This window comes from Pongo pygmaeus, chromosome 6 (assembly GCF_028885625.2).
Source record: "Pongo pygmaeus isolate AG05252 chromosome 6, NHGRI_mPonPyg2-v2.0_pri, whole genome shotgun sequence".
In the NCBI taxonomy this organism is placed as follows: Eukaryota; Metazoa; Chordata; class Mammalia; order Primates; family Hominidae; genus Pongo; species Pongo pygmaeus.
Window position 1 is genome coordinate 82,458,986 of NC_072379.2, and position 56,607 is coordinate 82,515,592.

Genomic DNA, 56,607 nt, shown 5'->3' on the forward strand with positions numbered 1-56,607 from the left:
TAATTAATACAGAATGTTCCAAGAGACACAAGAGAGTATTTTCACCAGCAATTCTTTTAAAAGAATCAGCCAGCAAGCCGGGCGTGGTGGCTTATGCCTGTAATTCCAGCACTTTGGGAGGCTGAGGTGGGTGGATTACCTGAGGTTGGGAGTTCAAGACCCACCTGGCTAACATGGTGAAACCCCGTCTCTATCACAAAATTAGCTGGGTGTGGTGGCAGTTGCCTGTAATCCCAGCTACTCGGGAGGCTGAGGCAGGAGAATCACTTGAACCTGGGAGGTAGAAGTTGCAGTGAGCCGGGATGGAGCCATTGCACTCCAGCCTGGGCAACAGAGTGAGACTCCATCTCAGAAGAAAAAAAAAAAAAAAAGATCAACCAGCAATCACGCAAAGTAAAGGTTTCATTTTTGAAATGAATCATTCAATAGATGAGTAGAATAGCAGATGGAACACCAAAAAAAGAGCAAATTAGTGAGCTGTACAAAAAAAAAAAAACATTTTTTCTCAGAATACAGGACACACACAAGAAAAAGATGTAAAGGAAGAAAAGGAAGACTTAAATGACCCATCCAGGAGATCCAAATTTATTTAATACAAGTGTTGAAAGAGACTATTAGAAAAGTCCATTTAGGAAAAATGAAGATGGAGCAACAATATTCAAAACAATATAAATATAAACATATGCTTGAATTTTCATTAAAATCTTTAATTTATAGGAAACAGAAAAAACTCCGTATCTAATAAAGATACAAATACTTATCAAATAATCATTCATTATAAAATTTGGTCATATACTATACCACAAAAGAGATCTCAACATTTTCAGAGAACAGTCATGATATCAATCATGGTTTTGGACCTTATTGCAATAAAATTTAAGACAAATAAATCGATACCTTTTTTAAATTCCATGAATTTATAAATAAAAAAATATTCTAAATAGTTTGAGTTAACAAAATCAAATACCATTTTACATCCACCAGAATGGAAAAGGGAAAAAAAAAAGACAATACCAAGTATTAAAGAGTGTGGAGGGGCGGTGGCTCACGCTTGTAATCCCAGCACTTTGGAAAGCCAAGGTGGGCAGATCACAAGATCAGAAGTTCGAGACCAGTCTGGCTAACATGGTGAAACCCTGTCTCTACTAAAAATACAAAAATTAGCTGGGTGTGGTGGTGTGCACCTGTAATCCCAGCTACTCAGGAGGCTGAGGCAGAAGAATCACGTGAACCGGGGAGGCGGAAGTTGCAGTGAGCAGAGATCACACCATTTCACTACAGCCCAGGCAACAGTACTAGACTTCGTCTAAAAAAAAAAAAAAAAGTGTGGAGGGCAATAGGAATTATCATAAGCTGCTGATGGGAATATAAGTTAGCACAGCCTTTTTTATTTTTATTTTTTTCATAGAGACAGGGTCTTGCTCTGTTATCCAGGCTGGAATGCAGTGGTGCAATCACAGCTTACTGCAGCCTCAACCTCCTGGGCTCAAGTGATCCTCCTGCCTCAGCCTCCCAGTAGCTGGGACTACAGGCATGTGCCACCAAACCCAGCTTTGTGTGTGTATGTGTGGAGATGGGTGGGTCTCACTATGTTTCCCAGTCTGGTCTTGAACTTGTAGGTTCAAGTGATCCTTCCACCTCGGCCTTCCAAAGTGCTGGGATTACAGGCGTGGGCCACTGTGCCTAGCCAGCACAGCCATTTCGAAGAACAATTTAATATTATCTAGTATAGTTGGAGATGATTGTACCCTAGACTTACTTTTAGGTATTTATCCTAGGAACTCTTGGTAAAGAAGCAAATGGACACTTGAATAAAAATATTACTTAAGGTATTGTTTCTAATAATAAAAGTATAAAATCTGCTTAAAGGTAAGTCAGTAGCTAAGCAGAATAATAAAGTATAGTAACTTCATAGAAAGCAAATACTGTATGGCCTATATATATCAACTTAAAAATAGTGAAGTTTCACCAAGTTAGATACACTGTCACTTACTTAAAGATTATAAACAAAAAACAATGTAGTGCATTATTTATTAATAAATTCACAGAATAATACATACAAATTCTGGAAAATGATTACCTTGGGAGAGAGGGGGAAATGGAATGGGGTAGTTTAGAGGGGACTTCAATTATATCTATATTTTATTAATTTAAACACTGGGGTGGGACCAAACATTCTGGAGTGTAAGCTTCTCTCAAAGCTATTGACCGAGTAGCTAAATCCACCTTTACAAACACTTTAGTATTGGTATCTGAATACAGTAGTTCCCCCTTATACATTGGGGATATATTCCAAAACCCCCAGTGGATGTCTGAAACCTTGCATAGTACTAAACACAATTGCTGTCCATTGGAATATGTTTCTTTGCATGTCTTCTACCCACAAATTTAACACCTTTTCCATCTTAACTAAGCACTTACATCACACTGTGGTCATAACTTTCACGGTTTGAGGTGCAACAGCAAAATCAGCACGAATTTCTCTTTCCTTCCTCACAATTTCATGGATAGAAGATTTTTTCTTATTGTAGACCTTAGAGACCTCAGCATATAGTTTTCTTTTGTCCTTAAGTTGAGAACTTCAACATTTTCACATAAAGAAAGCAGTTTACAGCTTCTGTTTGGCGTAACCGAATTGCTAGATCACTACCCTTGCACTTTGAGGCCATTATTAAGTAAACTAAGGGTTCCTTGAAAACAAGTACCATGTTCCCACCACAGTTGATCTGAGAACTGAAAAGGTTACTAGGTGGATGAGGGGCGGGTAGCATAGACAATGTGGATAGGCTGAACCAAGGGGTGATTCACATCCCAGGCAGGACGGAGCAGGACAGCTCGGGATTCCGTGATGCTACTCAGCCTGATGCACAATTTAAAACTTATGAATTATTTATTTATTTATTTATTTATTTATTTGTAAGATCTTGCTCTATCACCCAGGCTGGAATGCGGTGGCACAATCATAGCTCACTGCAGCCTCAAACTCCTGGCTCAAGCAATCCTCCCACCTCAGCCTCCTGAGTAGCTGGGACTACAGGTGCATGTTACCATGACTGGCTAAGATTTTTTTTGTAAAGATGAGGGCCTTGCTTTGTTGCCCAGGCAGGTCTCAAACTCCTGGCTTCAAGTAAACGTCTTTTCTCGGCCTCCCAAAATGCTGGCATTTCAAGCATGACCCACGGTGCCCAGCAAAATGTTCAGAATTTTTAAACATCTGAATCATTATATATCAAAATTTAAAGGATGCAGCTAAAGCCATATTTAAAAAATTTTTAACTCAAGAAACTGAAAATTAATAAACCAAGATTCAACTCAAAAAATAGAGAAAAAAGTAGAATAAACCCAAAGAGAATAGAAAGGAATGTCAAAGCCTAAGAGGAAAATTTAATGACTTATAACAAAAGAGAACCAGAGATGATCAACAAGCAAAACTTAATTATTTGAAAAATATTTTATTATTATTTATTTATTTTAGAGTTCAATCTCACAAGATTGAAGAATCTTTTAAAGTAGATAAACCTTTGGTCATACTGGTGAAGGAAACAAGAGAGAAGATAAAAGTAAATAGTATCAGTCAAAAAATGGAACAAGGCCGGGCGCAGTGGCTCACGTCTATAATCCAGCACTTTGGGAGGCTGAGGCGGGAAGACCACTTGAGGTCAGGAGTTTGAGACCAGCCTGGCCAACATGGTGAAACCCTGTCCCTACCAAAAATACAAAAATTAGCTGGGCATGGTGACACGCACCTGTAATCCCAGCTACTCAGGAGGCTGAGGCAGGAGAATCGCTTGAACCAGGGAGGCAGGGGTTGCAGTGAGCGGAGATTGCGCCACTGTACTCCAGCCTGGACAACAGGGTGAGACTCTGTCTAAAAAAAAAAAAAAAAAGGAACGAAACTGTAGATACAGTGAGCAGTTTTTAAAATTAGAAAATAAACTAGCTAGGTGTGGTGGTGTACACCTGTGGTCTCAGCTGGAGGCTGAGGAGGGGATATTGCTTGGGCCTGGGAAGTTAAGACTGCAATGAACCGTGATCAAGCCACTGCACTCCAGCCTGGGTGACAGAGTGAGACCCTGTCTCGATAAAAAGAAAAAGGAAAGAAAATGAAAAATTAGAAAGTAATATAAGCAATTTCAAACCAATAAACTTAAAAACCTAAACAAAATGGACAATTTTTCAGAAAGTATTATTTTTTACTAAAAAAGACATAAACACTAGAATAGATAAGTAACCATTAAAGAAAATAAAGCCGACCAGGTGCAGTGGCTCATGCCTGTAATCCCAGCACTTTGGGAGGCCAAGGTGAGTGGATCACCTGAGGTCAGCAGTTTGAGACCAGCCTGCCCAACATGGCGAAACCCCGTCTCTACTAAAAATACAAAAAATTAGCCCGGCACGGTGGCACACACCTGTAATCCCAGCTACTTGGGAGGCTGAGGCAGGAGAATTGCTTGAACCCAGGAGGTGGAGGATGCAGTGAGCTGAGATCACACCACTGCATTCCAGCCTGGGCAACAAGAGAAAAACTCTGTCTCAAGAAAAAGAAAAAAGAAAAGAAAGCCATAATCAAATCCCCATCCAACACAAGGTATGAGGTCCAGATCTGCAAGGTGCAAGGAAAATTACCTATACATTTTCCCACAAAATCAAAAGAGAAGAAAAGATAAATGGTTATTTTATAAAGATAATATAATCTCAAAACAGAAGCAAGGCAAATACTGCCCAAGAAATAAAATTAAGAGGCCAATCTCACTTAAGAAAATAGAGATAGATTCTTATCTCTATTATCATTATATGCCAAGATTATCATTATATGCCAAGATTATTCACTATTATAAAAAAACAATATATGTAACTTACCATGCTGGGTTAAAGGTACAGCAATATCATCATGCCAAATAATGTAAATAAAACTTGGGGCAGAATTCAACATTTATTTATACTTTTTATTTTATTTTTTAGGTAAAATAAAGAAACTTACTTATTAATGTGTCCAAGGAGACATCAGTAAGTGAATGTGAAAAGGTCAGGAAAAGGGAAGAAGTTCAGCAAGGGTGTGATTTCATGTTAAGTCCCAGCCTCAGCCTGACCCTAGGGGAACTCTGGAGCATAAACTCCTCTTAAGAGTATACTCTTCCTTGAGGTAAGGAAGCTGGACTTTTGGACTCCCAAAGTGGTAAGTCTCTGGCCTCAGGCCAAAGGAAGTGGTAGAGTAGGGCAGAAGGTCTGGTGGCCAAAGGAGACATAAAACTCCCAGACACTGCTGGCCCTCCAGAGGGGCTGAACTGACTCCAGTCCAGGTCAGATGCCATCTTTTAACTGCAAAGTGCTTAGCTGGGGACTGGGCCCACAGAGGTGTTAAAAGATACCTATGAGGATCTGGGTGGCACACCAGCTTCCATCACAAGCTCCATATCCAATACTGCCTGATCCCCGCTGGTGTTATGGGTCTTTCATCATGTTCTGTTGCAAGAGGAAATCAGTAATATCTTTGGAAGTCCCGAGGTTCGCTTTTCATCATCAAGAGACACACCGTCTTCTCCTAGTGAGTAGAAGTGGGTGTCTCTGGAATGCCTTTGTAAGATTGAGCAGCCATCCTAGTGGAAGATGACCTGGACCATTTGAAAGCTGCACAGGGCCTTTAGTTCAGTGATTTTCTGAGATAGGCATTGGCTAACAGATGTGGCGAGTAAATTTCCAGAGGTCAGACATTTCATAGAATCTATCTAGGTATTCCTAAAGTCCATCATTTGGCCAAGCGCAGTGGCTCACACCTCTAATCTCAGCACTTTAGGAGCTCAAGGTGAGAGGATCGCTTGAGTTCAAGAGTTCAAGACCAGCCTGGGCAACATAGTGAGACCTTGTCATTACAGAATAAAAAAAAAATTAGCCAGGCATGGTGGCACACACCTGTAGTCCCAGCTACTTGGAAGGCTGAGGTAGGAGGATCGCTTGACTCGAGGCTGCAGTGAGCAATGACAGCACCACTGTATTCCAGCCTGAGCAACAGAACAAGACCCTGTCTGAAAAATAAGTAAGTAAATAAATAAATAAAAATTTTTAAAAGTCCATCATCCTCTTCCTTGGTCTTTGGCTGGATTTTCACAGAATAATTAAGCCAGAAGTTCTCAAAAGTCCAGGAATCATTTGTTCGGTATTTAGTTTAGTGGTGTCTTCATGTATTCATTCTCTAATGCTCTTCCTTTCTTTATGTAGACCTGAGTTTCTTACCTATATCATTTTCCTTCTCTCTAAAGAACTTCTTTTAACATTTCTTGCAAGGAAGGTCTACTAGCAACAAATTCTCCCCTTTTAGCTTTTTTGAGAAAGTCTTTATTTCTCCTTCACTTTTGAAAGATAATTTTACAAGGTTCAGAATTCTAGGTTGGTAGGTTTCTTTTTCTCACCACTTTAAATATTTCACTCCACTCTATTCTTGCTTGCGTGGTTTCTGAGGAAAAGTCATGTAATCCTTATCTTTGCTCTTCTATAGGTAAGGTATTCTTTTCCTCTCTGGCTTTTTTTTTCAAGATTTTTTTTTTATCTTTGTTTTCTGAAGTTTAAATATGATAGGGCTAGGTATATATATAGGCTATATACATATATATGTAGGCTATATATATACACACACACATATATACAGGCTATATACATATATAGGTATATATATATAGGCTATATATATATAGGCTATATACATATATGTAGGCTTTTATCCAGCTTGGTGTCCTCTGAGCTTTCTGAACTGGTGATTTAGTGTCTGATATTAATTTGGTAAAATTCTCAGTCATTTATAGCTTCAAATATTATTTCTGTTCCTTTCTCACTTCTGATATTACCATCACGCATATTTTACACCTTTCGTAGTTGTCCCACAGTTTTTGGATACTCTGTGTTTTTCCCCCAGTTTCTTTTTCCTTTGCAATTTCAGTGTTGGTTGTTTTCATTGTCATATACTCACACTCAGAGATTCTTTCCCCAGCTGTGTCCATTCTACCAACATGCTCATCAAAGGCATTCTTCATTACTGTTACAGTGTTTTTGATCTCTGGAATTTCTCTTTGATTCTTCCTTATAATTCCATTTCTATGCTTCACTATCCATTTGTTCTTTCATGTTGTCTATTTTTTCCCATTAAAGCCCTTAGCATATTAATCATAGCTTTAAAAAAATTTCTCCTTTGATAATTTCAATGCTCCTGCCATATTTGACTCCAGGTGTGACGCTTGTTCAGTCTCTTCAAACTACATTTTTTGCCTTTTAGCGTGTCTTGTAATTTTTGGTTGAAAGGTGTACATGAGGAACTGGGTAACAGGAACTGTGGTAAATAGGCCTTTGGTGATCTGGTGGTAAGGTGTTGGGGGCAGAAAATGGTTTTACAGTCTGAGTCTTTTGGTGAGCCTGTGCACTTAACCAGCACTTCTCAGTTTTTCCCCCGACTTAGGTAGAACAGGATGACTAGACTAGAGCTGACACTGGGTATTTTTCTTCCCTAAGGTAGGTTAGGCTCTGCTGAAACCCTAGTAGGTTAGGTTTTCGTGAAATAGTTTCTTCCGAGGTCACACCTTGTTAAGAAGAGTAGAATGCAATGAAGTATTTCAGAATGGTTCCTTTTTCCCTCCCTCTACCAAAAGCAGGAGGGGATTTTTCTCTGATACTCACTATGAAAACTTGTCAGAGCTCCTGGAAGTAAAATTCACAAAAGCATGGGAATCTCCCTATGACTGGCTTTCCCTGGGGTTCGTAAACTGTCAGACTTGACCTCACTGCACCACCAGCAATTGTAATTCAGGTGCTCCTTCCCTGGCATTGGATGGTCTGGAGATTTCTGCTCTTGAGTTTCTGCTCCTGTAAGTTGTGGTGGTTCTTTGTAGTTGCCTATTTCTCTAATTTGGGGGGTGGTAGATGGCCCTGTGACCTCACTTCTCTGATGGATCTAAGAAGAGTTGCTGATTTTTCAGTTGGTTCAGATTTTTATTAATACTTGTTGTTAGAACACAGTGGCAACTTCTAAGCTTATATGCCCTATACTTTATCTTTTTAAATAGTCTTAGCATAGTAAGTATATAAGGAAACTTCTTTAACTTGAAAAAAGGTATCTATCAAAAACTTAGGCCAGGCATGTTGGTGCACATCTGTAATCCCAAGACTTTGAAAGGCCAAGATGGGAGGATTGCTTGAGCCCAGGAGCTTGAGACCAGACTGGGGAACATAAGGAGCGCCCATCTTTCCAAAAAAAAAAAATTAGCCTGGCATGGTGGCACACACATATATGGTCTCAGTTTGAGCCCCAGAGGTTGAGTCTGCAGTGAGCTATAATTGTGCCACTGCACTCCAGCCTGAGCAACAGAGCCTAGATGTATAATTTACATGTAAAAATTAATATCTTTTCTATATTACATTAATTAGTTACCAGTTAGAATATATATCAGAAAAAAAGTTATTTCCTAATTTTAATGTCCCTCTGAAATTCATGTTCACTCAGAACCTCAAAATGTGACTTTATTGGGAAATAGAGTCTTTGCACATGTAATTATTTAAGGATCTCGAGATAAAATCATCCGGGATTTAGGATAAGCCCTAAATCCAGTCTCTGCAGGAGAAAAGACATGAAAATTTTAGGGACACAGGGAGGAAGGCCATGTGAAGATGAAGGCGGAGATTGGAGTTATGCAGCCACAAACCAAGGAATATGAGGAGCCTGCAGAAACTGAACAGGGCAAGGAAGAATCCACTTCTAGAGCCACTGGAGGGAGTGTAGCCCTACCTATACCTTGATTTTTAAACTTTGGCCATCAGAACTATGAGAGAATAAATTTCTGTTCTTTTAAGCCACTGATTTTGTGGAAATTTTGTTGTTGTTTTGAGACAGGGTCTCATTCTATTACCCAGGCTGGAGTGTAGTAGCACGATCATGGCTCACTGCAGCCTCAAACTCTTGGGCTCAAGCAATTCTCCTGTCTCAGCCGCCCGAACAGCTGGGACTACAAGCATGCACAATCATACCTGGCTAATAGTTTTATTTTGTAGAGACAGGGATCTCACTTTGTTGCCCAGTCTGGGCTCAAACTCCTGTGCTCAAGCAATCCTCCAGCCTTGGCCTCCCAAAGTGTTGAGATTACAGGTGTGAGCCACCATGCCTGTCCTGTGGTAATTTTTTTGTCAGCCCTGGGAAACTAGTATGCCATGATATCAAAAAAAAACTATAAATTACCTAGGAATAAATAAATATGCACAACATTTGTGAAAAAAATAACATTTTTTACAGACAGACAAAAAGAATAACTAAATAAATGAATAAATACCAAGTCCAAGGATGGGAACATCCACCATTTAAAAAAATGTCAATTCTCCAAAAATTAATCTATAAATTCAGTGTACACCATGCCTAAGGTCAAAAAGATTTTTCATACTTTTACCTGGTGATTATAAAATTATATGAAACTGTACATTTTTAAGAATAATCAAGATTTTTTTTTAAAAATATTGGGCTAGAACAATAAACTCATTCAACCTAATGTGAAGTTGTATTATAAATCTATAGTGATTAAAATAGGGAGTTATTGATACGATAAGTAAAACAGCTCAATAAAAAAAAGGATAAAGATTCCAGAAACAGATATATATATCTGTTTATATATAAGAAAGCCAATTGCAGAATATATAATATATAAGAATATATAAGAAAGAATTGCAGAATTTTAAATGGCAAATGAATATCCAAAAAGTTACTTAGCTTCACAAGAATTCAGAAGAATGCAAATAAAAAGGAAAATGAAATACTCTTTTTTAATGCAAGTCTGGCAAAATATAAAATTTTAAAATTATATCTACTGGTAAGAATGAGGGGAAGAGCTATTTTCATATTGCTTATGTATTAAATTAGTATAACTACTCTGGAGGGCAATTGGCAGTACAGTCATTGATTAAAATTAATATGTGCACCCCAGCAAATCTAATTCTAAGCATTTATTCTATAGAAACACCTGTACTGTTGTACAAGAAACCACATCCAGGATTATTTATTGAAGAATTATTTATGGTAGCAAAAATTAGAAACAATCTGAATGACTATTCATATAAGAATGTAAATTATAAGATACATCTATAATATTTTATCAGTAAAATAAACTATGGTACACCCATTCAATGAAATATTATGCATCAAAAAATAAAGTACTATTAATAGTTTATTATATTTATGTATTATATTAATAAAGTACTTTAATAATACTATTTAATCAAAGAACAAAGTACCATTAAAGCACTTTGTACTATTAAGTAAAATACCAAATACTCAAGTTTTAATATTTAGTATTAGTATTTTAAAGTACTATTAAAGTACTTTGTACTATTAAGTACAAACAAAGTACTATTATGCATCAAAGAATAAAGTACTAATAAAGAATTAGAACCAACAAGGATAGTATGCATACGTGACCACATGCTAAGAGATAATACTTAAATATTTGTAACAGTTTTATAGGGCCTTAATGACAGACAGTATTGATAGACAGTACAATAAAAGAGTTCAGGTAGGTTTTATGCAAGTTCAAAAGTCTTAATAGTTAGATGGAAACATATTTACTTAAAAATTTTTTTTGAAACAGGTCTCACTCTGTCACCCAGGCTAATGTGCAGTGGTACAATCATGGCTCACTGCAGCCTCCACATCCCAAGGTCCAAGCAATCTTCCTACCTTGGCCTCCTGAGTGTAGCTGGGACCGCAGGTGTGCACCACCATATCCAGCTAATTTTTAAATTATTTGTAGAGATGGCGTTTCCTGTGTTGCCCAGGCTGTTCTCAAACTTCTGAACTTTAGTGATCCTCCTACCTTGGCCTCCCATGCACTGGCATTATAGGTGTGAGCCACTGCTCCTGGCCAGATTTTCTTATTTTAGCCATAGAAACACAAAAGTTAATCAAGTGATGTTGCCAACTGGGTGAGGAGTTCACATTCTAATCTGATTTAAATTATGAGTAACTGTAATGATCAGTTTTATATGTCAACTTGGGTAGGCCAGTGTGCTCAGACAGTTGGTCAAATGTTATTCTGCATGTTTCTTTGAAGGCGTTTTTTGGATAAGATTAACACTGAAATTCGTGGAGTTTAAGTAAAGCAAATTACTCTTCATAATGTAGGTAGGCCTCATCCAATCAATTGAAGGTCTTAATAGAACAAAGACTGACCTTTCCCAAGGGAGAAGGAATGCTGATAGTAGACTGCCTTTAGATTGAGACAGTACCGCTTCCCTGAGTCGCCAGCGTGCAAGCCTTCCTTGCAGATTTCGGACTTACAAAGCCTCTGTAATTGCGTGAGCAAGGTCTTTAAAATAAATCTCTCTTTCTATGTATAAATACTCTGTTACTTCTGTTTCTCTAGATAACCCAATGCAGTCATGATATGGCTAAAATCCAGGGATGTAAGATAGGTGTGTGGCTAGCTCACTCTTGAGATTGGTGCATATCATCATGGTCACAGTGGTTCACTCATGTAACAGTTTATATCCTCTGTTTGCTAGGAAACACCATCAAGCAAAGAAAGCAACCTCAAAATTATATAGCAAAATAAGCTCAAAAATCATGTGAGATAACATAAGTTTTCTTTAGTAGGTAAGCATTTTTCAACCCCAAGAATATTTAAAATTAAGTATATAAATGTCAAGATAAATCTGTATTATCAATAATTTAGTATTAAGAATTTTACACATATTTATTGTCTATATACCTGTAATAATTTAGATTTGGTCTAGTAGAAGAATAGCTTATTTGAACAACAGTCTTGTGATTCTAATTTTAAATGTATTATTAAGTAATTTATTTAGACTTGTGGTTTTAATTTAGTATATTTTCTTTATAAACATTAATGGAACATTAAGAAAACTTAAGAATCACCTCTTTGGCTAGGCTTGGAGGCTCATGCCTGTAATCTCAGCACATTGGGAGGTTAAGATGAGAGAATCTCTTGATCCCAGGAGTTCAAGACCAGCCTGGGCAATATAGTGAGACCTCGTCTCTACAAATATAAAAAAATTAGCCAGGCCTGGTGGCACATGCCTGTAGTTCCACCTCCTTGGGAGACTGAGGTGGGAGGACTACTTGATTTTTTGAGCTCAGGAAGTAGAGGCTACAGTGAACCATGATTGCACCACTGTACTTCAGCCTGGGCAACAGAGAGAAAGACCTTGTTTAAAAAAAAAAAAAAAGAATCAATTTATTTGATATATGAGTTATTTAAGTACTCAAAAAATTTTGTTAAATCACACAATGTAGAGCTTAAAAAGGAAAAAGAATATGTCAGTTTTTGTGAATACAGCTTGACATAAAGAAGTCTAGGTAACTACATTTATAAATTGGACTTAACATTAATCAAAGACCTCTTACAAGTGATTGCTAAAATTTGGTTTCATAGCCTATACCTTTAATAAGCTACTAATTTTTAAAACCAAAGATAATCTTTGAAAAGTATTTTCTTTTCTTTTTTTTTTTTTTTTTATTTTGAGACAGTTTCATTCTGTCACCCAGGCTGGAGTGCAGTGGCATGATCTTGGCTCACTGCAATATCTGCCTCCTGGGTTCAAGCAATTCCCCTGATTCAGCCTCCCGAGGCATGTAGCTGGGATTACAGGCATGCACCACCACATCCGGCTAATTTTTATATTTTTAGTAGAGACAGGGTTTCACCATGTTGGCCAAGCTAGTCTCAAACTCCTGACCTCAGGTGATCTGCCTGCCTTGGCCTCCCAAAGTGTTGGGATTACAGGTGTGAGCCACTGCACCTGGCTGGTAGAGTATTTTCTATGGCAAAAAAAGTCATGCTTGGGCACCAAAAAATTAGTTGACAATATTGCTGAATACACACACACACACACACACACACACAATAGTACCATATGTTTCTACAGGAACTTTTTTTTAATTACACATATGAAAATAAGAGAATGATAATAAGTAAGAAAATAAGATGATAGATAAGAAAGGAATACATCTTAAGCTGAAAATAGTGTTTTCTCCTAGAAGAAAGCCAGGGAGACTTTAATTTTACCAGTAACCTTTGAATATTTTGCAATGCAAGAGCATTCATGCATTGCCTGTGTATGGAAAAATAAAGAAAGTCCTTTATCAAGTTATGTGTACCTATTTTGGGTTCAATAATCTAGGTCAACATACTTCTGACCCTCTATCTTGTCTCAAAATGAGTCTGTGTCAAGGGGGTTAACCTTGCTCTTTTTATTAGCAACAGAAAGCTAATCTCCTAGCACTACATTTTCCAACCAACTTTCTGCTTGAGGAGCTTCACATAACGGGCAAAACTAAAAAATACAAACTAGATTCAGAATGCAATTTTGGCACTAATGTTGAGAATTTAGTTTTATTTGATAATATGACTGTGGCAAGGAGTGAAACATCTTATAATGGTTTTGGGAATATTAATGAGAGAAGCAAAAAAGCATGCTTGAAAAGGGACACTGGGGTGGGAAGTTATTGTCAATAGAGACCATATTTTCCAAATATAGCCAGGAGAAAACACCTGTTATTTTCAAAGGACTAAAGGTAGAAATCTTCTTGAAGAACTAAGACTCTTGTTTGTTTGCTATATGTTGGTGCAAAAGTAATTGGGGTTCTTGCCATTACTTTTAATAGCAAAAGAACATGCAGGCAGGTTCCGTGTGAAGTAATAGCCTTTGAGGCATGGTCTAGAAGAGAAGGCAGAACAGAGAGAAAGCTGAAATCCTTGGCATAAAGCTTTCATCCTAGGGCAAAACTGGGAGGATCCTAATATTGAAGCTGAGTGTTCTTTTTTAGAGACGGAGTCTCACTCTTGTTGCCCAGGCTGGAGTACAATGGCACAGTCTCAGCCCACTGCAACCTCTGCCTCCTGAGTTCAAGCAATTCTCCTGCCTCTGCCTCCCAAGTAGCTGGAATTACAGGCATGTGCCACCACGCCTGGCTAATTTTTATTTTTAGTAGAGACAGGGTTTCGCCATTTTGGTCAGGCTGGTCTCGAACTCCTGACCTCATGTGATCCACCTGCCTTAGCCTCCCAAAGTGCTGGGATTACAGGCCTGATCCTTTTAAAATTATCCTTTTTGATTTTGTCTTGAAGGAAAAATAGGCAAAATAAAGTGGCATTACTAGAGCTTGTATACAAAGGTTTGTGGAAGACGGAATATTTAATTAAAATTACAGCTACCTGTTGAAAACCTGTGCTTACAAAATTCTATTAGGTTATAAAATCATGAGGTTTTAATTTTATTTATTATTTTTTCTTAAGAAATAGATCAGAGATGCATATTGTCTTCCTTGATAACGCTTTAGTAATTATCTGTTAGGATTACCACTTTGTTGAAATTATTATTATTATTATTATTATTTTGAGACAGGCTCTTACTCTGTCAGCCAGGCTGGAGTGCAGTGTCACGAACACAACTCACTACAGCCTTGACCTCCCATCTGGGCTCAAGTTATCCTCTCACCTCAGCCTCCTGAGTAGCTGGATCTACAGGCATGTACAACCACACCCGGCTAATTTTTTTTTTGGTAGAGACAGGGTCTCGCAATGTTGCCCAGGCTGGTCTCAAACTCCTGGGCTCAAGTGATCCTCCTGTTTTGGCCTCCCAAAGTGCTGGGACTACAGGCATGAGCCACTGTGCCCGTCTTCCTGCTGAAATTCTGTGTGAAAACTTGCCCAGCATAGGAGACACCCCCACTCTGAGCTGGAAACCAGAGCCTGTTGCTGAAAGTTCTGATCCAACCTTCCTTTTTTTCCATGTGTTAAGCCTCAGAAGAACAAGAATGTCAGGCTTTCCAGGTGAGACACCCAACTGCTGAGCAGAGCTGAACTCTGCAGGACCCTCCAGGTGAGCATCAGCTCTCTTCTCCTTGGCCCACCAGTGTCTCAGGGTGGCTGCAACCAAGATCATGTATTTTTCCACATAGTCAGGATGTTAGGTACAATTAATCAAGCAAAGACCAATTGGGATTATTTACAGAGAAACATTATTCAGTGCTTTTCTGGAACAATAAGTAAATGGAAAGGATTTTGGTTTTGCCCTTTGGAGACCGAAGAGGGGGAAAAAGATGCTGGAGAAATGGATTGAACACGAGGTTTTGGTGAGGACACAAATCCAAACCATGTCAGTATACTTGCAGTGTACTATCTCCAGAATTTTACTAAAAACGCATATTATAAAGAATCAGCATAGGCTGGGCGCGGTGGCTCACGCCTGTAATCCCAGCACTTTGGGAGGCCAAGATGGGCGGATCACCTGAGGTCGGGAGTTCAAGACCAGCCTGACCAGCACGGAGAAAGCCTGTCTCTACTAAAAATACAAAATTAGCCGAGTGTGGTGGCACATACCTGTAAACTCAGCTACTTAGGAGACTGAGACAGGAGAATTGCTTGAACCCGGGAGGCGGAGGTTGCAGTGGGCCAAGATCACACCATTGCACTTCAGCCTGGGCAACAAGAGCAAAACTCCTTCTCAAAAAAAAAAAAAAAAGAATCACCCAGCACTTTGGGAGGCCGAGGCAGGCGGATCACGAGGTCAGGAGATCGAGAATATCCTGGCTAACACTGTGAAACCCCATCTCTACTAAAAAATACAAAAAATTAGCCAGGCGTGGTGGTGGAAGCCTGTAGTCCCAGCTACTCAGGAGGCTGAGGAAGGAGAATGGTGTGAACCCAGGAGGCAGAGCTTGCAGTCAGCCGAGATCTCGCCACTGCACTCCAGCCTGGGCGACAGAGTGAGACTCTGCCTCAAAAAAAAAAAAAAAAAAAAAAAAAGAATCAGCACTGGACAAAGTAGAATAAAATGGAGTATGTGTGTAGTGAGAGGTAATAGTTCTAGCAGTCAGACATCAAAGCGGGGTCAAAAAGTTTCAAACATGGAGTACAAGAGGGAATGAGCTAAAAAAACAAGAGGTGGTGATTGGAAGATGAGATCTTAAAATTGTGATTTTGGAGGTGTTGTCATTACCAGTAATGGAAAAGTCTTCAAGTATGACCACAGGAGTAGTGTCAAAGTGGAGTAGAGACAAGGTCATTGGAAGAGAGGAGATTATGGAACTGAAAAGTTAGGTATGAAAAGGTTACATACACATGGATGCTAAAATCACCAGGAATTTTGACAGTGTGTTATAAAAGAGAATGACTGTGAGCCAGGAGCTAGAACCTTTTGGAACAGGTGGGAAAATGTCCTGGCATTGGGGGTCAGTAAATAACATGAAAGTTGAAGAGACTATTTAGAGATATTGTGAATATAAGGGATTTTGCTAATGATTGACTATGATTTCCAGGGGACATAAGGAAGGAGTTTGGGGAGTTGTGGGTGAATTGGGAGATGGGGAAAAGTACCCAACCACATAGGGAAGACAGTCTGGAAGATGGGGGTTGCTGGGGGAACCGCAACTTCTTTTGGGGACTGAAGAAATCTAGATTAAGGGGTACCACAAATATTGGAAGTGAGGCAGTAAGCACTGAAGAAGAGAGCGATCTTGCCAGAAGCACACTCCAGGACTTGCTAGTCACTCCTGCTGCTGGGGGTGTAGAAAGCAGGAGACAGGCTGTCTTACATCAAGCAGAACTAATTGGAGATTTCTTTCCAACCTCCTATCCCCATCCTCTTCTTCCAGTTGGTTTCCAGGCTCTGTGGAGGGATAGCAAATAAGGTTTCATTCTCCATAGACACAGAATGACTGCCTGGAGCCAGTATGAATTTCAAGGTCACATATACAGATTCAGGGGAAAGAGAAAAGGACACCTTTATGTCAGCATCTGCTTTCCTTGGTTTAAGGTGATCCCTAAAGCTCAAATCAATTTCTAATTCTCCATTCTATTTCCCCACCTTTCCCCATCTCCTAGCCACCTGCATACTGATAAAGCTCTTAGGAATTCTACTTACACCACTTCAGGCTACAGCCTCAAGCCTTCCTGTAAGTCATTTACTCAGATTGCTACACTCTCAGTTAATGATTCCCAAGTCTCTATCTCCAGACAAGATCTCATTCTTGAGCAGCAGAAACTTGGCTGCAAATGTTTACTGGGCCCTGAACGCATCAAATGTGCTATGTCCCAGGCCGTACTCACTATTTTGTCCTATCCCTGCCACTCCAAACTGTTCCTCCCACATCCCAGTTAATATGCCCCCATTCACTCATTTCCTTCCACGTTTTTTCTCTTTTTTAAAAAACTCTAATCCCATAACAGATTACACCCACATTAAAAAAAAAAAAAAAAAGTCTCATTATGTTGCTGAAACTGGACTGGAACTCCTGGGCTCAAGTGATCCTCCCACCTCGGCCTGCAGAAGAGTCTCTGCCCACCCCCATTTTATTAGCCATTTCTATCCATTCAACCTTCAAAATTCCTTAAATCTGCTCCTCTCTACCATCCCCATACCTCTGCCTTGTACACATCTGTATCTTCTCTTGAATAGACTCCAGCCCACCTTCTCAATATCCCCAGAGCCATCATAGTGACCTTTGAAAACACAAATGTGCCTCCCTTCCTAAAAAGTCATTAGTGGTTTTACATCATACACAGGATAGAGATCAAAGTTCTGAGCCCCTGTTACAACATTGCATGTTTGTCCAACTGCCTAGACTCTGACCGCCACCGAGGCAGGGAAGCTCTGCCTCCGTTATCTTTGAATTCCCAGTAACTGCTTGGATACACAGAATATCATCAATATTAAGTGAATTACTGTAAGCAGGCAGAGGAAAAGTATAAAAAACAACCTAGCTTTAAACTCTCCCTCATGCAAGTTTATATGATGTAATTTTCTACAACTCTCACTACCAGCTCATTCATCTCTGCTCTGACCATGAATAGCAAAGAAATAGAAATCATTTTTTATTTGACAATTAACAAAAGACATATCAAGGTAGGTATGTGGTCTCAGTATAAATTTTTTTATATTGGGTCCTGACCCTACCATTTCCAGGTGTATAACCCTGGGTCAGAGACTTAATCTCTGGCCTCAATTTCATCACTTATGAATTGGGGATAATAATAGTACCTAATTCAAATGGTTGTTAAATGAGGCAGTGTGTGGAATAAGAAGTGCTCAATAAATTATACCTGTAGTTGTTACTTCAGCAGACCCCTTCATTAAGCCTTTTTCATTAAGGCTTCTAAAAGGAGTAGAACGTACGGTTCATTCATGGAGAACTACAAACATTGCTGCTTTGGAAAATGGAAAACGTGCATGCATTTCCTAGAAGAGGATGTAACATGTCTTTACTTTTTCCATAGAGTTCAGCCCATCCAAAGTCAGCCTCACATGGAGGTTGGGGAGTTTTTATGTCTTTCTCTCCCTGCTCCCCTCTTCTCTCCCAGTGTTTTCTCCCTCTCTGTCCTCTTCCCCAGGGTTCAATGGCTCCTGGAAGAGAGGCAGCAAAGCCTATAGCTCTCCAAATAAATAGGCTTGGGTCTCATGGGGACGGGCAAGCCAATTGGCCTAGACTTGAAGTTTACAAAGAGCCCTAAATGTTGACTTTCAACATTATCTCAGAATTCATTTATTCATACATCATAAAGATACAGTGACACAACTGAAAAAACTCATTCATTTTAAACTTGAGTTCCATGACTGGACCACTCCTCCTATAGCAAACCAGGAATGAATATTTTTTATGAATTGCATAATTATTCTGTAACTAGCACATTACGTTGTATTTTATCTCTGTTTATGAATTTGACCTCTACAAACAAGTTAATATCATTCAACCTATTATTTGAAGATGTTAATTTGTTGAACATAAATATTAAAAAAAACTTTATGTTTCTGTTATGGCATTTCTTCACTTTTTAATATGTTGGAATTCTCAGAAAACGGCCTGGCTGTGGGGAGGTTTCCTTTACTCTTCGAGAAGCCACAGAGTGAGGCATCTACAAGGCAAATCTTTCTTTTGCTGATAATAACCATCTTTGATAGCATTCCTTCAATGCATTTTTGCTCCCTTTTTAAAACAGAAGTAAGGAGAAGAAGGGATAAAAGGAACATGGAGGGCCCAACTCCCTGTCACATATTATATAAAATTACAATAATCACGAGTCACCTATTTCACAAATTACTGTGAGCATTACAATTAAGAATGCACTGCAAAGAACTTTAAAGAGTTAAAAGTACAATTATGAAAGGCAGTGTGCTCCAGGGACCATTTTCAGTCTGTGAACTCTTTGTTTCTGGTCCATGGCTAGTTAAGTATAAAAAATTGAAAATAAGCATTTAGAAACTGTAGAAATTTGACAAAGTAATTTTATGTCTGTTGAACCAAATAATAAAAGATTTGGGCTTGTATTTTGTATGTCTGGTTTTTTTACTTCATCTTCCAGTAAGTCATGTTCATTGTATTTTACAAAGGCCAAGAAAAACCTGTCCTTCACTGCACATAGTTTGAGAAGCATTGATAAAAGGTATTATTATTTCTGAAATTTTGCTTAAAAACCACTTAATAACCACTAAATAAGTCAGAAGTCATTATTTGAGAAACACTGTTTCATACCAAGTATAAGCAGTTGCCAGCACACATGCAAGTTCCAGAACAAGTTTGTTTTGTATTGAGTAACTTGGTTATTTGGTAGTCAGAACCACTTTCCCCAGGAAACAAACATAAATCAGGGGTTATGTTCTTGGTGTGGCCTATACATCCTAGTTATCTCAAAAGACAGCTAAACTATACTATACAATGTAATAACCACTATAACATTCTTACAATGGTTTCTGATTTCCAAATTAGAAAATATGTCTCATCTCCATCCCCATGTGAGGAATGACAATTCCAGCCCTAGCATGGTGGTGGGGCTGGGGGTAAAGATGGATACTACTTCTGCAAAAGTTGCTTCAACCGCAACATTCAGAAAGAGAAAGAATACGGGAGTAGAAGATTCCTCATACAGATTATTGGGGGAACTCACTGGTCATGTTAATAAAGTTAAAATAAGGTTTCCATTTCTCTTGATTCTCTGAAGGTGAGCTTAGGTAGGTTTTGGTGGACTTGAAGGTCCTGGCTCATTATCACAAATGCTTCCATGCTAAATCCCAAGGTGTTGTTCCTCCTGACCACCCAGCACCAAGATGGCAAACAAGTTTCATCCTGAACTGAAATCTGTTCCCTAGCTCAGGAATTCTTATTTCCCTTTTGTTGTTGTTTTAAAAAATTGTGAGGACAAGTCTGGGTGTGACGAGACGCTTTGCCAAAATCAATTAGTGACTCCTACCATGGGCCAGGGAAGAAAGGAAAGTCAGCACAAAAGCTGGTTTTGGTTGTTGTTGTTTTTGCTATCCTGAGACTAGCCTAAAAGATGTAGACCTCCAACCCTTTAATGTCACCTGAAACCAGGTTGAAGAACATGACTATTAAGAACATGACTTTTTTCTCTTTTTAAAAAATTGGGAATAGCAAAAGGGAAATAGACAGAGAATAGGATATACCTGGATATTCTTATTTGCCATCTATGTGGTTTCCTCATTTTGCGGAACCTGTGGAAAGACACGGTAGCCTGGCTCCTGACCCAGAATCCATGAGGCATAGTTGTATGTACTTCCCTTGGGGCCTAAGAGATTAAGAGAGAAGCCTAGACAATAGTCCAAGGCCCTCTGCTTTAGGTCTTTCTTCTAAATTCTGATTCTTTAATTTTTTTTTTTTTTTTTTGTAGAGATGGGTTCTCCTTATGTTGCCGACGATGGTCTTGAACTCCCTGCCTCAAGTGATCCTCCCACCTGGGCCTTTCAAAGTGCTGTGATTATAGGCAAGAGCTACCTTGCCAGGCCTAAATTCTGATTTTGTATCTGAGGCTCTTCTCCTCCTCAATAATTGACACCAAAAATAGTCCTAGAAAGGAGATTCCACCCTTCTCTAAACAGTCATGGCCTTAGCCTATGTCAGAGTTCTTAACCCAGTGGTCCATTGATAGTTCAGGGAAATTAATGACCTTGGATAAGAAAAAAAAATCTTGATTTCAAATGGAATTTAGCATTTTCTTCAATTACAAAACTAGCAGACAAACCTCAGAAGCATTTGCAGTACTCGTGACTGTTACTAATGGAAATAACATTTATTTTCATTATTTCATTACAGTTGTTTTCAGTATCATGAAAGAACATTTGCACTCTTTATTTAAAAGAATGTTGCTAGATCTTGTTATTTAATATGTTAAATAATGTTGCACACATTACATTACCACATTACTATAGCAAAAAATTATGTTTTAGATATTTTAACAATTACATTTCAATTGTTGACCTTTAATTTTAAAGCTAAGGCAAAATTAATGTAAGTAGAGAGTTTATTTGGGCCAAGTTTGAGTACTGCAACCCAGGAGCATAGATTCAAGTTTCCCTAAATATACACTCTGATTAGCAGCAGTTACACACAGATTTTTAAGGGGAAAGAAGAGGCAGTTCCTAAATTCTTTGCGTTAAAATAACATAAGCTGTGGATTGGTTATACTTTGTTCTTTGTATCATAAATTCCAGGAATATGAAGATAATGGGTGGGACAGCTACTCGGGAACAAAATGTCTTTAAACAACTGTCCCCAGGCATGGGTATTGGGGCGTGACTGAAGTCCCATACTCATGTCACTCTGGGCCTGATAAATTTTGCATACCTCACAGAGCTCAGACTGCTCTCAGCTATTTTTTTTTTTCCTTACAATGTAATTGATTTTCTTTGCAATCTACACATTTTATTCATTTATTTAATTTTTTTTTCTTTTCTTTCTTTTTTTCATGAACCACACAGGAGAAAATCTATGCATTTTATTGTAAGCATTTATAAACATTATTCTGAGAAGTTATCCACAGGCTCACCACTGCCAGAAGGGTCCACGACACAAAAAAGGTAATGCCTCATGGGCTTTCAAAGGACAACTTTTTACTTCTCTTTCTACCATCCAGTATAATCCAATATCCCTTAGGACTGAAGCAGAGATACACACACAGAGGGAGAGAGGTGGGTTTTTTTTGTTTTGTTTTGTTTTGTTTTTGGTGAGGGGCAGGTGGGAAATTGGCATCCACTTTTATTTACTGGTTCTTTATAAAACTGATATTTGTTGAAAATTGTCAAGTGTGACCATTTCTGCCTACATATTGTAGGGTGGCAATTAAATACCGAAAACCATTAGAAGCTTATTTCGGATGTACTCATTTATTGTAATGGTATCAATCTTGATGGGTAAGTTTCATTTTATACTTTTAAAATTGTATTTTAAATTATTCCTTCATGTTACGGTTGTTAGAGTAAAAAAGGAAAACAAAAAAACTACGCTTCTTCCCTTTGAGTTTGGATGAAAAAGACGTGTCTAAGTCCTTAAGTCTGTAGTCTAGAAGTATTAATACAGGCTGGGCATGGTGGCTCATTCTGTAATTCTAGCACTTTGGGAGGCTGAGGCAGGAGGATGGCTTGAGTCCACGAGTTTGAGACCAACCTGGGCAACACAGCAAGACTCGGTCTCCCCACACACACACACAGACACACACACAACTTACACACACTTAGCTAGTTGTAATGGTGCGTGCCTGCGGTCCCAGCTACTCAGGAGGCTGAGGCTGGAGGGTCCCTTGAGTCCGGGAGTGATTGTCCCAATGCACTCCAGCCTAGGCAACACAGCAAGACCTTGTTTAAAAAAAAAAGTATTACGAGGCACAGGATGTTTATTTGCAACTACGTCCTGTTATAAAAAGCAGTGATTCCAACGTGAAATATTTACAAGACGCATCCCATTACTTTCCCTCCCTTGGCCACCGACTCCCACCCCCAAAAGCTGCTTTCTATGTAAGTTTCTCACTGGAATAGCTAGTGAGAAATGTGTTTGAAGACTAGGGAAACGAGAGGGTTTCGGGTGGGTTGTTTGAAAAAGGAAGTGAAGGAATTCAAAGTTTCACGCCATGAGCCTAAAGTAAGGCGTGTCCGGGCCGTCCCGAAGGTATCTGGGGAAATAGGTTTGTGAGGACAAAGACCAGGGCCAGGCCCAGGGCGGAGCCTCCGCGGCCCCAGCGCAGGGACTCGGCCTAGGCGGAGGACGGGGCGGAGCGCGGCCGGCACCGTCGAGCCGGGAAGATGGCACCGCCCACGGAGCTGCTGGCCAGGCCGGAGCGAGGCAGCGCGCCCGGCTCCCGCGCCATGGGGCGGCTGGTGGCTGTGGGCTTGCTGGGGATCGCGCTGGCGCTCCTGGGCGAGAGGCTCCTGGCACTCAGGTAGGTGGGACTCCCGCGCGCCCCTCCTCGGCGGTCCCCAGGCTGGGGGTGGCCGCATGGTGCGGGGAGGGCGCAGGCTGGGGGAGGGATTCCTGCGGGACCTGGCCCTGCGGCCGGGGTTGGAGAATTTTTTATTGCTGTCGCTCCCCCAGCTAGTTGAACCCCCATCACCCCGACTCTCCGCTTCTAGTGAAAAAACTAGAAAAGTTTGGAGTGAATCTTGACACTTTCTTGAAAGTTTATAAGCCCTTGCTGCTAACAAAGTTCTCTTCTGCTTAGGCTGACAAGAGAATGCTTTGCAGTTACTCAAGGGCCAAACTAGTGGTTTAAACTGAAAACAAAACGACTACTCATGCATTGAAACCTTAATTATGAAGATTTATTTCAGGTCATTGGTGCTGTTTCTCCTTGTTGCCCAAACCAGACCCGTCTTTAATAAAGTTGTTCTCCACCCATTTCTGCATAGTCTGAGAAACTCTTCAGCTGTAGATCAAAGACACTTGAAATATTCAGCTACTGTTTTTACTTCCTATTTATTCACCAGGGAAGCCTGAAGCCAGAATGCCAGACGGTGCAGACACTATTCCATCTCGCATTTTAGTTTTAATGAAAATCTCTGGTAGGTAGACATCATAGTTTATAAATTACCAACTCAAAGTTTGATTTTATTTTTATTTTTTGTAGAGATGGGGTCTTGCTGTATTGCCCAGGCTGTTCCCTACCTCTTGCACTCAAGCAATCCTCCAGCCTAGGCCTCCCGACAGTGCTGGGATTACAGGTGTGAGCTGTTTTGCCCTGCCTCAACCAAAATTTTATAGGCCTCATGCAAAAGAGTTCCAGAAATACTGAGCACCTGCTATGTGTAATGTTCTCTCTTAGGCTTCTGTAGTAGAGTACGACTCTTATGGAGTTTAATACAGGGGAAGAGATAATTAAAATACAGTAAATGTATAAATTAGGATGTCGTAAGGACAGACACAAACAAACCCCATAGGCTTAAAGAGGAAAGATTACATCCCCTGAAGGTGGAGTTCCAGAGGGAGGAAGAGACATTTGACCTGACCTTGAAGGGTGGGTGCAACACATATGGGCATGAAGGGGCCCATGCCAAATGTATAGTGCAGCAGGAGCAAAGGGGCTAAAGTGGGAAGATGGAAGACTAGCAAATGGGCCAATTTGAAGGGAGCATAAAGTCAGGAGATGAGAATAGTAGGGTGGTGGGAAGGATAGGTTTTGAGGCCATTAAATATAAGTTGAAAAATGGGGCCCCACTTTGATAGGCCCAATAGTCCTTCAAAAGGGAAATATTGGTGGGTTTTGCTTTTCAACAAGAACTTAATATAACTAGTTGTGTTTTGTAGAGATAAGCCTGGAAGGGGGGATTGGAGTAGAGCAATGGTTCTCTGTACATTAGAATCTCCTGGAGGGCTGGTGTCTGAGTGGCACCACCAAAGATTCTGATTCAGCTGTTGTGGATCAGAATCTACAGCTGACACCTGTAATCCCAGCACTGTCGGAGGCCTAAGCCAGAGGATTGCTTGGGCCCAGGAGTTAGCGACAGGCCTGGGCAACATAGCAAGATCCCACCTCTACAAAATGAATAAATAAATAAATAAAAAACAAAATTTGAGTTGGTAATTTATAAACTATGGTGTCTACCTACCAGAGATTTTTCATTATAACTAAAATGTGATATGGAATAATTTACTGTTTGGCAAGCTGGCTTCAGGGTTCCCAGGTAAATAGATAAATAAGGAAGTACATAATGTAAGAACAGTAGCTGACAGTAGCAGTGGCATTTTTTATTTTTAAAAACACTCCTGATAATTCTAATGAGCAGTCAAGGTTGAGAACTACTAGAATAGAGAGTGGACATGGGGTAACTGGTTAAGGTATTGCAGTAGGTCAGAGAGGATAACAGGGACCCAAACTCTGGAACCCCAGGGATGAGGGAGAAATCAAAGGTGCTACCAGCATTTGTGCCACAGCTCCACTGTCCCATGGTTGTAGTTTCATCCACGGATAAAGCAGTGCAAAGAGGAAGCGTGTGGTGGCTGAGATGGGAGTGAGAGTTGAGGAAAGAACGCTTATGGGTAGGAAATGGACATGTTGACCTTAATTTTCATGTTAGGTAATGCCCATTGTGTTCTACAGAACATTCATGAGTTGGATGACTTTGTATATGATCTGTCCTGCTCTCCATTTCAAAGGCAAGACCACCAAAATTCACAAGCTTATTATGTTGTCACTCATGTGTAAGCCACCAGTTTTTCTGCAAGTTGGAAGTTTTCTCAACAGTCAAATTTTCCCCCTTCTCACTAATCTTAAGGTTTTAAAGTTATAGCTGCAAATCTTAAAAAAATGAAAAAGTAAATAAAACTTATTGACAGAATGCACCTGATAGTTTATTTACAGGTTTTTGTTTGTTTGGTTTTTGTTTTTCTTTTTTTTTTATTTTGACACAAGGTCTTGCTCTGCCACCCAAGCCAGAGTACAGTGGTACATCAAAGCTCACTGCAACCTCAAACTCCTAGGCACAAGCAGTCCTCCCTCCTCAGCCTCCTGAGTAGCTGGGACTACAGATGCATGCTACCATGCCCAGCTAATATTTTTATTTCTTGCAGAGACAGAGTCTCACTTTGTTGCCCAGGCTAATCTCAAACTCCCAGCCTCAAGTGATGCTCCTGCCTCGGCCTCCCAAAGTGGTAGGATTATACGCATGAGCCACCACCCTCGGCCTACTTTACAATTTGATGCACCTTTTCTTTACGTGACTGTGATGCACTTTATTGGGCAGTGACTTTATAGAGTGGTAACTTTATTGGATATGTGGAGCCCCAAATGGGCTGATGTGAGAATGTTGGGGTAGGTGGTGGGTGGCTGGATTTAGCAAAGAAAAATGTAGGCTACCCAGTTAACTTTGAATTTCACATAGTTTTTTTTTTTTAGTATAAGCATGAAATACTTATACCATACTTAGCATTAAGCGTGGAATTTGGGACATAATTATACTAAAATATCATTCATTGTTTATCTCAAATTAAAATATAACTGGGTACCCTGTATTTTATCATATGGTCGAGTGCCTTCTGTCAGAATTTGGTGACCCTTAGAGTCTGTTTTAAAAAGAAGGATGTTCGGCCGGACACAGTGGCTCATGTCTGTAATCCCAGCACTTTGGGAGGCTGAGGCGGGCAGATCACTAGAGGTCAGGAGTTCAAGACCAGCCTGGCCAACATGGTGAAACCCCGTCTCTAGTAAAAATACAAAATTTAGCCAGGTGTGGTGGTGCATCCCTGTACCCAGCTACTTGGGAGGCTGAGTCAGGAGAATTGCTTGAACCCCAGAGGTAGAGGTTGCAGTGAGCCAAGATTGAGCCACTGCACTCCAGCCTGGACAACAGAGCAAGACTCCCTCAAAAAAAAAAGAAAAAAGCATGTTCCCACCTCCCCATAAGGCTCTTCAGAGGAAGTTGAAGGGACAGAGGCTTTATGTTTGATTTTTGCTTTAAAATCTGATTCCTACTGTTTGATTATTCAATATTTAGAGATGATACTTTGGCAATCAAGTTATTTCTCTCCCCAGGTTGCCCACTTCAATTTTTAGTATAAGGATGTCCCAGAGGGATAAATGTCATCAAAGTTGTCTTTCTTCTTCTGAACTGTAACTGGGATTCCACACCCTCCTTTTCCACCCCTCCCTAGTTGAGCAATAAAGGGGAAAATAACAGTATACAAATATTCCCAGGCTAGTTCCTGGTGTCAGGGTACACAGCCATGGATGAATCGTGAGGCTTGAGTGCATCAGAGACCTAAGTGTGGGCAGGAAGCCCCAGAGTACCCATGTGAATGTTCTGCTTGCTTCCTGGCACCTTTTATGACAATTCCCACAAGAAGCTATGTGGTCTCTTTCTACTTCTGAAGGAGCAGCCTTTTTCCCTTTTTTTTTTTTTTTTTTAAACTACCATCCTTTAAATCATTTATTAGGTGACTCTTGTGTGCTGGTCAGTGTGTCAAAAGTGTAAAAACTTATTTATTTATTTTTTTAATCTATCTTTTAAAAAATGTTTTCTTTCTTTCTTTTTGTTTTTTTTTCTTCAAGGCAGGGTCTTGCTCTGTCACCCAGGCTGGAGTGCAGCAGCACAATCATAGCTCATTGTAACCCAGAACACCTGGGCTCAAGCGATCCTCCCACCTCAGCCTCCTAAGCAGTGAGGACTATAGGCATGCACCGCTACACCTGGCTAATTAAAAAAACATGGCCGGGCACGGTGGCTCATTACTATAATCCCAGCACTTTGGGAGGCTGAGGCGGGTGGATACCTGAGGTCGGGAATTCAAGACCAGCCTGACCAACATGGTGAAACCCCATCTCTACTAAAAATACAAAATTAGCCGGGCATGGTGGCACATGCCTGTAATCCCAGCTACTCAGGAGGCTGAGGCAGGAGAATCACTTGAACCCGGGAGGTGGAGGTTGCAGTGAGCCATTGCACTCCAGCCTGGCGACAGAGCGAGACTCTGTCTCAAAAAAAAAAAAAAAAATTTTTTTTTGTAGAGATGGGGGTCTTGCTGTGTTGCCCAGGCTAATCTCAAACTTCTAGCCACAAGTGATCCTACCGCATCAACTTCCCAAAGCACTGGGATTATGGGTGTGAGCTACTGAGCCCTGCCAAATTTCTTTATATTAAACCAAAATGTACATTTACTGATATTTGGAAAGAAAGCTCTTTTACTTTTATGCCTTCATCCAGTCTTCATAGATATCTTCCCTTTTACATTATAACTGTAAATACTGAGGTTAGAGAGGTTAACTAGTTAGTTCAACAGAATAATATAATTATTGAATAATATAATTAATGAATAATTAGTGCTGAACCTGTCCCCTCAGCCAGGTCTCCTAATTCCAAATACAGTTTGCCCCAGCTCCCCACAGTCTTCTAGCTTCTCTGCCAGTGGAGCAAATTTTCCCTAGGTTTACAGGCCTAAGCACAAATTCTTAGTTACTTAGTGCAAGTATTGCCAGAGCCCAAGGGGTGAATTCCAAAGGGTTTTTACAAGGCTATACATAAAAGATAAAGCCTGGCTTGTATATCACTTGCACATAGGAGATAAAGTCCCAGCAGTTGTATGTAAATTCAAAAGCAGAGAAGTGTGGCACAAAGAAACTCCTGATAGTAACACTGTGTTCCCACTTTGCTTAGGGGCATATTGGCACCATAGCATGGTGCACCCTTACTGCTACCTGCCATGAAGCCAGATAATAGCTAGCAGCCCCTGGTCTCATTCTACTCTGGATGGGTACTGCTGTTTCCTGAATGAAAGACACTGAGATTGATTTCATGCTAATGACTGTTGGTTAAGAGTTCATGCTTTCTATTCACAATAGCAAAGACTTGGAACCAACTCAAATGTCCATCAATGATAGACTGGATTAAGAAAACGTGGCACATATACACCATGGAATACTATGCAGCCATAAAAAAGGATGAGTTCATGTCCTTTGTAGGGACATGGATGAAGCTGGAAACCATCATTCTTAGCAAACTATTGCAAGGACAGAAAACCAAACACCACATGTTCTCACTCATAGGTGGGAACTGAACAATGAGAACACTTGGATACAGGGTGGGGAACATCATACACCGGGGCCTCTTGTGGGGTAGGGGGAGTGGGGAGGGATAGCATTAGGAGATATACCTAATGTAAATCACGAGTTAATGGGTGCAGCACACCAACATGGCACATGTATACATATGTAACAAACCTGCATGTTGTGCACACGTACCCTAGAACTTAAAGTATAAAAAAAAAAAAAAAAAAAAGTTCATGCTTTGTGGACAGGTAGCCTGAGTTCATTCGTAGCTCTACTATTTACCTGAAACCGTGGACTAATTATTTCACTTTTCTGTGCCCCAGTGTTCTAATCTGTAGGATGGGGTACTACCTGCTCCACAGTGAGACTATGAGCATGCTTAAAATAATGCCGGGCACACAGTCAGCTCAATAAATGTCATCTATGTAGACAATGAAATTCAAGCATAATTCCTTAAACCTTTGTGCCATACATCCCTTTGGCAGTCTGGTGAAGCCTTCATTCCTTCTCAGCATCATGTTTTTAAATGAGTAAAATAAAATATATAGAATTACAAAGGAAACCAATTATACTTAAATACTGCTACCAAGCTATTTTAAAATCTATGATATAATATGCTTTTTTAATTAAACCCTTAAATGGATCTAGAGGTAGGTAAATGTCTAACAGCAGATATTTTGAAGTTGCGATGAATGTAAATGGCACTTTGAGCTATCTACAACTGAAATGCGATAGAAAAGTATCTATAATTTCTATTAGTCACAGACGCAAATACTACTAATAGTATTGTGGTTTGTTGCTGACACTCATCATCAAAGGAAATACTCAATTTGAGTTAAAGGTTTAAATAAAGATGTATTTTTCCCCCATCCAAGTTCATGGATCCCTGAATTCTACTCATGGATTCCTTGGTCACTGGACTCCATAGGGGTCACTTGGGGAATGATTGTGACACCAATGAAGGAAGTCAGCGGATACTGTTTAATGTATTATACGTACCATAGGCTCATGATGAGGAAATAACAAAATAAATAACTGTAATGAAAAAGAAAAGAAAGGGAAACAAAAGGAACCTAAAACAGAGAAGGCAAATAGCTTTCCTTTTGAGTGTCAATTTTAACAGACTCCCTGTGGTTGCGAAACAATGTGTCTGAGGCTGGCTCTGGGTTAAAGGGAGAGTGCTGTTATTGATTAGCGATTCCTGCATGACAGCAGAATGGCAATAGCCATGCATCTCTGACCTAGCACAGTCATAAGCATGTTATAGACATAAAGTGTTAGGGAACAAATAGGCTCTAGCAAAAGTAGAGTGTTCCTCCTCTCATATCATCACTTATATGTGTTTATACCATTTATGTTGCACTTTTTTACATGAGTACTTTTAGGTTTATTAATCTAATCCGAAAAGGTTTGTATAGCTTTCTCTATATTGAGAGAAATATGTGTATTTCTTAAATACACAAACTTCTTAAATCTGATGCCAGTGAGGATTGCTTCCAGCCACAAGTAACATACATCAGATTAATAGTAGTTCATTCAAAGAGGGATTTATTTTCCTCACATGACAAACACCTCTGTAGGTGACCCAATATAGAGCTTGCTTGTTGAGCCAGTGATTATATCAAGGAACTGGGTTCTTCATATATTTTCGTTCTTTGATCTCTCCCTATTGACTTTATAGCTGTATCTTTCTCAAGGATGCAGAATGGCTGCCGCAGTCTCAAGCACTGCGTGTGTGTTCAAATCATGAAGAAAGGAGATTGAGTGATGCCAGCTGGCTCTCTTCTCATGACTCTCCTTTATATCTAGAACACAGTGTCTTTCCCCAAAACCTGGGTCATATGATTACACCTCAATACAGGGGAGTCTGGGAAAGCAAATATTTGCTTCACCCACCACTACAATAGAAACAGCAAGGGAGAAAGAAAGGGGGTTGGGCATGGCGTTAATTTTGTCAGCCACTAGGGTCTGCCACCCAGAAAACAGAAGTCCACTAACAAGCAGGGAACTGATTGTTCTGCCAGGGAAAAAGTCTGGCAGTTTCCTACTGAAGAAATTTGGAAGTCTTGATGGTCCAGGAAGGATAGAGGCAAAACCTTCATTTTCTTTTATCAAAAAGAAAAGCCAAGAAAAAAATTAGTTTGTAACTCTTTCATGTTAATAGCAGGTAGGCTGCATATGAAAACATGATATTGTACAAGAAAACTAGTTGACGAAGATTGCCCTATTTGGCATCAATTACTTATGCAAAGCTAAGTTGACTCTGAAACAGGAACCCCATATTAAACTTTTCAAACACATCAGAATGTGTTACTTTGAACAGATTTTATTTAATCCAAAGAGATTATCTTTGAAAAAGGTAGATGGTAAACATCATTATCCCTATTTTTGTATAGTCAAATAGGCATAGTAGTAAGTTGTGTAAAATTGACATCCAAACCAATGCATGATACTAAAACTTGGTGTACAAACAGCAGTTATAACCTATTGCTTTGTATCTGCGTCTGTTTCTGGAGTCATATAACATTAGTAAAATCTTGGAGGTGTTTTAGACTCATCCTTATTTTATCCATAAAGAAGGCTGACACCTATAAAGATTAACTGACATGGCAGTTTCACTGCTAAGACAAGAACACAGATCCCTTTACTTCTTTCTGAGAAAAGTACAAAGTAGCTTAAAGCAAAAGCTTCCCTGCTTCCAGCACTTCTGTTTAAGTTGCGCCTTGGGAAAATTGTTTGGTCTGATTCAGTTTTCACATCTTTAAAACTAGAATAATGCTACCTAATTTATAGGGTTGTTTGGAGAATTAAATGAATGCATGGAGGTAAATCACTTAGAACAGCTGTAAATTATACCTGTTTTTATTATTTATTTCCTTTGACCACCCACGATTATCATCAGTGTCATCCTCATCATCACAATTAAGATTACTACCACAGTAGGCTACATAAACTTTTTTTTTTCTCTCTTTGTTTTATAATTTCAATTTTATTTTAGATGCAAAGGGTACATGTGCAGGTTTTACATGGGTATATTGTGTGATGCTGAGGTTTGGGGAACAATTGATGCCATCACCCAGGTAGTGAGCATAGAACCCTATAGTTTTTCAGCGCTTGTCCACTCCCCTCCCATCCCCTTCTAGTAGTCCCCAGTGTCTACCGTCGTCATCTTTATGTCCATGTGCACCATTGTTAGCTCCCAGTTAAAGTGAGAACATGTAGTATTTGGTTTTCTAGCTTATTTTTCCTCTCTTAAATCACTTCTGTGACACGTAGGCCGTGAGATTTATTGTATTTTTTAATGCTTTATTTAAAAATTTGTATTATTTAATACATTTAATGCATTATTTTTATTATATTTAAATATTGATTTATTTATACTTTTTGCCTTATTGCTATATTGTTTCAAAAAATTTAACATTATTTGAGTCACATGATTTCAAATACATACTGATTAACATTTTAATTAGAAACTTTATGTATGACATGAATTGCCAAAATGTGTAGTTGGTACAACCTATGAGTCGTTCTGGGTTATCTAGAAGAAACTGGTAGCCTGCCCCATACTCTAGAAGCCTTCCACAGTGTCTAGACCTCAGAAGCTGTCAGGGCTATGCACAGGAGAAGGACACATGGCAAATAGCTATTTTGTCTCTTAAATGTATGGTATGTGGGAACCACTGAAAAATGTAAAGTTCCTACAAGGTGCTATATTTATTATTTATGGCTCTAGAGAACAGAGAAGGTGAAAAATGTGAGAGAGAAGGGAAAGCCAATAGTATGTGGCCTTCAAAACAAAAGATCCCACAGATATTGCCCCAAACTGCTTCCTGGCGCTCTAGAGTGGAGAGGGAGGGGGAAGACATCCTATTAGAGTTCAACATTCTCTTATTATTTCCTCCTTTTAATTTTCTGGGTATACAACAGCAAATAGTTTTGCTAAAGTAGTTACAAAACTAGTTGGTGTTCTCCAACCTTCCAATTCCATTACATACTGTCATGGATGGGTACACTAAAATCTCAGAATTCACTGCTATATCACTCATCCATGTAACCGAAAACCACTTGTACCCCCAAAAGCTATTGAAATAAGGTAAATAAATTCTTATTTAAAAAAATACTGTCATAGGGATGCTACCTTCTTTTCTTTTTTGTTAGTAACTATTTATGGGATGTCTTTGGTGTGTCAGGCTCTGAGCAATGCCATTTTCTCTTGGCTTCTTTGTAGTCTCTGTGTGAGGCTTACAGTCATTTTTCACTGTTTGACTCTTCAGAAGGAAGACAGGGCTTCTGGTTCTACATCTGGAACTCTTTTCCCACAACACCAACACTGAGAAATGTGACGTGGTGCTGTGTTTACATTTGCATAGGAACTTGCATTATAAGTTTTATTTGTTGAGTTATTGGCTTTTTTTTTTTAATAACCCACATCAGTATATAGAACTTTGCAATAGGCATTTTTGTTTTAACTTCATTTCTGGTGCAGTTTTATGTTCCTACCCTTGTTTTTCTGTTTTCTCTTTCATCTACTTTAGACTTACACTGTGTTTTATGTATTGCTGTAAGCCTCTTTAAACCCTTTCTAAAACAAAGCAGGGAATACATAAACAAATAGATTCTTTTTTTTTTTTTGGAACAGAAATCGACTTAAAGCCTCCAGAGAAGTAGAATCTGTAGACCTTCCAAACTGCCACCTGATTAAAGGAATCGGTATGTATATGAAAATGCTTGTTGGGCACATTGGATTTTTTGGCCATTAACATTAAAACACTCATTAATGGCATTTTAGCATGAAATTACTGCTTTTCAGTGGATAAATCACATTTAGATCAACAAAAACCTCTTTGGTCAACCTCTTGATCTCGTGCACCCTGTATTTACTCTTCTTTCCTACCCTCACTGTAAATTATCCTTTTTTGTGTGTAATTCTATGTTTAGCATTTGATTTCTTGCTTGTTTTGTGACTTCTCTGAAATATTTTTGTCAAGTCTGTATTGTTTGTCAGGTATGGCCGCTGCAGTCTGTGTTCTGTGAGCCTTGTGGTCAGCTAGTGAAGGAAGCTTTAAGTAGACAGTGACAGCGTTTACCCTGCTCACTACTCTGTAACTAGGATCTGATCTTATGGCTAACACATAACTGACCAATATGGTTTGGTTGTGTCCCCACCCAAATCTCATCTTGAATTGTAGTTCCCATAATCCCCATGTGTCATGGGAGGGACCCAATGAGAGGTCATTGAATCATGAGGTGGTTACCCTGTGCTGCTGTTCTCGTGATAGTGAGTGAGTTCTCATGAGATCTGATGGTTTTATAAGGGCTTTTCCCCCTTTTGCTCGGCACTTCTCCTTGCTGCCACCATGGGAAGAAGGGTGTGTTTTCTTCCCCTTCCACCAAGATTGTAAGTTTCCTGAGGCCTCCCCAGCCACACGGAACTGTGAGTCAATTAAACCTCTTTCCTTTATAAATTACCTGGTCTCAGGTATGTCTTTATTAGCAGCCTGAGAACGGGCTAATGTATCGGCACTTCACAATATGTACTGTAAAAACTTGTTTTTATTTTGTCTTCTAAGCTATGACTGCAGAGGGGGAGTCTCCCTCTTCCCTTGACTTTATGTAGGATGTATTGTGGAGTCTGAGTCTTTAAGGAGGGATTCCTAAGAGCAAGCCCCAGGTTTGCTATAGATAAGGAGGGATCTGTCAAGATTCTTCTGCAGCACTGAGGGTCTCTCTGGTGTGTTTGCAGTTTTTCTCCAAGGTAGAGTCCATGTCTTGCTGTCTTTTACCCTCTATCATCTACTAAGTACATGTCCCTAGTACATAATAGACTAGTAGTTAGTAACCATTGTTAAATTATCAGTGAACAGTAAATATTAGCTTTCCTTTTTTTTAATTTTATTTATTTATTTATTTATTTTTTTTTGAGAGGTGGCCTCACTTTGTCACCCAGGCCAGAATGCAGTGGCACAATCTTGGCTTACTGCAGCCCTGATCTCCTGGGCTCAAGCGATCCTCCTGCCTCATCCTCCCAGGTGGCTGAGACTACAGGCACATGCCACCACTCATGGCTAGTTTTTTATTTTTGTAGAGACAGGGTCTCATTATGTTGTCCAGGCTGGTCTTGAACTCCTGGCCTCAAGCAATCCTCCCAACTTAGTCTCCCAAAGTGCTGGGATTACAGGCATGAGGCACTGAGCCCAGCCAATATTGGCTTTCCTTAGATATGGTTCATGGTATGATTAGAAACAAAAAGAATTAGAAGTCAAAACACCTAGTCTCTAGTTCTATTCTGCCACAATGTAACCTTAGGCAAAGTTGGTTTTTGTATTTATCACCTATAATGATGAGTTTGTGCTTAGACTAATGGTTTTTAGACTTTAAAAAGCCTGGGACCATTTATTTATAATCTTACTCTGAGAGCCACAGTGTGGAAATAACTAGACTGTCATTGAGTCCCTTCTAGTCCTTTACAACAACATCCTTCTCTAGAGGTAGGAGAGAAAATGTAATATTTTGTTTTACTCTTTAGAAATTAAAACTCAGGTTACATGGAAATGTTCTCCTCTCCGAATAGGTAACATTGTTAAACAAGTTTTGAGTGTCCTTCCGTCTTTTTCTTTTTATGAATACTCCTGTAACATAATTTTTAAAAACATAAATGGGGTCAAATTATGCATAATATTTCAAAACTAGCTTTTTGTACTTAATACTAGGTTTTGGAAACTTATGTTTGTACATAGAGTTATCTTTTCTTCACAACTGCACAGTATTTTTTGTGCAAAGTTCATATAAACAGTGTATGTGCAAACACTATAGAAAGATATAAAATGGAAAGTAAATAAAATAAAAATAAAAATCTCTCATCATACTCTTCATCACCCCCAACAGAAATAACCCCAAAGATAAAGCTTCCTTTTTTATCTTTCCTGATAGTTTCAGTGCATATGCAAACAAATATATTGACTCTTTTTTTCACAAATAGAATTTTAATGTAAATATTTCACAGCCTTCTTCATTCCTAAAACAGTGTGAGCAGCTTTCCACATTAGCATATATAGTTACTTTGCTCTTTTTAATATTTTCACATTCCATGATTTATTTAACCAGTCCCCTTTTAATGTACATTTGGGTTGTTACAGTTTTTTGCAACTGAACAAATCAGTGAACATCATTGCTGTTGCGTTTGTATGTCTGTAGAATACATCCTTAACAATGGGATTGTTGTTCCCTTAGAATATGTGTTTAAAGTTTTGACAGTCATTGCTAAATTGCTCTCAATTTGGCAACAGTAATAAACTCAGTACCTCATAGTTGTAACCACATTCACTCCAGACAGGGTTCTCTGCACTCTTTTAGTAAAAATAAACCATCAGTTGACAGTACAACCTTCAGAGTTTCTCTACAAATACCTTGCTTGCCTCCCTTTCTTTTTCTCTTCTTTTAAATCAGCTTCCTCAGGTTGATCTGCCTCTCATTCCTTAGGCATCTGTTTCCCATGTGTTCTTTCTCCTTTTTTTCGTTGATGCTTTTGTATTTCCCCAGTTCTACCTCCCCTCCCCTACACTGGTTGGCTGTCCTGGAATTTCCCTTCTTTCTTTCAATTGCCCAAACACTTAGTGGGAGGAGGCAAACTCATATCAAATAGCAGATTGACTACATCTGTGCTGGATCATGCAGACAGTTCAAGAGTCCCAAGTAACTTACTAGCTTCATTTTGCCTTCCAGCTGCAATCAAGAGGAGCCCTCTCAGAACTGGTCACTCAGCAAAAGCCAGATGGCATTAGTAAAAGATGTTGGGCAAGGGTGGGAGTTTGGGCCAGTGATCTCTTAGGTTACTTTTGCTGCTGAGTTAATAATTGTCACATTATTAAACAGCCCTTGGCCCTGGGAAGCCCACCTTCTGTGAATACAAGTCTCAGAGTAGACAGTAGGGCACAACCAGCCATGTTACATGACAGACTGCCAAGTGTATTCCTCTTACAACTCACTGGGATGGAGCGCTCCTTAGAGAAAAACAAGCCCAGCAACATTTGTATTCTGAACAGGCATCTGTCTATGTTTGTGACCTTTATGTTGTGATGTGTGTGAGCTGCTGTCTGGAATTGGAAAGAATGAGGAAATATGTCACCTATGGCCCCTCTTGTGAAGTGTTAAATGCCTCTGAGGCACTTCAAAAGGCAACAGAGTGGAGAGGATGAGTGATTAGAAGCACTTTTGGGATACATTTTTAGATCTAATTGGAATTGTGCTTTTTTTTTCTTTTTTGCTTTTGCCCTGTGGTTAGCACACACCATATGAACGTTTGTCGAATGCTGTGTTAGTGATGCATAATGGTTAATAATAACTTTTGGTTATATATCTTTAACAACAGTTGCTTATTCACAGGTCTTTGATAATAAGGAATAACAATGTGCTGGACACACATTTCTATACAGGCAAAAGTGACTTTTTATGATAGAGAGGGCTGTTTCTTATTTTCTGTTTTGAAAACAGTAGTAGCTATGCACTTGAGGCCAACTAATCCCTCTAAGAGGTGAACCTTCCTTCCCCCTTGCCCTTGATTCCCATCAACACACACATACATATGCACACACTACAGTGCTTCAGTCACCATCACTGGAAGTGAACTATGTGCAACTTTTGGGTGCTTTATATATATCATATCATATTGTGTCTGTTTTAATAAATCATAGTTATTGACTACATATCATACACGGATGTGTGCCTTCTGTGGATCAGAAAGTAAGTTCACTATTTAGTCCTTTTTAAAAATTCCTTCCCGATCTATCTTATAGACAGAAACTAAGCTTTTATACACCCAAGATTTGGCAGATTAACATCTGCATATTAAAATGTCGAGAGCTAGTTAACTTTATTTGAGGCTTAAAAGTTAAAAAATCTTATTTTATAAATGTCTGGCCTTCAAAATTTGAATGGACTGTCTTTCTCAAGATAACTAACAGTTTTATGCACTTGGCAGTCAAGACCTTTACAATAACTGCTGCTTGGGAGATTGGGGGAAAAAAAGCATTAAAGTTTGTGGCCCTTATAATCAAGTACTTTACAGTCTACTGATGGGAGAAAAGGAAAACAAAACAAAACAAAACAAAAAACCACTGTGAGATATAGATATGTCTTTTCTTTTTCTAACAGATAAGTACCTGAGGCTCAAGGAGGTTAAGCAACTTTTGCAAATTCACTTTCCAATATAGTGTCTTTTCCCAGGGTGACTAATGTATATACTTGATGAGTGAACCAGAAAAGTAGAAAATAATATGTTACATTACATATGGGATGCTCTATTGGGTATAGTAAAGGATGCGCTGCTGTTATAAAATTATAGTCACTTAGAAAAGAGATGTTTATTTTTATTTTTCTCTCGTCAGTCTTAAGGTAAGCGAATGGCCTAGGGTAGTTAGGTGACTGTGTTCCATATGGTCATTCAGGGGCAAATGCTGATGAAGCAACACAGCTATCTTCATCTAAGACTAGAACTCTGCTTGTTGCCATTTCCCAGCAGGAAGGGGTTGAAAGAAAATTTATGTAGATTTTTTTTTCTACCCAGTAGTTGCATATATATTGTATTTTCACATCCTATTGATCCAAACTTAGACATATGGCCACATCTGTCAGCCAGAAAGGGTGGGAAATGTTATCTATAGCTATGTTGCTACGTGCCTATTGCTAAAAAGGCTAAAAAGGAAGAAGGGGAACATGGATGCTCATGAACACTTGGCCATTTCTGACACAGATAATTGTTAAAGTAATAAGAAGAGATGGAAATTAAATGTGCTAAGCTAGGAGACTTTCTAAAGAAAGGGTTTGTCATGCTACGCTGTGCCATTCATGCGTTTTTGCTCATGCTGTTCCTTGTGCCTGGAAATTCTCCCCCTAATTCCCCTGAGCAGTGGATGCAGTGGATACCCTCCCCAGATCCCCCCCAACTTCCCTGAGTGTTGGCTACCAAAAGCTCTGAGTGCACCCAGGGAGCTAAGTCCTCCTGCCCACAGGCAATAACGGACTGACACGGGGTAGATTAAAAGAAATAAGAGACACATCAATCAATTGAAATGTGTGGGACCTTACCTGGACTCTGAATTAAACAAACTGTAAGTTTTTTAAAGCTACACCTTTTAAACATGATTGGCTATTTGAACACTAACTAGATATTTGATGATATTGAGGAATTATTGTGAATTTTTAGTGTAATAATGATATTGTGGTTTGTATAAATATATTTAGGGATAATATGATGCCTGAGATTTGCTTTAAAATAACACAGCATGAGGATAAGTGGTAGGACTGCAAGGGAAACAAGACTGGCCATGAGCTGATAACTGTTGAAGGTGGGTACTGGGTATATAAGGGCTCACCACACTATTCTCTTGATTTGTGTCTATTTCCCATAATAAAAAGTTTAAAGAGAGAGAACCGATGAAGGGGAGGGAGAGAGTCAAGCACACAATAAGAGTGACAAACAGTGCCAAATCAGCCCACAGTATTAAGTTTTCACATATTTACGTAAATATCACCTGGAATGCAATATTGAAATTAATGTATATCATTAGAATTAAAAAAGTAAAGATTTAATAAATTTGTTTTGAAATAAAATAAGCTGAAATACGAAAAAGACAGAAAAGGTTTTGAAAGAGGTTTTAAAGAAAAGTGCAGGATATTCATTGGTAAAGATGTTGGTGAGAGGCTTGGAAGCAAAACTTCAGGGGAAAAAGACAACATAAGGAATTGACCACAATTGAATTTACAAGTGAAGTGGCTTTACAGAGGAATCAGGGGATGTTTCTGAGAGAGGAAATTCATTAAATTCTAATTTGAATATTTTCTGTTTGCCTTTAAGTCAGACCAAAGGCTTTGAGTCCCAGCTTCCCAGTTTGTGACCTTGAGCAATTGATTAACTTTTCCAAAGCCTCCATAGTCTTCACTCTAAAATAAAAGATAATCATACTGCCTCTTAGTATTATGAAATCATATGAGATATTGTATGCAGGGTATTTACAAGGAGCCTGGTACTTGGTGTACCTAATGTATGTTAGTTATTATTATTAAATTAGAGGAGCAAAAATTTCTCTAGCATTGACTGCTCTTGATGTAATCACACCGAAGAGGGGATATGCCATGATAAAACCTTCCTGCAGTAGTGGCTATAGAAATGATGACGGGGAGAAGATCTGGAAAATATTCCAAAGAAGGCTACAGATAGATACATTTTTTCCATTGGAATTAGGCAATAGAGTTAAACAGAAGTTACAATATGGTTGAAATAAATGTATGTTTTTTAAACAAAGATTTCTTTTTCCTTAATTATTAAAAAATACACAATTTTGTAGAAAATTTTAAACAAATTATAAAGAAAAAATAAAAATCATTCATAATCCTATCAAAGAAGCATTGTTAATTTTTTCTATATATCTTCTTTTTCCATGTGTGTAAGCATTGTATACTTGGAAATTAAATTTTCTAAAATAATTTTCAGGAAAAACAAATTTTAATTAATTGAGCTTCTACTAAATAGGACTGAAAAGCAAAACCTGGACTAGAATTCTCTCTCGGTGTGTGTGTGTGTGTATGTGTGTGTGTGTGTACATGTATATGTGCTGTGTATACATGTGTATGTGGTGTAGCGTTCCCCTGATTCTTAACTTATTACCAGTGGACAACCACCGTGGAACTTGAGTCTAGTCATTCTTAACCTTTTTGGGGGAATCACAGTCTCTTTTTTGAATCTGATGAAAATCAAGGACCGTTTTTACAGAAACATTCTCATCTGTGCATACATGAGACATTTTGCATTGCATAGAATTTCCGAGGGTTCACAGATACTTTGAAGCCCAAAAGTGATCCACAGACCCCAGATTGAGAACCCCTCCACTATGCCATGCTTAAGCTTATTTCTATGTATCTTCTTTCTGAGGAGCAGGCAGATGGGTCATCTTTAAAATGTGAAGTTCTTGGCATTTTTATTTTGTTTTGTTTTTCTGCACTACGATGGAGCAAGCAACACTGGAGGCAACTGGCTAAATGCAAACTCATGAAGCAAGACCAAAATGGCTGGATAGATAGATGCTGTTTGGTTTTGACAACCTAGAAATAATCTTGAAGAAATCCTATGGAGAAGTCTTAAAGAGGAAGATTGGATTTTGTAGACTCAAAGAATGTGTCATGGTTTGGCTTAATCTAAGCCATTTTTATTCTTCTTTTCTTGTGTTTGGGTCTATTATCTGTCTGTAGAATTTATACAGTGAGACTGCTGGGAAAGTCTTATGTCTAATTATTTGCTGTGCTGTGTGGAGTGTACTGCAGACAATCAATAAACAATCGATAGTAATTGTAGCCTGCCTCAGAGACAGGAGTTAGAAGCTTCAACTGGCTTAGGTGCATGGTATTTTTCATTAATTTTCTTCTGCTAGTTTTTTTCTCTAATTTAAAGCCTAAATTTAAAGATTAAATAGAAAAGCTTTCTTTGCTTATGAGAATAAGTAGGCACTGTTTTTAAAAGAAGGAATATATAATCCCAGGTGTTTTACCTCTGTTAATGAGAAAGATGTCTGTTTGCTTCAGATTGAATGAGCAAAGAAGAGGACAAGGATATTTGCATGGTTAAATGCCTATGAGCCCTTCCTTCAGAAAGTAATATTCCCCTGATGTCAATTACTTTTATACGGACATCTGGATGTTTATCATGAGAGTGTACAGATGTCAACTTTTTCTGTATTATAGCTGGAAATGTGGTGATAACTTGACTTTGATTTGAGTAAACATAAAATATCTAACATTTAAAGTCAGAAGTTCACCTCAGGAAGGGGTTTAAACTGACATTTATTAAAAAGAATGGTTCCTTGGAAAAAACATCAGAACCATCCCTAAAGATACAGTCACTCTCATAAAGTAAACAGAGTCCCAGTTATGCTCTATGTAACAAATAACAGAACTTGAACATGACATTTATCTGTTCCTTAAACTTACAGAAGCTGGCTCTGAAGATATTGACATACTTCCCAATGGTCTGGCTTTTTTTAGTGTGGTGAGTGTCTTCTTCCTTCCTCAAATTCAGCAGAGGAGATACAAGGGTATTTGATGAGGGCTGCAGAACAGTAAGTTGCTTTTAAAATTCATTTTCCAAAATGCATTCTGAAGAAAAGAGAGGTCACACAGGATCTTGGAAAACTTCCTCCAGCTTTTCTAAATGTAGAGATGAAGACTCTTTGCCCATTGAGATAGTGTTCTTTATTTCTCCACTACATTGCACTAAAATATTCCAATGCAATCTGTGTTTTGTTTTGTTTTTCCTTTTTTAATTTTTTTTATTTTTTGAGACGGAGTCTTGTTCTGGTTGCGCCGGCTGGAGTGCAGTGGCATGATCTCAGCTCACTGCAACCTCCTTCTCCCGGGTTCAAGCAATTCTTTTGCCTCAGCCTCCCGAGTAGCTGGGATTACAGGCACCCACCACCATGCCCGGCTAATTTTTGTATTTTTAGTAGAGACGGGGTTTCGCCATGTTGGCCAGGCTGGTCTCAAACACCTGACCTCAGGTGATCGCCCGCCTCAGCCTCCCAAAGTGCTGGCATTACAGGAGTGAGCCACCACGCCCAGCGCAATCTGTGTTTTAAATGTGCATTATTAAAAGGGATATTTGAAGTCTTACTGTGGATACTCATTACTAACATTATACTATTTTAAATACAGCATCTACTCATCTTTCTATTACATATTCAACTTGAACCAAATATTCTTGCCATTATTATTTATTTTCAAATATTATACCAACCTTGCCCTTTTGCTTTCTTTTTTTCCCTGAATAGCCAATCATAAGTGGAAAGTCATTGAGTTTATTTACACCCTTCATTTTGCCTTGATTCTTGTAAGCTGAAAAACAATATCCTTTCTGGGTATACAATAGAAAGACTTTAAAAACAATTGGCTTGTGAATATTGTTGTGAATATTGTTGAAAGTAGCTTGTAACAATATCCATTCTAATTGGAAATCCAGATAAGGGGACAGATGAGGAGGTTCTGACCACCTACTTGCCTGGCTTGGGCAGACATAGGAGTTCTTGGCATCTTCATAGGTCCAGTTTTTCTGGAGGAAGAAGTAACCAACTCTGACGCCTGACTGTAATTATTCTATTTCCTCTCAACATCCATTATTTTCAGGCTCTGAGACTCAAGAGGGATGTGAAATATTGGGAGATACTTAGAAGGGAGTCACCACGCTAATAAAATAGTTGTTAGACTTATGAGAAAGGTGAGAGAACTCAGCTTGGAGTAGAATGAGAATTAGAACACTCTTCAGGTTCCTGATGGTTTTTATATGAAAGACAGTGAAGCAGCTGGTTGTTACCACTGAGGCAATAAAGAAATACTGTGGGCTTTAGCAGAAACACCAATATATATATTTAATTTTAAAAATAAGGTTTTAAAAGGAATGTTTTATTTAATTGCCTACACAGAATGAATAAAGTGATATTTATAGTAGGACTCTGGGTTTGTTTAGGAGCACATGCTTGCACATGTGTGGCTTAGAAAAAACCACTGGGACCACTAGTCCAAAATATTCATAAGTAAAGATGCAAACATTCTGAATAAAGTAGAAGGCAGTTGCATTGATTTTTTTATTTGTTTGTTTATTTGTGTTTTTTGTTGTTGTTTTGCAAGGATGTGTTCTTGGAGATTTTTATAATCTAGAATTCACCTATTTCAAGATTTCTCTCCAGCCCCCATAGTAATAAATCTGAAGTAGGAGGGATGAGGTCTCCAAACACATAAATCTATAGCCATTTTAGCTTGGGGGCATATTATAGTTACAAAGATCTTATAGCCATATCAATAGAACTTTTTCTGCTTTTTTTCTGTTACCCTCCTTTGCTTATTTGACTTTTTTTAAAATTTAGAAACATTCCCAGTTTGCTGCTGTTTTTCATTTACTTGGCATTGTCTCTAATAAAACCCAGAGTGTACTCTCTTCTAAATAAAGAGGTCCTACATTGTGGAGGTTGTTCATTCTTCTTCCTAGCATTTTAGCTCATCTAACCCAACCTATTTTACAGTTATGGGTTGAGGGTCACCTCAAAACCAATGTCACACTTCATGAAGAATCGGATGACATAGAATAAAATATAAAAAATGTAAACAATGTGCGTGTGCTTAACACCACTGAACTGTACACTTAAAAATGGTGAAAGTGATGAATGTTATATGTATTTTATCACAATTAAACATAAATTTTTAAAAAGAGAAAAAATAAATAAATAAGGAGTGTGAACATAACCATGACTAGTTATCACCATCTGATAGTGCTTCCTTTGCATGTAAATCATGCTTTTGTTTTGGGGACATTCATAAAGAATAGAGATTATTAAGAACTGAAGTGGCACTGCCATGTAACAATAGCATAATTCCAGTTTGTTCTACTTACCAGGCCTGCCCTCCACGAAAATATACAATTGTAGATAATCTGTTTTAATTGGAGAGATTTCCTCTTATGTCCAATTTTATACATAAAGTAAGACTTATTGTGCGCCTAAATTTGTGTAAATATGACTGCATCGTATTAGTAAACTGAATTAGGTAGTGCATTCACATAAAATTTAACATCACCAAGAAGGCTTTACCTTAAGAATGTAATGATGAATCACCGTTTTAGATAGACTGATAGGTAATTTATTAACTGATTTAAAAGAGAAAAGACCTATATCATCTCAGTGAGTACCAAAAAAGCATTTAATAAAATTCAATACTCATTCCTAAAGTTCCGAGCAAACTAGAAAGATAAGGAAAATTCCCACAAAACTACAGCAAACATTCTTGATGGTGAAGCATTGGCTGCATTTGCATTAATGCTCAGAACAGGAAGAAAATACCCAACAATACCACAACCATCAGTAATCTACTAGAGTTCTTAGTAATTCAGTAAAACGAGAAAAAGAAATGTGAGATAGAAAAGAAAAAGACAAAACAGTCATTAGAGACAGCAGGGACTGGCTCAGTTGCCCAGGCTGGTGTGCAGTAGTGCAATCATAGCTCACTGCAGCCTGAACTCCTAAACTCCTGTGCTCAAGAGGTCCTTCCACCTCAGCCTTCCGAGTAGCTAGGACTACAAGTGCTCACCACAACACTCAGCTAATTTTTTTTTTTTTTTTGTAGAGACAGGGTCTTGCTATGTTACCCAGGCTGGTCTCAAACTGCTGGCCTCAAGCAGTCCTCCCACGTCAGCCTCCCAAAGTGCTGGGATTATAGGCATGAGCCACCAGGCCCGACCTAAAGCTATAGTAATTTAAAAAGTGTTATATTGGCACAGGAATAGACATGAGACATTAAAAGAACAAAACAGAGAGTCCCTAAACAGACCAATATGTAAATGTCAGAGATCTAGCACATGATAAAGGTGACATTTCGAATCAGTGGGAGAAGGATGGACTCTATGCCAGGCACTGTTCCAGGCACTGGGATCTAGCAGTGAACAAATTTCCACAGTCAGTATGTAGATGTCACTTTTCTCCACCCTCAGCTCTACCTGGAATCACCTAGTCCACCAACCTTCTGATTACCCTTTGAAGAGAATAAATCCCTGATCTTCTGTATCAACTAAACAAAATCAGTTATTTTCAGGCTTTCAGTATTCCACCTCCCCGTTATTATTTTTTCTGTTATCTTTTCTCTGTTTTTTGAGTTTTTGTGGCTTTATGCCACTACTTTAACCACAATCTCTATTTATCCTTCATGTACAGTTCCCATGTTAGTCCATAAAAATACTTAAGCTTTTGTATTTAACATTTTTCACCATTTTGGAAAGGGTCTAAAATTCCCAGGACTCCACAGCTTTGCACCAGATAAGCCTGGAGGAATACTAATGATGGATCTAAAAGAAGAAAAACCAAGGGCACGGGAATTAAGAATCAGCCGTGGGTTTGATTTGGCCTCATTCAATCCACATGGCATCAGCACTTTCATAGACAACGGTAAGAGCCAATGGGCTACCAACATTTAGTAAAGTGTAATGGTTCACAAATGACTGTGAAAAATAGATTCGGATCATATTTATAGGAAGAGAAGAACAATTAACTCATGAGTGATTTCTGTATTCTTCATTACAAAGAACTTGTTCATTTGCCTCTTCAGCTGGCAGTAAGTTATGCTACATTTTGAAATTCCTAACAGGTAACACCTGAAAGAATGTTTAGATTTCATAATCTTTTCATATACCTATGATCATTGCATTTAAAAAAGAACTGTATTTTTGAATTAAAGTAGAAACAGATTATGCATGAATTCCATATACGGAGTAGGAAACACTTTCTTAAAGGTCAGGGAACCAATGATCAGAAATAACACCAGACAGCGATAGGAAAGACAGAGAATGATCTGTTAGGTCATCTAACAGCTTATACATTCAACCTTTCCTTGCCTGTGGTATTTAAATGTCAGTGCCTGCCCAGAGGTCCCGTGGTTATGTCTTGTAAATTAACTGTGTTCTTTCAATTCTTTAGATGACACAGTTTATCTCTTTGTTGTAAACCACCCAGAATTCAAGAATACAGTGGAAATTTTTAAATTTGAAGAAGCAGAAAATTCTCTGTTGCATCTGAAAACAGTCAAACATGAGCTTCTTCCAAGGTACTTCCTCATTTTGTTCCTTCTCTAATTTATCCCCAGCATTTTCAAACAATCCCCATGGTGGGTTGTCCTGTCATCTTTTATAAGCACTAATATATATATTAGCTAATATATAAGAGATAAAGAGCTTATATTTCCTTATTTATAAATGTGTGTGTATAGTTTCCTTATAAACCAGCGCAAGCATGGCATATGAAAGTTGACGTCACTCATTATACTATTCACTGTTCTATGCGGACTCCTTTGAGAAACGACAAAGTGCCCGACTACAGGGTGATACTCTTCAGGCCCATCTTGAGGGTAGAAGGCAAACCCTAACATTTTTTCCTGCCGTCACCCTCCATCTTAGATGACTCATCACGCAGATGAGTGTCTTGCCAAGGAAGAGTGGCCTGTTTTTTATTGGGTTTGTATGCTTTGCCTGGGACTTTATACCAATCGCTTTCATAGGGTTAGTGATGGTTGCATGCTAGTAATCCCACAGAATTAGAGCCACTCAAGTTGAGAGTGAGTCATTACACTTCAAGAACATAAAGCTGGTTGAAAATGTGGCTAAAAGAGAATCATGTGTACCCCCAACCCCAGTTCAGTGTGTTAGCCTACTGCTTCTTTTAGTTTAAACTTGATGAATATTTTTAATTTCTAATGAAATTTCATTTCTAATGAAATTAAAAATATCGCCTATCTAGGGCCTATCTATGCCTATCTAGGGCATAAGCATATAACTTCCAATCATTCCTTCCAAAAATGCACTTGATAAAAAAAAATAAGAGCATAAGTACCATCCAAGCATTATGGTGCTCTTTCAGAAAAAGGAGACCTACCTCCCCTGTAGCTCTATATTTTTCATTTAGCAAAGAATAAAGCAGCTCTTTCAGAAATTTTTGCATAGAGTAATTGGAATTTAAATTTAATAACACCCTCACCTAACTGGTCTTAAAAATGAAATTGTTTTTAGCATATAAATCTCTCACCTGAAGCATTGTACTATGGCAATTTTATCATCCATCTCTCTGCAAGTGTTTATTGAGTGCCTGTTCATTCTCGGCATGTCAGCTTTGTGAGGCAGGTAGAAATTGAACAGTCAACCTTAGTTTGACTAATAACTAAGCAAGGGAAATTAGAAAAATCCAGGAACTGAGTAAATGGAAGCTAGGTAAATGTTACTGACTGCCTAACCGGCTCACCAGCCAATCAGGCTCTCTCCAGCTCTGTACTGTGGACAGCTCTGTCCTTATGTATAATTGTTAAACCCTACATTTCTTGCTGTCAAAAAACATGCCCTGATGGCACTAAGTTCTTTCTTCTCTTATGGTAATCCTGCCATAATTGCTAAATGACCTGTGTTCAGATTACTTGGTACCATACAAAATTGTTCTCTGGCAACAATATTATAGTATATTGTATATGACTAAAGTCATGTGATTTTAGCTCGTCTTCTCCTCTTACCAAAAATTTAAAGCACATGTTATGTAAATCTTATGAGTACTTAATATTTAATATGGAGACCAACAGGCCTTTTATTTCCTCTCACATGCTGTTTTTCTTTTTCAGTGTGAATGACATCACAGCTGTTGGACCAGCACATTTCTATGCCACAAATGACCACTACTTCTCTGATCCTTTCTTAAAGTATTTAGAAACATACTTGAACTTACACTGGGCAAATGTTGTTTACTACAGTCCAAATGAAGTTAAAGTGGTAGCAGAAGGATATGATTCAGCAAATGGGATCAATATTTCACCTGATAATAAGTACGGCCCCTGATAGAATATCTTCATTTTTCTTCGGTTGTGGTGCTGGCCAAATTCTTTACTTTGCTTTCTTTGTCAATATGAAAATAGTTTTCTTGACATTTGTGGTATATTATACATATAATATGTAGATACACTATATATATAATTATATATATTTTGTATATATATTTACATATACTTAGTCACATGTAAATATTTATATGCAAATACAATACCATATTTAAGTATACTATATAATACAATAATATATATGTATTTACATATAATATATAAAGTTTGAAATACATCATTGTCAAACTTAATTTTATAAATATAAATTTTTAAGTGTGATCTTACTGATGCATACATATTGAAGTATCAGGTATTTCCTTTTAAATAAATGTATTATTTTTATTGGCTATACATTATTCCATTATAAGGATGATCTTAAACTAATTTAACCAATTCTCTATTGATGGATATGTATATGGGGGTGGGGAGTTCTACATAAAAAATATTTTATACTTCTTATTTACCATGGAATTTTAAACAAGTATTTTTTTTAAAGAAAAAGTCCCTAAGAGAGTGTTTTTTTTGTTTGTTTTTTGTTTTGTTTTGTTTTTTGGAGATGGAGTCTTACTCCATCAGCCAGGCTAGAGTGCAATGGCGTGATCTCAGCTCACCGCAACCTCCGCCTCCTGGGTTCAAGCGATTCTCCTGCCTCAGCCTCCCAAGTAGCTGGGACTATAGGCATGCGCCACCATGCTTGGCTAATTTTGTATTTTTAGTAGAGATGAGGTTTCTCCATGTTGGTCAGGCTAGTCTTGAACCTCCGACCTCAGGTGATCCGCCCACCTTAGCCTCCCAAAGTGCTGGGATTACAGGCATAAGCCACCACACCCGGCTCTAAGAGAGTATTATAACATAATGGTTAAACTTGCAGATTTTGGACTCATACAGGCCTGGGTTCAAATCCCACCCAGGGCACTGGCTAAATGGTTCTATGAGCTACTTTTCTGTAGAACAGACCCCTAGAAATAGAACTATTTGCTCAAACAGTGTGATTCTTTTAAATGTTAACTTTAATAGATATTGCCAAATTGTCCTCCAAAATTATCTCATTATTTTTATATGCACAACCACAACCTGTAAGAGAAGATATTAAATTCTTGATTAGCTTTCTTATCTACTGCCTCAGCACACTGAAAAATTTGAACTACTACAAATACAACATAAAATAAATTTGGCACTCCTTGACAACTAAATGCCCTTATTTTTGTAATCCAATCTCTCCTCCTTTCTTGTTGACTATAGAAAAAGAATGTAGAATCATTTAATTTAAATTGTCTCTAACTGACCTGATCCACCTCTGCAGCCAAATCTGTTTTTCACTCTTATATTTCCATTATGAGAGTCAAACTTTCCAGTCACCCAAGCTAACAAAAAAATAACAATAATGAAAAGGGAGAATCAGCTTTTACTCCTCTTTCACCATTCCTATCCAGCCTGTAGGCAGATCCTGTTGGTTTTACCTGTGCCTCCTTCCTCTACCCCCAAACTCCTTTCCCTTTGAGTGAGACCTGCCTAGTTTAGGTTCTCATCCTCTCTGACTAGCATATGAGACTTTCTTCCAATTTGTTTTCTGTCTACTTGGGTTTTTTGCACTCTTGCCAATTTTGTCTTTCTATGTCTATTAGCCTTGAAGGGCTCCCCAAAGAGGGAACTCTGTCTTCCTCACCTTTGACTCCTTATGCCAGCACAGTGCCAGGCACAAAGCAAATGCTCAGGAATTGTGGAACAGAACTGACCATTTGTTGCCACTTTATTATTCTAAGATTTCAGTGGAATCCAATTGCTTATCAAATCAAGGCAGGGTAAAGGGTTGGACTTTGTTTAACAGGCCAGCTCCAACCTCCCTTTTCTACTATTTCCATGCTTTCTATGCTTTAGACAAAGAACTCATTGTTTTAAACATTCCTTCCTCTTCTTGCTCCTGTGATTCCGCTCTTGTGCTTGCTTCTGCCTGGGAAGTGCCTTCTCCGTCCTCATCTCCTCAAATCTCATCTCTCTTTACATAGCCACTGCAGATGCCCCTTCCTTGGTGAGCCTTTCTGTGTCCTCGGAAGTTAGCTATTTCTAGACCTGAACTATTTCTCATGCTTTTTAGGTGTTTAATATGTACAAACCAGTGAGATTGTTCCAACACATTATAAACTTTCAAGGAGAGAGGCTGTGTCTTCTTCATATTTATATCTGCTACAACACTGAGTTCATGGCTTTTCACACATAATTGCTCAATAGAGCAGGTGCCATGGAACAGTCAATTCAATGAGTAAAATTACCTCAAAATAGTCCGTTAATTCACTCACCTTTGACATAGACAGATTATTCTGAATTGATACTTGTCTCTTACTCTTAAAATTCTCTATGTATTAATAAATATTTTATTGAATATTAAGGAATAATCACTATTTTAATAAGATGTTCTTTACCATATATTTCTGTATGTACATGATACTTAGAAGTATCAAATTACATTGTGGAATGTAAAAGCTTTTCTTGTGAAGCCAAGCATTTGTTTTATTGTCATTTCAGTGGCAGATATGGACTTCATGTTCAAAATGATGTTCTATATTATTTTTCCTTACAAGCTTTTTGAAAAACAATTTAATAATTCCATGATTGTTGTAGCACCACTGAATTGATTCTGAAAGCTTACTTTTTAAATAAAAATTGACCTTTATCAAGCATTCCTTGAGGGCTCATGATTGATTAACTTCTTGGCAGGTTATTAAGACTTATTCTTTCATACTGTATTAATGAAGCTTTATATTGGCATGGAGCTCTAACTACTGTGTCCTTTCTGCGAAGGTATATCTATGTTGCTGACATATTGGCTCATGAAATTCATGTTTTGGAAAAACACCCTAATATGAATTTAACTCAATTGAAGGTAAAATATTTATTTTTACATATAGACAGTAATCTATTATGCTTTGCAATGACATAGTTTTTCTATAAGAGTACCACACGTAGAACAAAATACGGATGCCAGTGTAGCTATTCTGGGTTTTTAAATACTCCCTACAACTAGAGAAAGCTCCTGTTTCCAGCGATCACAAGGACTGACCATGATTACGTGCAGCAGCAGGTTGAGAGTGATATTTGCATCAGATTTAGGGCCCATTCCATGAAGTATTGATGGCAGTGGAAGAATTCCAATAAGAATTTTCACAATTGAAAATACTAATAGATGAATTCTCAAATGAAGATTTATGCACAGTGTCAGCTCTTTCAATAATAAATGAAGGTAGAAATTGGGTTCCACACCATTATTATTTTCTTCCTACTCAACAACATATATTTTAGTTTGATTAAGAATTTCCTATCTTGCTTTGATTGAGTTCCTTGAGCTAACTGATCATTGTGCATCTTTTAAAGGAAAAGGAGTTCAGTTTTTAAGAGAGACTTTTAGAGAGACTGATTATCACCCTAACTTTCTTAATTTCAGGGAAGAAGAAAAGTGGCTTCAAACCAGTTTTTAATACATTCCTTTTAAGCAATATTGGTGTTAGAAGGTGGAAGCAGGGCGATGTGTAATTTCCTCACATACATAGAAGCAGGAAGGTTACCTCTAAATTATTTAATCAAGTTTCTCATGTCATTTAGATATTGACAATTTCTCATTTGGAAGGTACTTGAGCTGGATACACTGGTGGATAATTTATCTATTGATCCTTCCTCGGGGGACATCTGGGTAGGCTGTCATCCTAATGGCCAGAAGCTCTTCGTGTATGACCCGAACAATCCTCCCTCATCAGAGGTTTTTATATTTTTAGTTTTTCAAACTTAATTATTTAAGTCCTTTTGAACTAATAATACAATAAATTGTCACAGGGATGATTTGTTTAGTTATTTTAAAGCAATAATATAATAAGCTTATGTCGTGGTTTTGTAATTGCTTTAAGCCAGTAATTGGCAGAATGTTACATTGTTCAAATACTTTAAGAAAGGTAATCTTTTGATGTATTAAATTATGGTGGAAACTAGTCAAAAAGCATTTTTATAAAGACGTGCCCTTCTTGGGTGGTATACTGGCAATTTTTAAAATATCTGATTTATTGTCAGCTCACCACATGATGTGATATTTGTTCATGTTGAAGTAGTGTGAAAGTAGGCACATTAGTATGAAAGTATTTCTATTAAAGCGGAATTGCTGTAATAACACTAAATCCTGTGTTGGCATGGAGTAACTAGATGGTTTTAAGAAAGTACTTTCTTTGAAGATTGGAGAAAGTATTTTAATTTAAACATTAAAAAGATTGGTAACTGCTATTTTCAACAGCATGTCCCCTTAATCAGTGTGTCATCGTGGAAAACAGGGCTTATTGATGATTGAGTGACATGCATGTACGGTGGTCTTATATTAATACTTTGTATCCCCTGAATAGGTTCTCCGCATCCAGAACATTCTATCTGAGAAGCCTACAGTGACTACAGTTTATGCCAACAATGGGTCTGTTCTCCAAGGAAGTTCTGTTGCCTCAGTGTATGATGGGAAGCTGCTCATAGGCACTTTATACCACAGAGCCTTGTACTGTGAACTCTAAATTGTAGTTTTGGCATGAAAGTGCGATAACTTAACAATTAATTTTCTACGAATTGCTAATTCTGAGAGAATTTAACCAGCAACATTGACCCAGAAATGTATGGCATGTGTAGTTAATTTTATTCCAGTAAGGAATGGCCCTTTTAGTTCTTAGAGCACTTTTAACAAAAAAGGAAAATGAACAGGTTCTTTAAAATGCCAAGCAAGAGAGAGAAAAGAAAGCTGCTTTCGAATAAAGTGAATACATTTTGCACAAAACAAGCCTCACCTTTGCCTTCCAACTGCCAGAACATGGATTCCACTGAAATAGAGTGAATTATATTTCCTTAAAATGTGAGTGACCTCAGTTCTGGCACTGTGACCACTATGGCTGTTTGGAACTACTGATAATAATGTATTTTGATGTTTTGTACTTACATCTTCGTTTACCATTAAAAAGTTGGAGTTATATTAAAGACTAAAATCCCAGTTTTGTCTGTGTTTAATTCTCAAGGCATATGGCTAGGAGAAATGGGAAAGCAGCTGCTTCCTTATGGAGTTTGGATAGGCAGGCATGGCTGTATTAATTTCTCTTGTGGAAAGCTGAAAGTGAATGGACTCTTGATTTGAAACAACAACAAAAATCAAGGAAATATTGCAACTCAAATTCCCAGTTCCTAAGAAGGTTTCCATCAGCTCTCTTCCTTAATGGGAGTCCACTTTAGATACAGAGAGGAAATAAGGGTTTGGACAGGAAGGTCTTGCCACGTCCTCATTGAACAGAACTGTGAACTAAAGCCAGGAGGATGAAGTCAGTTGTTCGTGACCACATGGTTAAGCAGCAGCAATGCTAGGATCAGGGCCGCATGCCCAGCTCACAGAGGGAGAGTTTTTCTGCTCACTGTACCTCCTATAAAATCATCATAAGCCCTAGAGAGAGACTTTAATGTGTTTCTTTCCGTTGTAATTTATCAAAGCACTTCACTTCTCATACTTTTTCCCTATCATCATCATGAAAATATTTGTCAGTTAATTACAATATGCCAAACAATGCACTAAAAGTATTACATTCTTTATCTGATTTAATCCTAATTGCAGCCTGGAGTAAGTATTGATATTATATCACTGTTAACATTTCACAGATATTCAGTCTATTTCTGATGCCAGAGCCTGTACCGCTAACCACTACATGATGCTACTGCCATAGAACGAACTAGTATTTTGTTACTTTTTCCTAATGTATACAGTTTCTTCGTGTTTTGTAGATATGTTTGAGCTCTGCTTTTAGATGAATCATTTAATGGATTTTAAATTTAAATTTCAGTAGTATTCTTAAATTTGGCCTGTATCCATTTGGCCTGTGTTGTTATTTATATATTTAAATAGTTTGTTACATATTGTATTGGATTTATTTCATGCTAAAATAATTATTTTCTTTTTTGTTTACATTGCCTATGGGAAAATGCTAAGTCACAGATGAATATAGCAAGATTAAATATTGCAGACCTAGGGATCCAAATGAAGAACTAGATGTTTTAGATTTTATGAGATTATATCAGACTATCTAAAAAGCTACATTTATAAAAAGTACTGGAATACAGTAGGCATAAAACAAACTTGATTTCTATTGCATTTATTACAAATTTTAGAACAAAACCATGTCCTTTGCAGCAACATGGATGCAGCTGGAGGTCATCCTAAGCAAATTAATGCAGGAACAGAAAACCAAATATTGCATGTCCTCACTTATAAGTGGGAGCTAAACATTGAATACACATAGACAAAGATGGGAACAGACACTGGGGACCACTAGACAGGAGGGAGAATGAGGCTATGGGCTGAAAAACTAACTGTTGGGTACTATGCTCATCACTTGGGTGACAGGACCATCCATATCCCAAACCTCAGCATCATGCAGTATACCCAGCTAACAACTCTACACCTGTACTCTTTCACTACCCCCTCAAAAAATACTGGGGAGTACAATTTGCTGGATCATATGGTAGAAGTATGTTTAATTTTGAAGGAAACTGCCAAACTATTCCAAGTGGCCACACTGTTTTGCATTTGCACCAAGCAGTGAATGAGAGTTCCTATTACTCCACACCCTGGCCAGCATTTGGTGGTGTCAGTATTTTAGATTATACTATTATGAAGTGGTATCTCATTTTGATTTCCAATTTCCTGATGACATAAAATGTTGAACATTATTATGCTTGTTTGCTATCTGTATGTCTTCTCTGATAAGGTGCCTGTTTATACCATTGGCCCATTTTAAAAATCTTTCTTTTGTTGTTTTGTTTTCTTATTGTTAAGTTTTAAGAGTGCTTTGAATATTTGGAATAACAATCTTTTGTTAGCTATGTCTCTTGCAAATATTTTCTCCCAGTCTGTTGCTTGTCTTCTCATTCTCTTGACAGTGTGTTCTGCAGAGGATATTTATTTTTAAAAACAAAATCAGGGCACCTCTATAAGATAATATAGCCACTTCAAATGATACTACAGAATATTAGCATAGACATGTCCTCACAGTGTATTTTGAATAAAGCATGCAAGTATTTAAAAATTTATTTGGACAAAAGTATATGTAAATTAATAAGCACATGTATGGCCAGCCACGGTGGCTCACGCCTGTAATCCCAGCACTTTGGGAGGTTGAGGTGGGCGGATCATATGAGGTCGGGAGTTTGAGACCAACCTGACCAACATGGAGAAACCCCGTCTCTACTAAAAATACAAAAATTAGCTGGGCGTGGTGGCGCATTCCTGTAATCCCAGCTACTCGGGAGGCTGAGGTAGGAGAATCCTTTGAACCTGGGAGGCAGAGGTAGGTTGCGGTGAGCCAAGATAACACCACTGCACTCCAGCCTGGGCAACAAGAGCAAAACTCTGTCTCAAACAACAACAACAACAACAGCAAAAAAAAAAAAAAAAAACATATATTATTTATCTCAGAAATAAAAAAATGAATAATCTCTGATTTTTGGCCTCTCTGGACCATGAGGAATTCTATCAAACTCAGTATATCGTGCACTTATTTATGGTGTCCTCTCTCTGATCTTATACTGAGCTGAACAATTGAAAACAACTGAAACTGTAATTGGGATATGACACCATGAGGTGAATATAGGTCTTACAGGTGTGTGAGTATGTGTTAATTCTTTTTACTCCAAGATTCCGTTTAGTGACGATAATTGTTTTTTACTTTTTGCAAAACCTCAGCTATTTTATAACAAATGTGAACATGAATACTTAATACAAGGAGTAAGATGAAATATAAGCTATAATACAGTATTTTTTTCATGTTGCATATGGATGAATCCTTAATTGCAACTCATATAAAGCTGATTCTTTTCTCTGGACTTTGATTTGCTCAGTTTGAATCCTATCTTGGAGTCACAGCCAACCTAGGCTAGTGAATATCTACTCTACTCAGCAAAGCAATGAAAAAGTAACAGCTTAAAAGTAACCCACCGCCACACCAGCCACTTCTACCTTTCTGTGGCTACTTGTAGTTTTCATTACTCACACTGTTTTCCAGGGAAGGATTTCTGGGTGTGAGAGAAGGAGCTGGGTGGGAGAATCCCAGTAGCATTCTCTCTTAGCTTTCTGCCCCTGCTTTTCAGCACTTTTCTTCTACTGTGTTTTAATTTTCATTCTCTTTTTATAAGTTTAAGTACACTTTGAAATATTTAAGGAGATCTGTATTTATTTTTCTGTGAACTTTTTTTTTCCTTCAAGGATGTTGGCCTTTCTCTATGAATTTCTAGGAGTTCTTCATGTATAAAGGAGGGAATTATTTTTCCAGTTCATAACTAAATCATCCATTATGCAATTCTTGACAGAGATTGAAAACAT

General features: G+C 38.3%; 1 protein-coding gene across 4 annotated transcripts; it reads left to right on the forward strand.

Moving 5' to 3' along the window:
• Nucleotides 1–7,774: 7,774 nt before the first annotated feature.
• On the forward strand, nt 7,775–53,238 carry PON2 (paraoxonase 2). Of its 4 annotated transcripts, XM_054495153.2 has the most exons (11): nt 7,812–7,850; nt 14,782–14,862; nt 21,751–21,849; nt 33,439–33,509; nt 41,780–41,835; nt 45,604–45,769; nt 46,298–46,424; nt 47,979–48,179; nt 51,033–51,114; nt 51,856–51,984; nt 52,613–53,238. In XM_054495153.2, exons 3-11 carry the CDS (start codon nt 21,761–21,763, stop codon nt 52,769–52,771), a joined length of 1,080 nt encoding a protein of 359 aa, XP_054351128.1. In that variant the 5' UTR covers nt 7,812–7,850; nt 14,782–14,862; nt 21,751–21,760; the 3' UTR covers nt 52,772–53,238. The 4 variants fall into 4 exon arrangements, with proteins under 4 accessions (XP_054351129.1, XP_054351128.1, XP_054351127.1 ...); XM_054495154.2 differs by lacking the exon at nt 14,782–14,862 and having other exon boundaries at nt 7,775–7,850; XM_054495152.2 differs by lacking the exons at nt 7,812–7,850; nt 14,782–14,862; nt 21,751–21,849 and adding an exon at nt 22,954–23,204 and having other exon boundaries at nt 46,334–46,424.
• The last annotated feature ends 3,369 nt before the right edge of the window (nt 53,239–56,607 follow it).

Excerpts from the sequence above, each read along its gene's own strand:
- PON2 (XM_054495151.2), top strand. The coding sequence starts at position 23,068 with ATGGCACCGCCCACGGAGCTGCTGGCCAGGCCGGAGCGAGGCAGCGCG. Across the intron at positions 23,205-33,438 it reads GAGAGGCTCCTGGCACTCAG|AAATCGACTTAAAGCCTCCA; the intron begins GTAGGTGGGACT and ends TTTTTGGAACAG. Across the intron at positions 41,836-45,603 it reads GTCTGGCTTTTTTTAGTGTG|GGTCTAAAATTCCCAGGACT; the intron begins GTGAGTGTCTTC and ends CATTTTGGAAAG.